Source organism: Pinus tabuliformis, chromosome 1_1, assembly GCF_031772625.1.
Source record: "Pinus tabuliformis cultivar Carrire ecotype Pingquan chromosome 1_1, CPIR1, whole genome shotgun sequence".
NCBI lineage: Eukaryota > Viridiplantae > Streptophyta > Pinopsida > Pinales > Pinaceae > Pinus > Pinus tabuliformis.
This window is the reverse complement of record NC_142297.1, coordinates 792148685-792220773: the sequence shown is the minus strand read 5'-3', so window position 1 is coordinate 792220773 and position 72089 is coordinate 792148685.

Below are 72089 nucleotides of genomic sequence, written 5' to 3'. Positions count from 1 at the left end.
GTGGATGGTTTGGCGAGGACCATGGTGATGAGACCGGTGAATGAAACAACCCAACCCGATGTGGTACGGAGGAAAAGTGTCATGTTCAAGAGTGACTTGCTACCATTAAACTTTGATGTTCTCCCAATTTTTCCCCAGTCATTTCTGACCAGTACCTCTTTATTTTTGTCAAGCTTGAGGAGGATAACATATGCTTGTTCTATAACCTGCCCTTCGGGCAAGCCCATCGCTATGATTTAACGAGCCTAGCGATAGGGAAACTCGTTCTCGTCTAAAGACAAGTTTGTCGCTATTTAATCATTTTAACGAGTCTAACGACAAGGATAACTCAGTCCTTTTCATTTTTAGAGAGTCTAAAAAGGTACATAAAGTCAACTCCAGAATTCCTTTTTCGTCATCTAATCCCTTAAGCCCGAAAAAGTATAAAACAATACAGAAGGGATGAATTTTCGATTGCTTTAACGAGCCGAACAAAAAAAGCGCTCGATCTTTTTGTGCAATAATCCCTCAGGTCCAAAAAAGATTAAAATCTAGAGGAGGGATAGCTCTTCCGGTCGTCTAACGAGCTGGAAGGCCAAAACTCGGCAAACTTTTCATATTTTACGAGTCAGTGAAAAGAGCTCAAAGAAGACTCGTCTTTTGAGGAACGAGTGATAAACAGGGATAGCAGCAGATTCCAGGTACAGGTTGGAATTTTCCAATCACGGCAGTGTCACAAGGATGGCTAGGTGAAATCACTCTTCACAGCTGTTTCTCAAAAGAGGTAAACACACAAATGGAGGTGAATGATCGGCCAAATGAAAAGTGGAGGTGACGGTGCACAAACACGACCAAGGCTTTTATGGCTGATGAATTTACGATCTCAAAAGGTTATTTACCGGTTCATTTTTCTGGGTGAGCTTGAACTCTAGGGGAAGATTGCTCACAACTTATGTTTAATTTTTAACGAGCATGAACTATGTGCTAAAACTGCTCGGTGAAAAGTTTGCATGCCCCCAGCATAATAATGCAAATCGACCCAGCATAATAATGCAAATCGAGGTGCATGCCCCCCAAGCTTCATTGTATCCAACTTTGTTGGTTGGAATGAAGGTTTACCTCGGGGATTTGTTTCATTTTTTAATGAGGTTGACACAAGATAGGAACTATCCTCGGAGCCGACAAAATATCTAGGAATCTTCCGAATCCAACCAGAAGATTGGATTAGATTTCATTTTGTAGGTTTCCACCGTGGCCACTCCCGCCAGATTACTTGGAGGCGGTAGGGCGAAAGTACCCATTAAGGCAGGGTCTTTTAGGAGACCTACTCCGATATTTTGAAGCAAATGATTCCTTCCATGGATCATTGGAATGCTTCCTGTAACTTGTGAACGGTTGGGGAGAAAAGTTTGTTGGTCGAAGATTGTAATTCCTTCTTGGAAGGGAAATGCAATCTTCCTGAAGTAGGTCGACACAACCGCGGCCATGGCATAGATCCAGGGCCTTCCTAGTAGGATGTTGTAATCGAGGTTTCCATCAATTACTTCAACATCAATTCCTACTGTTTTGCCCCCCAGTTCAACTTGCAAGTTACTTAAAATCCCGTATGGAGTGTATGATCGTCCATCAAATGCTTTTAACGTCGTTGACGATTTCGACAAGGGTGGTGAGCCAAAATCTTTCCAGCAACTCATCGACATAAGACATGTAGATGCCCCCTCATCAATAATTGTTCGATGAACAGTTTTGTTGAGGGCTTTCACTTGAATAAGGAAAGCTAGTTGAGCTGGTAATTGCGGGTCATATCCTTTATGATCAAAGGCCACAAGATTGGAATCCATTGGGCCAATCCCACCTTTTGCTGATAATAAAGCTTGCTCTTGGGAGGGGTAATTTTGTGGTACCTCAAGTATCGACATAGTGGACGGCGATTGGGCCAGGTCCTTTACTGTATTATAATTCTGTGCTTCTTTGGCACGAGGATTAAATGCCGATTTGTGTACTACTCCCTTTGGCGACTTTATCATTGGCTCAGGAACGATGGGTGGCACAACTTCAGTCAAAGTTGTTGTTGAACTACTAGGTCGTTCGTTAACCTTGCTGTTCGACAGCTTTGGATTCTCGTAATCTTTATTCCTTGTCAAAGCATTATTCTGTTGCTTTGAGGTAGACAACATAAGCACTTGGGATCCGGAAGCATTTTGATTAGCAACCAGATTTTGACCAGGATTAGGAAACGGATCAGTCAACACAGCTGAGGTTTTCGGACTCTTAAAGAATCTTTTAAGCTCAGCTTTGTATGGACAATCTGCTGTCCAATGATCCTCATCGCATATATGACACCCCGAAGGGGGTTTCCCTTTTCTCCCTTTCTTTTTCTTCTTGCCCCCTGGTTGCTTCAGTTGTTTGCCCTTGTCGTCCGACACGGCACTTACTTCCGAGGCAAGAAGTTCTTCATTTGCATTTTGATTCGAAGTCTTACGGGCTTTCTTAGACGAATCCCGTGTTGACTTTGCATTTGCAGTGCCAATCACACCATCGCCGGCATGAGAGTCACTATTTGATCCAGGAGGGGGAGGAATTGAAAATTCCGGTCTAGGGGCGTCATGTATCTTGTCATAGAGCGTGCCAGACTGAGTATATACTAAGTCTAAATACTGGGCACGAGCAATAACTTGCTCCTCTGTTACGACGCCTCCCTTGGCCACATCTTCTGTTATAGCAGGAAGAAGCGACTTTATAAACCACTCAGCTAAAAGCTGATCTGGAACATAAGTCTTTACCATTCTGCGACGACGACGCCACTCATGTATATGATCTGATATATGTGTGGCCGTTGTCTGCTTGAAATTGGTTAAGATCTCGGTTCCAGTTTCGTACCTTATAGGTAACTGAAAGTGTGTTAAGAAAGTCGTGGCTAGGGAACTAAAATTGTCGAAAGAGGCTCTAGGTAATTCAATATACCATTCAGCCGCCGGACCAGTCAATGTCCTCTGGAAAAGGCGAAGCCTTATCGAATCATCATTCAAGGTATTCGACGAACACCACAGATGGAATGTCATCACATGATTCGACGGATCTTCGCCAGGATTTCCATTGAATTTAGGAATGTCTGAAGGAAGTTTGTGAGGAATCGCTGGCCACCAATGGGCATAGGCGATTGGATCGTTCGTCAATCGATGTAAATCTGGTAATTCTAGAGTTGCCACGAATGGCAGCTGCTGATTCAGGTTTGGCGAGGCGTACCCAGGATACGATGGAATCGCCTGAGCAGTAGGCCTTTGCATACCAGCATAATGCAACTAATGTTGATATGACTGATATGGCTGGTGGGCTTGGCCACTGTAAAGTGGTTGATTTAACCCGTTCTGAATATAGGGTTGCCCACTATTCGCAAAGATCTGTTGCTCAGATCCCTGGTACACCTGTTGAAACTGAGGTTGTTGGTATTGCACCATCCATGGTTGTGAAGCCATGTTTTGCTGTGCGACACTAACCGACGAACCAAGATGCGGGGTTATGGTTCCCGTTTGTATCTGTGTCGTCCCGGCAGTTGGCGATTGTGGTTGTGTTGCAGAGTCAATGGGTTGTTGCATTACAACTTGGGGTTGACATACAACAGGCATCGATTGAACTTGCGACACGGTTACAATTGCTGGCGTCGTCGGGATACTAGACATAGGTACACACTGTTGCATGGAATATACAACTCTCGGTTGTTGGGGTAACATAGGTACCCAACCACTCGTCGTTACTTCAGTCAAACCTGAATGTTGTTGAAAACTGCCGTATGGGTATCCCCCCGGAAGGGGAATTGAAAGGGCATATTGCCCCCCATACGGTAACAATCCGGAGCTCAAGGGTATAGATTGCCTTTGAGGACTGGATGGCCCAAACTGATTTCCAAAGGGATCAGTTTGTCTAGTTTCAACATAAGAATTACCGGGTATTATACCGGAAGAACAAACTGGAACAGACCAAGTTGTCGTAATAGTCCCTGGGTGGACTCCTTCTAGCTGATGAGGGCTAGTCGGGACAGCTGGTATGCCGACAAACATCGTTGGATTGACAGCAGGAGCTTCTGCTGTCGCTGTGTCATTTGGCACAGTCCTAGATGTCGATGGTTGCTCAGACATTTTAAGTCTATCCAATAAACTGCCTAACGATTCTACAGGAACTTCCTGTGGCGATGGACAAACTTCTGATGCAGAAGGAAAAAGAGTGGCACCTACTCCAAAATGAGTTGGAGTATTTGCTTGCTGGTCCTCTACGATTTCCTCTATTGCGATCAGACCAGGAGGAAGAGGAAGACCGTCAGGTCCGTAAAAGATTTCTGGTGCCGAAGAAGGGGTTGCTTCGACAGCGACAGTTGTTTGAACAACAAGACTCTGTGGACCGGTTTCAGATGGAACTGGTTCAGTTATGCAAGTACTTGTCTTCAGACTAGGATCAGTACAACTGTCCTTCTGTTGCTGTTGAACTTCTTCAATAGAGGCAGGGGTTCCAGAAATATTAGGAGTGACCAGAATCTCAGATGTTGTCAGAACTGTTGTTCTAACTTTAATGGGAGATTTTGACCCGGTCAAGCGAGTTTGCTTTGTCCGTACTACTCTCGATTCCGGAGACAAAGACGGTTGACTCGCGAGTCTCCTCGAACGACGGAGTTTTAATTGACTTTCCTCCACGGTTGCGGATTACTTGATCAACTAAAATACAAAAAGGGGAATTATGTTTCCGTATTGAATGAATTTTATTAGACGCTTTTAGACACAACTTTGCTTTTTCATGTTTTAAGAGTCGAGAAAAAGCTAAAGATGACTCTAGTCGCCTTCGATGTATTAACGAGCCCGAAGTGACAAATGCTCGGTTGGACCTTTTCAGTTATAGAGTTTGAAAAGGGCCAAAAGAAACTGCTATGGAGATCTAGGCAGAGGGTGTGCCAAACCTTTCGCGAAACCACAGAATACGTTTTACGGTACGGGTGGTCGATCTTCGTGAATGCTGTGTTCACTGCATCGCGATCAGTAAGGCGGCCGACACGGATTCCTAAGGATAAAGGATAAATGCCTATAGGGGTCTCCCAATATACGCGACGGTACGCGGGAGCACAAGTCCGTATTAGTGCTATCGTCCCTCAGGATGAATCACCCACCTTCGTAGAGATCGACAGTCACTACGTTTAACGACGCCGGAACACGTCTCTACCTAGACCTCTATTGTGAGCGTTATGTTACAATGCGTTTTTAGATTCATTCAATATATTTTAAGTTGATCTTGTTTAGCAGTTTGTCTTTCAGGATCACCACGAGATGTATTGGTACAAATTCCTAAATGCAGCTAAAATGATAAGCAAGCTTTACAATCTTTTTAGCTTTGAAAATCCTAACTACTGAGGGGAGAGAAAAACACTATCTTTCCACACAGAGCACAAAGCACAAACTAATGCACTTTCTCCTAGATCAGTCACGCAAACTTATCAAAATGCAAATGCAAGATGCATGTATTTCTTTTCGTTATCCTTAATGTTGATGTAAGACAGAAAGGAAAACTGTTGTATGACTTTCAAATTCAATTTGAAGCGTAAACAAACAAGTTTTGTCTAAAATGAAAAGACGCCTTACAGGTACTTGTTTCAACACTAAAAATGTATGAATTCAAACCATAAAATAAAAAACAAACAAACTCAAACAACCATGAACAGTAATAAAACTAGCTCTTAAGATGACAAAGACACTTTTACAGTTCAGGATCTAAGAGGCCACAGCTATACTGGTTCGTTTTTCACAATGGGAAACCGTAACTGAAGCAAGAAATACTGAAAGAACACTCACAGTTTCATCACACAACTGAGGCGGAATAAAGTCAAGGAAAATTGGTTTACAGCAAGTACAATGACCAGCAATCAGCAGCAAAAAACCAGTGAAAACAGGGCTAAGACACAGTGGAAAACCTCTGGAAGACACTGGCCAACAGGTCCAGCGCAGGCTCTGGTCTGTCAAATTGACTTCCAGCGCAGTTCCCGAAGGGAGTACCTGCGCTGTAATGCAGACTGCCTGTGGACAGCCTGCTCTGGGACACGAGAGTTGCGTTTACAAGGATTTCCGGGTCATAAAAAGCTCAAAAATGCACTGTTTTTGCTGAAATAAAAAGCTATAGGTCAAGTACAGGCTAAGGGATGATCAAGAGGATGAAAAGCTATCACAAAGAGTACAAGAGTCTTTTGTAGATTAGCTCTTCAAATCATGAATCTGCTCAGCAAATGAGCAAGAGTAGCAGGCCCTCTACTTCGCTTTTGATATAGTCAAAAGCTTTTCGATTTGGTACTCTTTGGTTCAAGAAATGAATAGCAAAGATACTACAAACACCAACAAGATACTAGGCTCCCCAGCGGAGTCGCGAGTTTGTTGTGGGGAAAAGTATCCGACTCGGATGACCCTATCCCTACTCTAAAGGTGACAGTCTTTAGCAACAACTGAAAGTAAAGCTTTGATATTTTCCTTTATGAAAGTACAGAGAGAAGGAAGAAAAGATTAACCAACCTGGTGACTTTTGCTTAGTCGATCCTTATCCTCTCTCTTTGTCTCTTGTTCCCAGCTCCTTGCTCTCTTGGCCAGTCCAGCTACACACAGATCCTGCACAAAACAAGAGAGGAAACTACAAGATACATGTACTCATAACTGATGCATGGATTAGAGTGAATCAAATATACAAGTAAATACAATACATCAATGCAATACAAGTATATAGGAGAACATGCAAAACTTTATTGATAGAAGTAACAGGGTTCTGAGAAGGTTACAACCATTGATGGCTCCAATCCAGCAGCACCTCCCCAGCAGCAAGAAATCTCCTCTTCACCTCTAGTAAAACAATCACCCAATAGCTCTAACTGTAAACCAACAGCACCTCCTTGCTTTACACAAAATTCCAGCCTCCCTAGACCTCATAGAAGAGCTCTATATATAGGAGAGAAGAAGAGAGGATGAGTCAGCTTGAGGCTGGCCTAGAGCTGACTAGTGTCCTCTCCCTCTTCAGTTAATCTTCAGTTCTTGAGTCCACTTGGAGATCCTTGCTTACACATGGTGATCAAGTACCTCTTACTCATCACAGGGCGAATCTCATGAACCAAGTGTCAGTTTGGAAGCTTCCTGGGCAGTTGACACCTTGCAGAATGACTGTGCCACTTGGCCAATCTCGCCCAGCGCAGGTAGCCTTCATTAGATTTGACTTCCAGCGCAGGTACAAGGAGGAGCAGTTGCATTCCAGCGCAGATGCTCAGTGGAGCAGCTGACATGATCCAAAATTAGCCTGTTTTGAAGTGTTTTCAGGTGGAGAACTGATTGGAAGTGATGTGGTTTGATGACCTTGCTCTTTTAGGGGTAAGAACAACATGTTTAGGGACTGAGGATCCCTGTAATTATTGACATTTTATGCTCCATGTCGCGAGGCACAAAAATGTCTATAACAGTCGGCCACCGATCATGGCGCTAACCACCGTGCTCAACTCTTGTGGGCACGAGACTGCTGATTGGCCACTTCTCTACAAAAGTGACCCAGAATTCGGCCACACATACCAGACACTCTTGGAGGGTCGGCATGTTGCAGATTTTCACCTCCAGGACGCCCTATTATGCCACCTCGGTCACCTCTGTGTTCCTTCAAGCGAGCGTGCCAAGATGATTTGGGAAGCACACTACAGTCGGACTGTTGGGCATTTCGGGGTCGAGAAAACAGTGGCAGTACTGCAAAATTATTTCTATTGGCCGAATCTTCGACAGGATGTTGGGAAGTACATCCGATCATGTACTGCCTGTGTCATTGCCAAACCGACCATTAAGAAGCACGGCCTCTATACCCCGTTGCCTAACCCTAGTCGACCTTGGGAATCCATTTCCATGGATTACATGTCAGGCCTTCCTTCCACTAAGCATGGAAATGACTGTGTTTTTGTGGTCGTCGACAGGTTCTCGAAGATGGCCATTATGATGGCCTGCAAGAAGAATATCACAGCAGAAGCCACTGCTAAACTCTTCTTTGAACGAGTGTGGGTGCACTTTGGGATCCCACAGTCTATCATCTCAGATCGGGACAGTCGGTTTCTCAGCACATTTTGGTCCAGTCTCTGGTCAATGCTGGACACCAAACTCACGAAGTCCACAGCCTTCCATCCTCAAACTGATGGCCAGACAGAGGTTGTCAACAGGATGATTGTGCACATTCTGCGCATGTATAACTCAAAGCATTTGCGCACATGGGACGAGAGCCTCCCCTATGTTCAGCACAGCTACAACCGAGCTCTTCACAGCTCCACTGGCCATAGCCCTTTTCAGGTGGGTTTGGGATTCCAGCCACTATGCCCCATTGATGTGGCCATGCCCCTTGTAGCTACTCACATGAATTCAGCTCATGTCCAGTCCGAAACAGATAAGGCCACCAGCTTCATTAAGCGCATCCAACATATTCGCTAGCAGGTCCATGACATCCTTGAGAAATCAAATGCCAAGTACAAGCAGCGACATGATCAACACCGGGTGCCACACAAGTTTCAGGTGGGCGACAAAGTCTGGTTGCATTTGCAAAAGGAACGCCTTACTGGAGCCTATCGGAAATTGAGACCACTCCGATATGGCCCTTACACCATTACTAAGGCTATGGGAGACAATGCATTTGAGCTCAGCATTCCCCCATTCCTTGGCCCGCACCCAGTGTTCAATGTGGACCGCCTTCGGCCATACTTTCCACCATTGCTAGACACATCCGACATTGCAGAACAGCTCAAACCCACAGAATTAAATCCAGATTGCATGGAACAAGCTGCAACTGATCGGATCATGGACACACAGATCAAGAACACTTGCCAACAGAATGTCCAACTGTATTGAATTGTCAAAGCAGGCCAACTCCTTCAGCAGGGCAAGTGGCTCACCAGGGAACAAGTTCAGCAGAAGTTTCCTCATCTCATGGAGGAGCTCAACGCAATGGGGACCATTGCTTCCTAAGGGGGGAGGAATGATCCAGGTGGATATTGGTGGCCACCTGCCAAGTCCACCTGGACCCCCACCATTGTCTTTCTCAGCATTTTCAGTTTCCTTAATTGTAGCACAACTTACTATTTTTAGCAGTTTTTTGGGTCATGAACTTCCGGAGCCGTTTTGAGGCCCTAAACGACGTTTTTTGGGAAATCCACCGCTAGCGATTTTTCTGATAAAAATTGTCTTTTCCGTCGTAGTCCTCGGAGAGATCTTTCCAACGGGATATCATGCGCGTCAAACGGAGATAATACGACCAATTCACGACCCCGGGAAGTTGGCTGTCCAACTCACCCCAAAACGGGGCCCACAATTTGGCGTTTCATCTTCTAGGGTTAGGTTTTGGAATGTTAAGGGTTTTTCATTGTTTCTCAACAATAAATAGGCCTTCGAGCCTCATTGTAACACAGTTCAGAGGCATGTAGCCACCACATCTCTTCTCAGAGATAAGCTACCATCGCCCTAGCTGGTTTATTTCCATTTCTGGTTGTAAGCATATTTCAGTGTTTTTCCATTAATGAAAGGAAGTATTATTTCCGCTGCATCTTTGTGTATATGGTTATCTCTGTAATTTGTTGCGTCCTGTTTAAATCCGGATCACTCCCACTTCAGTTATTCTTCATTTCTTGAGTCCACTTGGAGGTTCTTGCTTCCACTTGGAGATCAAGACCCTCTTACTCATCAATAGGCGAATTCCTTGATCCAAGTGTCATTCTGGAAGCTTCCTGGGCATTTGACACATTGAGGAATGACTGTGCCACTTGGCCAATCTCGCCCAGCACAGGTAGCCTTCATTGCTTTTGACATTCAGCGCAGGTACAGAGTGGAGCAGTTGACATTCAGCGCAGATGCTCAGTGGAGCAGTTGACATGATCCAGAAATAGCTTTTTTTGAGTGTTTTCAGGTGGAGAACTGATTTTTAGTGCTGTGGTTTGCTGACCTTGTTCCTCTAGGGGTAGGAACAACATGTTTAGGGACTTTGGATCCCTCAGATTATTGACATTTCATGCTTCATGCTGTAAGGCACAAAAATGTCTATAACACACATCCGCCGGACTAGGCTCGCAGGCCGATTTATTTTCATCAAATTTTACATCTCTTCTAATGATAACATTTTTGGACTTAAATGGAATAAGTCTATAACCTTTTACATCTTCAGAATATCCAACAAAAGTACATTTCTCACTCTTAGGTTCTAAAGCTTTATGCTTTTCATCTGGAATATGAGCCCATGCTTCACTTCCAAAAACACGAAAGTGACTTACATCTGGTTTAATGGAACTCCAAGCTTCTTCTGGAGTGATATTCTTTAGAACCTTAGTAGGAGTGCGATTGATTATATAACTTGCACAATTAATTGCTTCGGCCCAAAAACTAAGACTGAGTCCTTTAGATTGCAGCATACAATTAGCCATTTCCTTTAAGGTGCGATTTTTCCTTTCAGCTACACCATTTTGTTGTGGAGTGTATGGAACAATATGTTGCATTTGAATTCCATTTTCGGTGCAAAAGTTGATGAATGTGTTTTCAACATATTCTCCACCATTATCAGTTCTTAGCTTAAGAATTTGATGTCCAGATTGTTTTTCAAAAAAGTCTTTGAAGGCCAAAAATGTGTTAAATACTTCGCTCTTGAGTTTTAAGAAGTATACCCAAGTGCGTCTGGAGAAATCATCAATGAAAGTTAAGAAATACTTGCAGCCAGAGAATGAAGCAACAAGAAGTGGACCACATAAATCACTGTGCACAAGCTGTAAAGGGGCTGAGGAGTGCCAAGAGGCACGTTTTTCAAAACTGTCCCGATGATGTTTTCCGAGTACACATCTGGAACAAACACCATCTCTGCAAGATACCATAGGAAGACCTGTCACCATATTTTCTTTACATAGATGCTGAAGGGAGCGATAGTTTAAGTGACAAAATCGCTCATGCTAAAGTTTGCTCACTTCATCATTATGAGCAACAAATACTGAGGGAAGATTTGATGACCCAAAGTTGTGAAACTTATACAACCTTGTGGAATCATCAGCAATACCAGTAGCTAGAATCTGTTTAGGATCTCTCAGATCCTTGATTACAACATCATGAGGTGAAAATTCAACAATTTTACCTTCACCTGAATGAGTTATCTGATATACAGATAGAAGGTTGCAGGATAAGGTTGGAACACATAATACATCATTAAACTGACCATTGTCTAAATGAACAGTTCCAGTCCCTCCAGATCTTAAAAATGACGCAGCTAGGGCTACCGGAAACCTTTTCGCGTGAAACGAAAGGGGTTCCTCACTAGAACAGATGCTCCGAACACAACAGAGCAGTCCTCTCGGCCCGAAAGTAGTCAGAAACAACAGATCTAGGAAACGGCAGTCGGATGCAGTTCTACCAGCTTCAGATTTGGATCACCAACGGACGCGGCCCTCAAATAGCTCTGATACCATGTAGGAATTTACAGGGTAAGTTCCTCAGAAAGAACACCAAAAGGACACCGCTCACAACCAGATCACAGATCAATACACCAGTATTTTTGACGTGGTTAAAACCCTCAAAGAGGGAAACAGTCCACGGCCTGCGCCAATGTGGCTACTACAGGCAATTTATTAATCAAAGAATGAAAATTTACATAAGCTTCTCTCATGCACGGATTACCCGAACAATGACCCTCCATGCGCTTTAAATAGAACTCATGGGCCAATCAGGTGTTAAGCCATGGATCAAGTGTCGGTAATACCGAGGAGAGAGTGAACCGTCGGATCACTACATATCGTGACCGTCGGATTGTAAGTTACAAAATGTACAATGGTAAAGAAACACACTTTACCTAACTCTATACCTAACTCTATACTAGACGAAGTTGAACTTAACTATTTCCTATGTGTCGGAATATCCTAACAAACCGGCCGTCTAGCTCGCTCAACCATCTGTTCCGCAAGGACAACCCTCGGTTGCGCAAGGACAACCTAATACCCAGCAAGCTCATCCTTCTGGGCAAACGGGTCTGTCCCAAACCCAACCAGGACAACCTTCCGGCCAGATGGTCTAAGCTCAACCTGTTCAAGGACATCCTTCTGGGCCCCAGACTCAAACTGGTCTTCAAATGCAAGGTGGGTTGCAATCCCAACCTTCTTACCAAGCGCAGCCTGGTCACCAGGCTCAGTATGGAGCTCAGCAACCGTATGGTTACCAGCAACCCCAGGGGAAAACTTAGTTAGCCCCATATCAAAATTATCAACAAATGCAGGTCACCCCTTATCAGAATTATCAGCAACAGTATGTTGCACCTACAAGTCAAGTTACTAATCCATGGGGTGTTGGGGGGAAAATCCAGAGTCAACTGTTTGCTTATGGATAGAACCCCTATGGATAGAATCCCTATGGGCAGAACCCTTATGGGCCAAGCCCGTCGGGACAAAGTCCATGGGGGCAACCGCCACCTGGTTGGAACTTTGGTACTACCTCTTTTCCACGACCACAGATGTCCTTCAATCCTCAGTTACCTTTCTTACCAACATTGGAACTGCCAGATGTGTCCAAATTGACTAATGATCCCATTCTTCATAATCCATATTGGCCACCAGTTCCAACCAAGATACCCGGTGATTCCCGAAATTCGATGGCAAAGCTAGAGAGGACCCTCAAGCCCATGTCATGACCTATCACCTTTGGTGTTCATCAAACTCATGGCTTGATGATTCCATCCGGCTCCGCCTCTTCCAAAGGACTCTCACCGGCTCAGCCACTAAGTGGTACATTGAGTTGAATCGTGGATCCTTTCAAGATTTCAACTCGTTGGCAATGGCATTCCTGACTCACTTTCAGTTTCCCATTCAGTATGAGACAGGGACGCATCTCCTTACATCTCTCAAACAGGACACGGCCACGCATATATCCGATCATATACATGAATGGAGACGATGTCGTCGTTTAATCAAGTTCTGGATTCCTGATCATCTCCTAACCTATTGGTTTACAACCTCCTTTGTCCTTGCAATCGTGCGAGACATTGCTATGGGAGCTCGTGTAACTGAAGAGCAAGCCATCGCACGTGCTCAGTACCTCGACTTAGTTTATTCTCAGTCAGGTACCTTATATGATTATTTTCCTGATGCCCTGAGACCCGGAACATCCAAAGCTCTGCCAAAGCCATCTATTGACGGTGTTATTGGCTCTGTAAACGCATCTTCAAAGAAATAATCAGCGAACCCTGGGAAGAAAAAATCGAATGCTCCTAACGAAAACACTTCTCAAGGTCAATCTAATTCTGGAAACACTTATGAGGTTAACACCATCCAGTCCACCATGGCGGATAAATCCTCGAAAGGAAAGAAGAAGGGGAAAGCCAATAATAAATCTGAGCAGCCCAGACAGGACTCCCCTAAACCTCCACCCAAGGAAGGATCCAAACGTAAACCTAAGTATCCTTGTCTTATCTGTGATGAGGATCACTATACTAAAGACTGCCCCAGGCGGTCCGAAGTTAGTCGATTGTTGAAAGGTGCTCCCGAGACTCCTGTTGTGCTTAAAGAACCTTTCCCCTCACAACAAACTCAAATGGTGGCAGATCCATCACAATCCTCTTCTTCATTTAGCTCTCAAGTATTTATGGCTGGGACGATTCCCATCCACATCACCACTCGGGCAAAAGAGTATCTGTCACATGCTGGGAAAGATCCTGAGGTCCCCTCCAGCGCTCCTCCGTCTAGTTCTGGTCCACTCCACATCGAGAGACCTAGCACTGAGACGCCCATCTGACCCCCTCCAAAAGGTGTACTCTGGAAGTCTTCTTACAACCCTAATGCTCGTGCTTCCCAGCACTACAGCATCGTTGAGGACTTATCTCAGGCTCCGTCTGCTATGTCTGCCATAGAAGTACTCCAGAGCTGCCCCTCCCAGAGGAAGTCCTTGCTATCGGCCATCGGTGGCATAGACCCGGATGACTCGGATCTGATTTCTTTTGACCTCGAAGGCCATATGCCAAGACTGCCTCACCAAATCGCTTTCCTCATACAGGTCATCATCAACACTAAAATGATTCATCGTACAGTCATTGATGAAGGTGCTTCGACTTGCATCATGTATGTTGCTTGTTGGAAAGCTATTGCATCCTTCTTTTTCCCAAAGTGTATTGGTGCTCCTCAAGGCGATATACTTGGGCATTTGTACCTTTTGTTCAACAATTCATATAGTTGCATTTGTAATTCCGTTAACTATAGTTCATTTTGTAAATAATCTTTGAACTTTGACATTGGGGTAGTTCTGGGGATTATGTCTATAGAGTCAATTCCTAAAGTGTGAAGATTCTTGTTGTTGATGTGAGACGAGATTGACAAGGCTATTGGAAAGTGGAGATTTGCGTGCCATAATAGATTCAACATAGTAAAATGGTGATTTACATGTCGATAAAGCAAGTAGAGCCATGATCACATCGTTTTCTCATAACCCACTAGAATGGATGATATGTTGATTGATTTTTGTATCTTGGCATGACCATAGTTTCTTTAATGTAATCCCAAGTCCAAATAAGAAAAATCGAGATCATTTTTTCTTCTACTTAATTATTAATGGAATGATGATATTATTGTGGTGAAATCCATGCAGAGTGGTAATGAGATGCTCATTCTCTCACTGATGGCCCTCAATGAAACTCAAATTTAATATTTATTTCTTTTGAAACCCTAAAAACCCTTAATGCCAAAGAATCCCTATAAGGAAATGATATTGTTGTAGCTAAAAAAGGCCTCAATTTCTTTTTTCTTGGATTATCATGGAGTGGAATCATATTTCTTAGAACATTTTTCTATTGAAGGACATGATTGTATGAATTGCTAGGAGAGTTCCAAAGGCCTTATTCAAATAATCTTCCAAAATGTCACATCTACCCCCCTACTCTATTAATCAAGCTCCAAGAATATGCTCATTCAACAAAGACAAGAAACCCATCATTAAAAAAATCTTTACCATGATCTAAGCTAAATAATTGCTCAATTTGTTTGGTTAAAATTCATGAGTATTGGTTCTCCAATGAAAGCAATAATTGATATTTTTGGTATAAAGGTGTGTATGCTCTTCCAACAAGTGATCTATAACTTTTTTGAGGGTTTAATTGGGCTCCTAGTATCAAATTTCTTACACACAGTAGGGTCTTTGAGAATTGTGGTGAATGTGGTCATCAATGTAATTTTATAGAAAAGAGAAGAAAAAGAGATATGTTCTACTTTTGTTGCTTGTACAAAATAATATCATATAGAGGTCACTAATACTATATGGGAATTTGAAGTACCTAGAATCAAGTATAAAGAAATTTTATTATTATGACATGTAGAGATTGTTAAATCTCATTGAAAATTTAAAGTACCTACAATCAATATAAAACAATTTTCATATTTAATTCTTCAAAAAGTTCAAATGGGTTTGCAATAATTGTGATGATATGAAAGATATTTATGGATAAATAATGACCCATGGTAATCCACCAAAACCTTAAGCTTATGCGAACAATATTTAATCTATCACCAAGTTGTTGAACACACTTAGTTACTTACCCGCATGAGAAATATCTTCGTATATCATAAGTAAATGTATGTTTTCACATGGCACATTTTGTTTCACTCAAATGTCTTTCCAAATCACATAAGTGATTTTTCCATTTGAAGATATCTAAGAGGAAGGGCTAAATACAAGTTTGTATCCCTTTGGAATCAAAATGATGCACACATCATAGACTTTACCGTAGTGATTTTTTTAACTAAAGGAGGAAGGCATCCAAAAGTTAATTTGACCAAGCTCTCTGTGTACCTTCATGATGGATGGCCAATACAGTATTAGAATGGCAACTTGTTCATGGTTTAACAACATTTTTTCTTGACTTTATTTTCCCTTTGACCCATGGTGGTTTCTAATGTATTTCAGAATCTGATCTAAGTTAAAATTTGGGAATTTTTATATCCCAATGTTGTAATGACTTGTTAAAGGCTGTGGGAATTTTTAAATTTTATTTTTAGGTTTAAATGGTTTAAAATTGTATAATTTTTTTAAAATTACATATTTGAGTTGTGAATTTTAAAAATGCAACCTAGAGGAAATGGCTGAAGTGGTGGTATCGAAAATCACCACTTTGGGTATCCCATGTAAACGAAAAATATCCTTCATAAATATTTTGCGATTTCCATGGTTTTGTACGTGCATTTCACAGGTATGAAGTGAGCTGTTTTACTCAATTTTTCTACTACCACCATAATTGAGTCATTTTTCTTCCTTGTATGGGTGTTACACAGTAATTTGTCACTGTCTTCCTGTCAGTCTTCCTACTGTGTCATGAGACCAAATTAATCATGCTCATGCTCTCTAATGTTGCCAAATGACCCATTTTGCCAAAGTTTTTCCATCATCGTGACTGTTGTAAAAATAAACGTGTTGATGAGCGCTCCAAAACAGACCGAATGCACTCCCAGCGTGGAAGTACACGTGATTCCCGCGCTGGTCGAATTTCATGAGACAGCGCATCTGTTACTTATATCTAATTGCACTGATATGACTTTCTTCGTTATTCAACAGCGATGTCAATGCTCCAGTGTAGTTATTCACCCGCGATGATCGATTCTGGGCGAGTTTGTTCTAACAGTCGGCCTTCCAGATGACTCCAGACCTAGTTGTTGGCCTTGTAAATCTCGCCCTCCCTTCTCTGGCATGTCTGTTTCATCATTTGAGCCACCTTCCTTGGAGATAAGCTCATCCTCCCACCATTCATGGAGACTCCTTCTCCTATTTAAGCCTCCACCATTGCCATGAGCTGCTAGTTTGGAATTCATAGTGTTTGGAGTGTTACTGATAGTGTGTGAGCTTGATAGGTAGCTGGTGTGACAAGTGTGGGATTGCTAGAGAGCTTAAGGAAGGTTGTGAAGTGTTTGTTTCTTGTGTAAACTTGTGTGAGAGAGAGTTTTGTCTTGGGAGATCTACCTCCAAGGGTGAATGCTTGAGGGACTTGCTGGTTGGACCCTCTTGAGAAGGATTTGACATCAGAACTATGGTTGTATTCTTCTTTGTTTATCAATAATAGACGACTATCATTATGGTTCCACTCTTATTGTCTTTATGATGGTGTTTGAGTTATATCCTTTCTGACTGATATATAGTTGCATCTATTGGATTTTATGCTTGTGTTTGTATCATTCTTTGCATGTGCAGGTGTCTGTGCACGAGGATCATGAGGATTGTGACCAGCCGGGGCAAAGAAACGAGAGCATCAACTCTTCTACAAGTACTACCGTTGGAATCCAGGTAGGCCTTCATCATTGGTCTTTCATTTGCAATTAGGAACCTGCGTGTTAGCATTGTTTGATTGTTGCTAGACCCTATTGGACTAGTAGGGATCGCCTCTGTCCGCAGAGGGGATTTACCTCCACAACAATTTGGCGACTACGCTGGGGAGTTTACCTTGTTGTTTGATTTGTAAACTTTAGACGGAGCCTGAAGCACAGCCAGATAGACTTCGAAATGCTATTGCTTTGCATTAGCGAAGTAGATCAACGCCACTTCAGTCAATCTCCGGTTTGGTTTACGAACTGAACGGCGTGGAGCTGGCTTTTGTCCTTTTTTGTTCATTTTTCCCTTGAGTTTGATTTTTTCTCTCTTTTCAAAGTTTGGGGATTAGTTCTCTATTTTTTGGGTTTCCTGGTTCAGTCTGGGAGGTGCCTTGTTTGTTTAAAGACTGATTGCCTTGGTTTGGGAGTTGTTGGGTTGATTGTGGCCATTTTTTAGCATCATCGCGGTTTATAATACAATAGTTGCGCTACCTTCACATAGCCCTTTTTGTGACTTCCTGATCATCGCGTTAATACACCAAACAGTCACGACGGTTCTGATAATCCGACCATCGCGGGTAAGGCGTGTACTTCCACGCTGACATCTCATTGTTGCTACGCGGAGTTTCTTATCAGTGCATTGTTGCTGTGTATCACTTGCACCGATTCCTGTAGAATTGAATTTCTTCAAGTCTACCTCTTGAGCCTATTGGTCTTGCTATCCCCTGTTGTTTTCACTTGGTTTATGAATTGATTTTCATTGTCTGAAGATTGAAGCACTTTCTTGTGAGCCTTGTTGAGCGAATCTTGCTTCTTGTCTTGTGACCTAGTTTTATCATTCCAATTTTGTTGGATCAACTTTGCTTGGTTACTTGCTTGCAATGGTTCGTTTGCTGCTTACTTGTGGTTTGGTGAAACCTTCCTCTTTGCTTGCTTTTACTTGGTTGTTTAAGTGATTGTTGTTGAACCAGTCTTCACATTGTTTCGATTACTTCTCACTACCCAGACATGGATCACAGTTGTTTGGGGTCAACCGGTTCTTTTCACATTTGTTTGTTACTATTTCTCAAAAGTTTGTTTAATGCACTTTGCCATCAACAAAAAGAAAAATCCCTTTTGCTTTGTATTAGTTAATGAGAACTAGAAGCTTTTCGTTTTGATTAATGATTAGTGATCTCAAAGAAAAGTTTGTGAATTTCCATTAGCTGCATTAGGGAAGGTATTTGTTGTTTTGTGATCATTTCGTTTGTGTGAAAGCCCTCTAACTCTCTTGTAATTAGCATTCATCGAATGGAATGACATATTTTGGCATATAGTTTTCATTTAGGCAATTTTGAGAGATTTCATACGGCAAGGCCTGAAAACCAAAACCTAATACAAGATCAACCTTAAAATGAACTGAATGAACTTAAAAAATGCATTGGAACATAACGCTCACTGTTTAGAGGTCTAGGCTAGAGACGTGCTCCGGCGTCGTTAAACCTAGTCACTTTTGTTTCACTTAAGGTTGGGTGATTCCTCCTTCCGTGACGCAACAAGTGGTCTAGCACGGATTTGAGCTCCCACATGCCGTCGAGTATATGGGGAGACCCCACTAGGTTATCATCCTTTATGCATAGGAAGCCGTGTCTGCTGCCTTACAAACCGTAACGCACCAAACACAACATTCAGGAAGATTGACTGCCGTACAGGAAGTCCTTGGTTTTCATATGACTGCCAAGGTGTATATGCAGTTTTACGGATTTGTTTGGTAAACATTTTTGCCTAGCTCTCCAGAGTAGTCACTTTTGATCCTTTTCAGACTCCTTAAACGAAAAGGCTCATCTGAGCATTTGTCACTTCGGGCTCATTAAACATTCGAAGGAGACTAGAGTCATCTTTTTGTCCTTTTCTCGACTCTTAAAAAATGAAAAGGTCAAGTTGTGTCCTTGCGTCTTAAAATTTATTCAGCCACAATTAACATTACCCGGTTAGATCTTGTGTGCGTTAGTTTGAGTAGGGTCCTTTCTCGTTAGTTTCCCTAGGTTTTGTTTTGAAGTTTGTCATCCTAGCTGAATCATCGATCCCGTCTCCCATTCCAAGTGATCAAGGGTCTCCGTCTTCTGTTGCTCCTGAGGTACTGGTTATGAGTGATACTCTTCTTGTTATCTCGAGTATCCAACCGATTAACTCTCGTGCTCCAGATGACAAGGATTACGAAATTCATTGGAACCCCATTTGGGAGCCTGACGAAGACAATATTCCTTTTACCCCTCCTGGTGTTTCGACCCTAATGTCTACCTCTCACATGGATGAGACATCTCCTAGAGTGAGTGAGACACTTGTTTTGTCGAGTATCGAAACTCCTATCCCGGCCACATCTCCGGTACCCTCACGCTATAAGTCGTTGAGGGATAATGTGGGTACTAGGATCCCTGCTTCCAGTACCATGTGGGACCTCCGTATCACTCCCACTACGGGATCTTTTGTTTCACAAGTTCACAGTACACCCGTCACTTCAGTTCCAACTAATTTGACTGTTTGTGTAGCACATTCAACACCGGTTGTTAGTGTCGTTACGACATCTTCAGCTGTGACTATTGGTGCTGGTCCGCCTCACGGCCAAGTGAGTAGTGGCCAGCCGGAACAAACACCCAAATTTGTTCATCCTGCGCAAAGCGCACCACCCTCTTCTGGTCTCGTTCCAGGAGGGGGGCCATATGATCAATATATGCAAGATATCTAGGATCTGAACGCGCAAGGTCCATTTTATTACTACGATTCTACTGGTCAGTTCCTTTATCTTTCCAGACCCTTGCTTGCTCAAACTGTTGTTGAGGTTTCGGTACCATTATCCGTTGCTTGGGGTGCCACCACTTACCACGGTGGCCAAGCAATGCCTGCACAGCTTCAGGGACCACCTAACCAAGGCCAACCGTCTTACGCGCAAACCCCCCAAGGGCAGCAATATTACGGCCAGTCTTACCCAGGGCAACCTGGGGGCCCACAAGGACAACCCTATCAGGGACAACCTTCGGCCGCTGGTGGTCCATATTTCACTTATCTTACCCAACCTTCTGGTAATCCGGGGCAACCTGGTATCCAGCAAGGTTACCCGTCTGGGCAACCAGGACAACCTTACATCCAACAAGGTCAACCTGGTGTCCAGCAAGGTTATCCATCTGGACCTGCTGGACAACCTTATATGCAACAAGGACAACCTGCAGTCCAGCAGGGGTACCCTTCTGGGCAGGGCGGTCAGCCTTACGTATAGCAGGGCCAACCCACTGCCCAGCCTAGTCATCCATTTGGACAAGTTGGTCAACCTCAGGGTCAACCGTGTAGGAATTTACAGGGTAAGTTCCTCAGAAAGAACACCAAAAGGACACCGCTCACAACCAGATCACAGATCAATACACCAGTATTTTGACGTGGTTAAAACCCTCAAAGAGGGAAACATTCCACGGCCTGCGCCAATGTGGCTACTACAGGAAATTTATTAATCAAAGAATGAAAATTTACATAAGCTTCTCTCATGCACAGATTACCCAAACAATGACCCTCCATGCGCTTTAAATAGAACTCATGGACCAATCGGGTGTCAAGCCACGGATCAAGTGTCGGTAATACCGAGGAGAGAGTGAACCGTCGGATCACTACATATCGTGACCGTTGGATTGTAAGTTACAAAATGTACAACGATAAAGAAACACACTTTACCTAACTCTATACCTAACTCTATACTAGACCAAGTTGAACTTAACTATTTCCTATGTGTCGGAATATCCTAACATCCCCCCTTAAGAACAACTTGGGATAGGATTGAAGGATTTACAAATATGACACAATAGGAGAAGGAAGGAGGCACTAGAGCCTATCCCCCCTTAGTGACAACTTCCTGAACTCCAAGCATATATCGAAGTTTAGTGAACTTCGCCTCTGTGAGAGCCTTTGTGAATATCTTTGCAACCTGATCATCTGTTGAACAATATTGCACTTCAAGAACATGGTCATGAATGAGCTTTCTGATGAAGTGCATGTGTAGTTCAATGTGTTTGCTACGCTGATGCTGGACTGGATCTTTGCATAGCTGAATGGAACTTTGATTATCACACCAAAGTGTGGTTGGATGCTGCTGCTCAAAGCCAAACTCTGATAGGATCTGACGAAGCCACAAGGCTTCCTTACTAGCTTCCATGGCACCACGATACTCTGCTTCTGCTGACGAAAGAGAAATGACAGCCTGTTTCTTACAAGCCCATGTAATAGGTCCTGAACCAAGACTGACGACATAACCGGCAGTTGACTTCCGATCATCAGGGTCACCAGCCCAATCAGAATCAGTGAAACCAACTAATAGAGGAGCTGCTTTGGCACTGTAATGAATCCCAAACAGTACTGTACCTCGAACATAACGAAGTATTCTTTTAGCTGCTTTCCAATGACTTTCACGGGGGTTTTGCATAAAATGATCAACAAGGCCAACAACAAAGGAAAGGTTAGGACGAGTATGGGTTAAATACAAGAGTTTTCTTACAAGTTGACGGTATAAGGTAGCATCAACTTCAGGAGAAGTACAAGAGACTGAAAGTTTGACTTCAGACTGAAAGGGAGAAGGGGCTGGATTACAGTCTTCCATGTGAAAATGACAAAGAATATCACAAGCATACTTGGACTGGGAAAGGGAAATACCCTCCCTAGATTGCAAGACTTGAAGACCGAGAAAATAGTGTAAGTGTCCTAAGTCTGTCATTTCAAATTTCTTTTTAAGGCTGGAATTCACATGGTTTATAAGGTTGGGATCACCACCAGTAAGAATAAGATCATCAACATAAAGAACAAGGATGATAAGGGAGTTGCCCACTTTCTTGGTGTAGATAGTATTGTTAGAATAACACCTAGAAAAGCCAGATTCTAAAAGAAAGCTATCCATTTTGGCATACCAAGCCCGAGGAGCTTGCTTGAGACCATAAAGAGATTTCTTAAGTCGACATACAAGGCGAGAGTCTGTTTGGATGAAGCCAATGGGTTGTTCCATATAGATTTCTTCATGCAAGTCCCCATGCAAGAAGGCAGGTTTAACATCCATCTGATGGACTTCCCATTTTAAAGAGGCAGCAAGGGAAAGAACAAGGCAGATAGAGTTCATTTTGGCAACAGGGGAGAAGGTTTCAGTGTAGTCAATGCCTTCAACCTGTGAAAATCCCTTAGCAACAAGACGAGCTTTATGTTTATCAACTTTCCCATCTGGTCCATACTTGGTTCTGTAAACCCATTTACATCTAACAAGTTTGCGTCCCTTTGGTAGAGGAACAAGATCCCATGTATCATTTGCCAACAATGAATGATATTCTTCATTCATAGCTGCTTCCCAATGTGGATGGCCTGAAGCTTCTGCAAAAGTGTCAGGATCACGATTTACTGGAGCTTGAGCCAGTAAAGAAGAGGCTCTTTCAAACTGAGAACGTGTACGTCGCTGATCTGTAGGATCACCGGCAAGATCACCTGCTGCATCCCGAGTAGCACGAACCCATCTTGGAAGTTGAGGATCCTGAGAAGGTGGGGGAGGATTATCATCCTCACTTTCATCATCTGAAGAAGAAATGTTTTCAAAAGTAGAAGAGATAGGAAGAGGTGGCGTTGTTGGGAAAAGTATCCAATACGGAATGACCCTATCTCAATCTAAGAGTGATAGTACCTCGGCAACAGCTGAATGCAAAGCTATTCAAGATTACTTCTTTATGAGATGTAAGAGAGAGGAGGAAGATATCCACTAACCGTTATCTTCCGCTAATGATTGGTCCAATCTTCCCTCTTTGCTGCTTGTTCCCTGCTCCTTGCTCTTTCACTGGCCCAGCTACACAAAGATCCTGTAAAAGCACAAGAAAAGGAAACTACAAGAAGCATACATCCATAATTGATTCAAGGATTAGCATAAATCAAATATACAAGCATCAATACACCATTGAGACACATGCATATAGAAGAACCTCAAATGCTTTATTAATGGAAGAAGTAAAGTTCTGAGAGTGTTACAACCATAAGAGGCCCAATCCAGCAACACCTCCCAGCAGAAAGAAATCTCCTCTTCACCTCCTTCAAGCAAATCACCCAATAGTTCTATACTCAAACCAACAACACTTCCTTACAGTCACAAGATTCCAGCCTCCCTAGACCTCATGAGAGAGCTCTATATATAGGAGTTTTGGAGAAAGGATGAGTCAGCTTGAGGTTGGCATGAAGCTGACTAGTGTCCTCTCCCACTTCAGTTATTCTTCAGTTCTTGAGTCCACTTGGAGGTTCTTTCTTCCACTTGGAGATCAAGACCCTCTTACTCATCAATAGGCGAATTCCTTGATCCAAGTGTCATTCTGGAAGCTTCCTGGGCATTTGGCACATTGAGGAATGACTGTGCCACTTGGCCAATCTTGCCCAGCGCAGGTAGCCTTCATTGCTTTTGACATTCAGCGCAGGTACAGAGTGGAGTAGTTGACATTCAGCGCAGATGCTCAGTGGAGCAGTTGACATGATCCAGAAATAGCTTGTTTTTTAGTGTTTTCAGGTGGAGAACTGATTTTTAGTGCTGTGGTTTGCTGACCTTGTTCCTCTAGGGGTAGGAACAACATGTTTAGGGACTTTGGATCCCTCAGATTATTGACATTTCATGCTTCATGCTGTAAGGCACAAAGATGTCTATAATAGTTGCCCCCTAAAGTATGAGGTCGTTTATCGGGTGAAATGCTTTATCAGGAGGATCCGAAGTTCATTCAATCGATGAGAGGTGCCCTGTAATAAATACAATACAATACATTATTTTTCATTCTGCTTTCATGATCTAGCTGAGGCGGGCATTCCCATGGTCAGCTTTATAAATTCATTTTTGTACATATAACAGACGACCGTCTGATGGCAGACTGATAATTCTCTGCTGAAATTATCATCCTTTGAGTAGGATGATCATCTGCTGCAATAATGTACATATCAAATGTTTTTATATTTCCTGAATATATATCGCAGCCCGGATGGATGAAACTAGATCCGGGGTCTTCAAACTCGTTCGATCTTCACTCTAAGTACAAGTCGATCCATGTGAGAATTGCGCTGAAGTCGAACATGGAAAGACATCGCTTGATTACTGGTCAATAATGTAAACCGTTAACAAGCGCGAGAGGAATCACCGATAATGATAATGACCCTCAAGGTACTGCAGTACAATTCACGTGGTGTGAATAAAGGACTTGGCGTCGAACACCACGCAAAATCTTCTGGTCGTAGGTCATTGATGTATACCTGTCGCCGGAAGTGAGAAACTTGCCATTGAGGCATGCAAGCTTCAAAGTACTGGGGGGGTGTTCCTAGATCAACTTCTTGGATAATGAGCTGAAGTCGACAAGAAGCGATCTGTCAAAGGAGGGCCCTAATGAATCCCACATCAGTGACACAGAACGGAGCTAATGATTTTAGTGGAGGTGAAAACAATCTGTGAGATATGATTCAGGGTGGCGATCATGGGTGGATGAAGGATAATGTATGGCAGTGGATGGGACACGGTTGACTCTTTCTGAACAACATCTCTTGAACATATAACGACACTGATGTGATGGATCGGTAGCATTACCCCAAATGTGGATGGTTTGGCGAAGACCATGGTGATGAGACCGGTGAATGAAACAACCCAACCCGATGTGATACGGAGGACAAAGTGTCATGTTCAAGAGCGACTTGCTACCATTAAAGCTTTGAGGTTCTCCCAATTTTTCCCCAGTCATTTCTGACCAGTACCTCTTTATTTTTGTCAAGCTTGAGGAGGATAACATATGCTTGTTCTATAACCTGCCCTTCGGGCAAGCCCATCGCTATGTTTTAACGAGCCTAGCGATAGGGAAACTCGTTCTCGTCTAAAGACAAGTTTGTCGCTATTTAATCATTTTAACGAGTCTAACGACAAGGAAAACTCGGTCCTTTTCATTTTTAAAGAGTCTGAAAAGGTACAGAAAATTAACTCCAAAATTCCTTTTTCGTCATCTAATCCCTTAAGTCCGAAAAAGTATAAAACAATATAGAAGGGATGAGTTTTCGATAACTTTAACGAGCCGAATAAAACAAGCACTCGACCTTTTTGTGTAATAATCCCTCAGGTCCAAAAAGATTAAAATCTAGAGGAGGGATAGCTCTTCTGGTCCTTTTAACGAGCTGGAAGGCCAAAACTCGGCAAACTTTTCATATTTTACGAGTCAATTGAAAAGAGCTCAAAGAAGACTCGTCTTTTGAGGAACGAGCGATAAACAGGGATAGCAGCAGATTCCAGGTACAGGTTGGAATTTTCCAATCATGGCAGTGTCACAAGGATGGCTAAGTGAAATCACTCTTTGCAGCTGTTCCTCAAAATGGATAAACAATCATATGGGGGTGAAAGATCGGCCAAATGGAATGGAGGTGGCAGGTGCAAACACGACCAAGGCTTTTTATGGCTAATAATTTTACGATCACAATGGTTATTTACCGGGATAGGTTCATTTTTTAATGAGCTTAAACTCTGGAGGAAACTCTTGCTCACGCTTTTCTATTTTTTAACGAGCATAAATTCCACGGTAAAACTGCTCGATCTTATGTTTATTTTTTAACGAGCATGAACTATGTATAAAACTGCTTGGATCTCGCTTTTCTGTTTTTTAACGAGCATAAATTCCGCGGTAAAACTGCTCGAAATACCAGTCATAAGATAAGAAATGTCTCCTGTGAGACTCCAATTTTTATAGAGCTTGCGCCTCACATAAGCTATGCTCCCTCTCTTCCTTTCTTTATGCAAGTTCGGAAACGGCTAATCCCAAAAACAGATAAATAACCGCTCCTAGCTTGCACTCCAAAAGTTTTGCATGCCCCCAGGTATAAAGTACAATTTCAAGGCTGCCCCTACTTATCCGATAAAACATTTGATTTAAAGGGTGAGGCTTGCCTCTTCCTGGTTACCCAAAGATTGTTTTGTTAACACCATCAAACGAAAACATTTCCTCGGCACTATCTACCGAAGTAGACAATGGTGAATGACCTTTGTCAAACAAGTAACCTTATCAAAAGAATCATGTTCTAGAACAACCCCTCTTCCATCCACGGACGGGGTATGGACTAGTCATATTCTTTCGCTGAAATTCTACCTTATACCCAAGGTTTCCTCTGCCCGAAGCAGACCAGGATGCATGCCCCCTGGGTTCCAGTCCCATCTTTCTGAATCACTCGCACTCATTGGGAAGGAGGACTAGGGGTGGAGGCATTTCTTGGGTGAATAGACCATTCAGGGTTGGTATCTGACTATTTGCGATGCGTGATCCCGGAAATGAAAGTTGGTCTACGAGCTTGACCATTCTTCCTTCGTGTGGAAAACACATTACTCTAAAGAGTGAGGAGACTATAGCTCCCATGCAATATATATAGTCTCGTCCAAGGAGTAGGTTATAATCCAAGGGTCCTTGAACGACCATCGCGTTCATTTGAACGGTCTTCCCTTTCAATGTAACAGGTACATTGGGGAGGATCCCTAATGGTCGACTGGTTCCTTTATCAAAGCCCGAGAGATTTCTTATCTCAGGCAAAAGCGTCGGGGAACCCAGTGCTTTCCAAGCAATAGAGGAAAGGATACTCACAGATGCCCCTTCATCAATGATAGTTCCAGCCATCACCATTCTATAAATTTGGACTATGATTCTAAATGGTATACTGGCTGGCAACCGGGGTCTGCCTAGTTGGTTCCAATCAAAGGATACAACCAGGTTGCTTGGTGGTGGGACCGAATACACGGCCGGATACGACCCTGACGATGTTCCTTCCTACGATAAAGGAATGGGCGCATTGCCTTGATGCTCATCAGAATATGTGTTGATGAAAAGAATCTGGATGGTGTCATCCTTATTCTCTTCAGTGAGGGTGTCATTTGAAGATGAATCTTCAGTGACGGTGTCATTTGAGGATGAAACCTCTGAAGGAAGAACCGGGTCAATTGCCGTATCGACCTTTAGACTTTCGTCTGGTCTGGATTCAGTAGGTTCATTTTCAATGACTGACGCTTCAGCTGACCATTTGAGCGGACCAACTGTATTTTCAACCAACGAAGGACTTGGCACGAGTTTTTTGTATCCAGGAGGAAGTCTCATCGGTGAAACCGGGCTATCTTCCAAAACTCTCTTCGCTTCGTCTAAGAAGGGACAATGGTGGATGGCGTGATCGCCTTCACATAGTCTACAGGGGAATCTTGCTCCCCCTCTTTGTCTTGAACCTTCACTTTCGCTGGTTGACGGTAAGCAATCAACATGGCTATCAGAAGTTGATGCTCCCGAATTGTGCAACCGAGGGGACCAGTCCCTTAGTATCCGGGGAATACAGGGACAATCTCTATGGAAGTGATCTCCTCTACATATGACGCATGGCGATTTAGGCCCGGTCTGTGCTGTGTGTGGATTTTTGTTAGATGCCTTTTGCTTGCCCCCAGTCGCCTTATGCTCCTTCTTCTTCTTTTCTTTCTTCTTCTTATCCTTCTTCTCCACGGGAGCTTGGCTTTTGCCAGCTCCACCTTTTGAAGACGAAGGATTGGAGGAAGAGTTATAGGAAGTAGAAGGCTGGTGGGCAGCTCTAGACTCATCTAACTATTGACTCGACTGTTCAGGAACCATGGTGTTCTGAACTACATTGGTTGAGAAAAGCCAAATAGGCAGGCCAATTGTCAATCCTGGAAGCGACAATGTGGCCATGTGGGGCGCACCAACTTCTCCCCAAGAGGAGAAAGGACTAGGATTTCCATCATGTGGAATTCCTTGGTTGGGGCATTCCATGTTCTCAACCTACAGATCAACGCAGGAATAGGAGGTGATTATGTTCCGTTTAAAACAAATTTTATAACGACGCTTAGACACAACTTGCTTTTTCACTTTTTAAGAGTCGAGAAAAAGCTAAAGATGACTCTAGTCTCCTTCGATGTTTTAATGAGCCCGAAGTGACAAATGCTCGGATGGACTTTTTCAGTTATAGAGTTTGAAAAAGGCCAAAAGAAACTGCTTTGGAGATCTAGGCAGAGGGTGTGCCAAACCTTTCGCAAAACCACATAATACGTTTTACGGTACGAGTGGTCGATCTTCGTGAATGTTATGTTCACTGCATTGCGATCAGTAGGGCGGCCGACACGGTTTCCTATGGATAAAGGCTTTGATTCTATAGGGGTCTCCCAATATATACGCGACGGTACGTGGGAGCACAAGTCCGTATTGATACTTATCGCTTCACCGTGGAGGAATCACCCAACCACTCAACGCTAAGATATCACGTTTAACGACGCCGGAACACGTCTCTAGCTTATACCTCTATGTGTTTGCGTTATGTTTCAATGCGTTGTTATTTAAATTCAATTTATTTTAAGGTTGATCTTGTTTAGCAGTTTGCCTTTATGGATCACCACGAGATGTATAGTAACACTCCTGAATGCAGTCTAAGATGATAAGCAAGCTTTTCAATCTTTCAACTTTGAAAATATTAACTACTGAGGGAAAAGAAAGATAACATCTTTTCACATAGATCATAGAGCACACACTAATGCATTTTTTTTTTTTAAATCAACATGCAAACTGTCATAATGCACATGCACAATGCAAGTATTTATTTTCTCTTTCTTAATGTTTGTGTGACACAAAAAGAAAGCTGTTGTATAATTTTAAATTCAATTTCAAGTGAAAGCAAACAAGCTTGTCCAAAATCAAAAGACACCTTAAGATTTACTTGTTTCGACACTAGAAATATATGAACTCAAACCATATGACGCAAGCAAAAGCTCAATCAGCTATGAACAACAAATAAACTAACTCTTACGATCAAAACGACACTTAATCACAGGTCTAGATCTAAGAGGCCACAGCAAGACTAGTTCACTTTCATTATGGGAAACTGTAAATGATACAAGAAATACACAAAGAACAAACACAGTTTCTTTATACAACTGAGGTGGAATAGTGGCAAGGAAAGTTGGTTTCATATAGGCACATTGACTGGTAACAGGCAACAAAAACAAGAGTGAAAACAGGGCAAGAAACAGCAGGAAACCCCAGTAGCACAAGGCAAGACTGGTCCAGCGCAGGTGGTACACAGGCAGTTTGACCTTCAGCGCAGGTAGCCCCTTCGGGAATTGTGCTGAAATGCAGACAGCCTTCACACAACCTGCACTGAAGAACGAAACTTTCGTTTCTCTTGGTTTTCGGGTCACAGATTGTTCAAAAATTCACAGTTTTTGGCCAAATCAGAAGCTATCAGTCAAGTACACACTAAGGGATGAAAAGGAGGATGAAAAGCTATCAATAAGAGCTTATTAGAGTCCTTGTGGATCAGCTCTTCAAATCATAAACTTGCCCAGAAACTGAGCCAGAGTAGCTGTCCTCTACTTTGCATTTGAAAGATCCAAATGCAGTTCGATTCGGTACTCCCTTTGTTTATGAAATGAATAGCAAAAAACACAAACAACCAACAAGATACGATCCCCAGCGGAGTCGCCAATTTGTTGGTGGGAAAAGTATCCAATACGGAATGACCCTATCCCACTCTAAGGGTGATAGTACCTCGGCAACAACTGAATGCAAAGCTATTCAAGATTACTTCTTTATGAGATGTAAGAGAGAGGAGGAAGAGATCCACTACCCATTATCTTCCGCTAATGATTGATCCAATCTTCCCTCTTTGCTGCTTGTTCCCAGCTCCTTGCTCTTTCACTGGGCCAGCTACACAAAGATCCTATAAAATCACAAGAAAAGGAAACTACAAGAAGCATACATCCATAATTGATTCAAGGATTAGCATAAATCAAATATACAAGCATCAATACACCATTGAGACACATGCATATAGAAGAACCTCAAATGCTTTATTAATGGAAGAAGTAAATTTCTGAGAGTGTTACAACCATAAGAGGCCCAATCCAGCAACACCTCCCAGCAGAAAGAAATCTCCTCTTCCCCTCCTTCAAGCAAATCACCCAATAGTTCTATACTCAAACCAACAGCACTTCCTTACAGTCACAAGATTCCAGCCTCCCTAGACCTCATGAGAGAGCTCTATATATAGGAGTTTTGGAGAAAGGATGAGTCAGCTTGAGGTTGGCATGAAGCTCACTAGTGTCCTCTCCCTAATCCAGGTGGATATTGGTGGCCACCTGCCAAGTCCACCTGGACTCCCACCATTGTCTTTCTCAGCATTTTCAGTTTCCTTAATTGTAGCACAACTTACTATTTTTAGCAGTTTTTTGGGTCATGAACTTCCGGAGACGTTTTGAGGCCAGCGATTTTTCTGATAAAAATCGTCTTTTCCGTCGTATTCCTCGGAGAGATCTTTCCAACGGGCTATCATGCGCGTCAAACGGAGATAATACGACCAATTCACGACCCCGAGAAGTTGGCTGTCCAACTCACCCCAAAACGGGGCCCACAATTTGGCGTTTCATCTTCTAGGGTTAGGTTTTGGAATGTTAAGGGTTTTTCATTGTTTCTCAACAATAAATAGGCCTTCGAGCCTCATTGTAACACAGTTCAGAGGCATGTATCCACCACATCTCTTCTCAGAGATAAGCTACCATCGCCCTAGCTAGTTTATTTCCATTTCTGGTTGTAAGCATATTTCAGTGTTTTTCCATTAATGAAAGGAAGTATTATTTCCGCTGCATCTTTGTGTATATGGTTATCTCTGTAATTTGTTGCGTCCTGTTTAAATCCAGATCAGTGGTATCAGAGCGGTCTGCCTTTTCTCTGTTTTTCTTTGCATGTCCCCAACAAGGTCGGGATATAAGGAGTTAGGGCTTGAACTGGTTGAACCTTTGCAAGACCAACCTCGCAAATCCCGACGGCCTCCCATGGCGGACGAGAAGAAAGATGAGGGGGCAGGAGATCCCATCAAAATCTTGCTCAAAGAAGCCCTCGAGTGACAACGGAACGCGATGATGGACAACTTTGCCCAGATCCTTCAGCGGCTACCCAGAAGCAACGCATCGGCTTCCAGCAGCTACTCTGGAAACGCCACACCCTTTAAGGTACAAGTTAATCTTGAAATACCCATATTCGAGGGTCAGATAGACGCAGATGCTGTAGATAAATGGTTAAGTCTGCTAGAGGGTTATTTTTCTGTTCATGAATTTTCGAGTCGGGAAAAGATTGTTTTTGCTCTTCTCAAAGCAGCCCCCCACGTCAAGGACTGGTGGGAAACCTACTGCGAGCAGAAGGATGAAAGCACTGGCTCACTATTTTCAGCCGCACCCACCTAGGATTCGTTCCGGGATGTCATCAAGGAGCAGTACTACCCTGTCGAAAGCTATGAGGATGAATACATAAAGTGGACCACGCTGCGGCAGGGAAGGGACCAAGACGTGCCGGAGTTCACCAATATTTTCCATACCCTTCGCACAAAGTTGGGTATCAAGGATTCAGAGCAACATTTGATACTCAAATACCGTGGCTGCCTGCACAAATACATCCAGGAAGAAATACAATTCCTAAACATCCCCTCGCTCGGCGCAGCATACCGATATGCCGTCAAGGTCGAGCAGAAGTTTAAACAAAAGAAGCGAGACTTTGGATCTGCGAATCTAAAGCAGGGGAAAGGTGCCCCCAAACCACAGAACAAAGGAAAAAGCCAAGGCGAGACAACCCAAGACAACCAGCCGAAGACGCAAGCAAAGAACAGCGCCGCGAAGCCGAGAAAGGACACTGGAAAATGGTGTGAGTTCCATAAGAGCTCCACTCACAACACAAGTGAGTGTCGGGCCAAGCAGTCACTGGTGGCTGAGCTAAAGGTTTCAGAATCAGATGCATGTTCCGACTCTGAGTCAGAACTCGATAAGGGGTATGACAAAGGGAAGCAGATCATTGATGCGGATCCCAGCGCCACGGTTGCTACCGCAAAGATCCAGAAAAATGAACCCGAAGATCTAGAGGAGGAGGAGCGTCTCTTCCACTCCCAGTTGTGGGTAAAGGGCTCCCCGATACAGTTCATTATTGATAGCGGGAGTCAAAAGAACCTCATTTCGGCAGAGGTCGTGAAGCGGTTGGGCTTACCGACCACAACACATCCACAACCATACACCATTGGGTGGCTTCACCAAGGACGAGATCTTCGCGTGAGCCAGCAGTGTCGCCTTCCATACAACATCAAGCCCTTCACGAATGAGGTATTGTGTGACATTGCTCCCCTTGAAGTTTGTGATGTATTACTAGGACAACCATACTTGTGGAAGCGACATGTTGTGTATGAATCAAGGCCCCGTGCTGTTATTATTACATTGGGAAATAAGTTGTTCAGGATACCAGAGGTAGCACCACCTGCCGCCATCTCTTTGATTACTGCAAAACAATGCAGTAAGATCATTTCCAAAACCAGGAAATTTGTTTTCCTGATGATACGCCCTCAAGGAAAGAAGAAGACAGTGGCCGCGGCCTCCAAACGGGGTCCCTCTGCACGACAACTACAGATGGACAAGGTTGTGGAGGAGTACGAGGACATCTTCACCTCCCTGGCAGGGGTTCCTCTGCACTGTCAAGTCAAGCACTCCATCGATCTGACCCCAGGTGCGCCGCTACCCAATGGACCAATTTATCGGCACTCCGTTCTGGAGAACGATGAAATCAAGAGGCAGATCCAGGAGCTCCTGCAGAAAGGTCACATCCGTCCGAGTTCATCGCCCTGTGGGAGCCCGATCGTGTTGGTACAGAAGAAGGATGGGACGTGGAGACTCTGTATTGACTATCGGGCGTTGAACAAGATCATTGTCCGTAATAGGTACCCGATCCCGTGGATTGATGACCTCCTAGACCAACTAAAGGGGGCGAAATATTTCAGCAAGATCGATCTGAAGTCAGGATATCACCAAGTACCAATCGAACCCTCCGATGTGTGGAAGACTGCCTTCAAATCCAAGGAGGGCCTCTTCGAATGGTTGGTCATGCCTTTCGGATTGAAGAATTCTCCTGCAACCTTTATGAGGCTAATGGATGACATCTTGCGGCCATTCACCAACTCCTCTGTAGTAGTATACCTGGATGACATTCTGATCTTCAGCCAGAGTTGGGAAGAGCACCTCCACCACATCCGACAGGTTCTCCAAACACTGCGGCAACACAAGCTATGTGCCAATTTGGAGAAATGCACTTTTGGCATGACCCAGGTTCAGTATCTGGGATACATCATTGATGAACAGGGGGTGCATGTCGATCCGGCCAAGATCCAAGTCATTCAGGATTGGCCCTCTCCAACCACTCTAACAGAGCTCCGCAGCTTTCTGGGTCTTGCCAATTTCTACCGCAGGTTTGTGTTGGGGTTTTCTCATATTTCTTGGCCCTTGAGTCAAGTCACCAAGGGCGGGGCGAAAGAAAAATTCTTTTGGTCTGAATCTCAACAGAAGGCATTCAGGGAATTGAAGGATCGCCTCTGCACGGCACCAGTGCTCGCGTTACCAGATTTACAACAACCATTTGAGGTCGAGACAGATGCCTCTGACTATGCTATTGGGGCAGTCCTTACTCAACATGGACATCCAGTGGCATATCACAGTGAAACACTTTCAGACACAGTCCGAAAGTACCCCACTTATGATAAAGAGATGTATTCCATTGTACAGGCCTGCCGACAATGGAAGCATTACATTTTGGGGAAGGAAACGGTCATCCACACAGACCACCGACCTCTGCAGTTCATACAGACCCAAGGGAAATTGCAGAATGATCGTCATCAGAAGTGGTCTACATACCTGCAACAGTTTCACTTGAATATCAAGTATAAAAAGGGTAGCACCAATAATGTTGCAGATTGCCTCAGTCGGTGTTGTGGGGAAAAGTATCCGACTCGGATGACCCTATCCCTACTCTAAAGGTGACAGTCTTTAGCAACAACTGAAAGTAAAGCTTTGATATTTTCCTTTATGAAAGTACAGAGAGAAGGAAGAAAAGATTAACCAACCTGGTGTCTTTCGCTTAGTCGATCCTTATCCTCTCTCTTTGTCTCTTGTTCCCAGCTCCTTGCTCTCTTGGCCGGTCCAGCTACACACAGATCCTGCACAAAACAAGAGAGGAAACTACAAGATACATGTACTCATAACTGATGCATGGATTAGAGTGAATCAAATATACAAGTAAATTCAATACATCAATGCAATACAAGTATATAGGAGAACATGCAAAACTTTATTGATAGAAGTAACAGGGTTCTGAGAAGGTTACAACCATTGATGGCTCCAATCCAGCAGCACCTCCCCAGCAGCAAGAACTCTCCTCTTCACCTCTAGTAAAACAATCACCCAATAGCTCTAACTGTAAACCAACAGCACCTCCTTGCTTTACACAAAATTCCAGCCTCCCTAGACCTCATAGAAGAGCTCTATATATAGGAGAGAAGAAGAGAGGATGAGTCAGCTTGAGGCTGGCCTAGAGCTGACTAGTGTCCTCTCCCTCTTCAGTTAATCTTCAGTTCTTGAGTCCACTTGGAGATCCTTGCTTACACATGGTGATCAAGTACCTCTTACTCATCACAGGGCGAATCTCATGAACCAAGTGTCAGTTTGGAAGCTTCCTGGGCAGTTGACACCTTGCAGAATGACTGTGCCACTTGGCCAATCTCGCCCAGCGCAGGTAGCCTTCATTAGATTTGACTTCCAGCGCAGGTACAAGGAGGAGCAGTTGCATTCCAGCGCAGATGCTCAGTGGAGTAGCTGACATGATCCAAAATTAGCCTGTTTTGAAGTGTTTTCAGGTGGAGAACTGATTGGAAGTGATGTGGTTTGATGACCTTGCTCTTTTAGGGGTAAGAACAACATGTTTAGGGACTGAGGATCCCTGTAATTATTGACATTTTATGCTCCATGTCGCGAGGCACAAAAATGTCTTTAACAGTTGCCCCCTAAAGTATGAGGCCGTTTATCGGATGAAATGCTTTATCTAGAGGGTCCAAAGTTCATTCCAGTGCTGAGGAGGCGCCCTGTAATACAATACAATGCAATACATTATTTTTCATTCTATTTTCATGATCTAGCTGAGGCGGGCATTCCCATGCTCAGCTTTTATAAATACATTTTGGTACATATGACAGACGATCGTCTGAAGGTAGACTGACAATTTTCTGCTGAAATTATCATCCTTTGAATAGGATGATCATCTGCTGCAATGATGTACATGGCAAATGCTTTTATATTTCCTGAATATATATCGCAGCTCGGATGGATGAAACTAGATCCGGGGTCTTCAAACTCGTTCGATCTTCACTCTAAGTACAAGTCGATCCATGTGAGAATTTCGCTGAAGTCGAACATGGAAAGACATCGCTTGATTACCGGTCAATAATGAAAATCGTTAACAAGCGCGAGAGGAATCACCAATAATGACGATGACCCTCAAGGTACTGCAGTACAATTCACGTGGCGTGAATAAAGGACTTGGCGTCGAACGCCACGCAAAATCTTCTGGTCGAAGGTCATTGATGTATACCTGTCGCCGGAAGTGAGAAACTTGCCATTGAGGCATGCAAGCTTCAAAGTACTGATGGGGGTGTTCCTAGATCAACTTCTTGGATAATGAGCTGAAGTCGACAAGAAGCGATCCGTCAAAGGAGGGCCTTAATGAATCCCACATCAATGACACGGAACGGAGCTAATGATTTTAGTGGAGGTGAAAACAAACTGTGACATATGATTCAGGGTGGCGATCATGAATGGATGAAGGATAATGTATGGCAGTGGATGGGACACGGTTGACACTTTCAGAATGACCCCTCTTGAACATATAACGACACTGATGCGATGGATCGGTAGCATTACCCCAAATGTGGATGGTTTGGCGAGGACCATGGTGATGAGACCGGTGAATGAAACAACCCAACCCGATGTGGTACGGAGGAAAAGTGTCATGTTCAAGAGTGACTTGCTACCATTAAACTTTGATGTTCTCCCAATTTTTCCCCAGTCATTTCTGACCAGTACCTCTTTATTTTTGTCAAGCTTGAGGAGGATAACATATGCTTGTTCTATAACCTGCCCTTCGGGCAAGCCCATCGCTATGATTTAACGAGCCTAGCGATAGGGAAACTCGTTCTCGTCTAAAGACAAGTTTGTCGCTATTTAATCATTTTAACGAGTCTAACGACAAGGATAACTCAGTCCTTTTCATTTTTAGAGAGTCTAAAAAGGTACATAAAGTCAACTCCAGAATTCCTTTTTCGTCATCTAATCCCTTAAGCCCGAAAAAGTATAAAACAATACAGAAGGGATGAATTTTCGATTGCTTTAACGAGCCGAACAAAACAAGCGCTCGATCGTTTTGTGCAATAATCCCTCAGGTCCAAAAAAGATTAAAATCTAGAGGAGGGATAGCTCTTCCGGTCGTCTAACGAGATGGAAGGCCAAAACTCGGCAAACTTTTCATATTTTACGAGTCAGTGAAAAGAGCTCAAAGAAGACTCGTCTTTTGAGGAACGAGTGATAAACAGGGATAGCAGCAGATTCCAGGTACAGGTTGGAATTTTCCAATCACGGCAGTGTCACAAGGATGGCTAGGTGAAATCACTCTTCACAGCTGTTTCTCAAAAGAGGTAAACACACAAATGGAGGTGAATGATCGGCCAAATGAAAAGTGGAGGTGACGGTGCACAAACACGACCAAGGCTTTTATGGCTGATGAATTTACGATCTCAAAAGGTTATTTACCGGTTCATTTTTCTGGGTGAGCTTGAACTCTAGGGGAAGATTGCTCACAACTTATGTTTAATTTTTAACGAGCATGAACTATGTGCTAAAACTGCTCGGTGAAAAGTTTGCATGCCCCCAGCATAATAATGCAAATCGACCCAGCATAATAATGCAAATCGAGGTGCATGCCCCCCAAGCTTCATTGTATCCAACTTTGTTGGTTGGAATGAAGGTTTACCTCGGGGATTTGTTTCATTTTTTAATGAGGTTGACACAAGATAGGAACTATCCTCGGAGCCGACAAAATATCTAGGAATCTTCCGAATCCAACCAGAAGATTGGATTAGATTTCATTTTGTAGGTTTCCACCGTGGCCACTCCCGCCAGATTACTTGGAGGCGGTAGGGCGAAAGTACCCATTAAGGCAGGGTCTTTTAGGAGACCTACTCCGATATTTTGAAGCAAATGATTCCTTCCATGGATCATTGGAATGCTTCCTGTAACTTGTGAACGGTTGGGGAGAAAAGTTTGTTGGTCGAAGATTGTAATTCCTTCTTGGAAGGGAAATGCAATCTTCCTGAAGTAGGTCGACACAACCGCGGCCATGGCATAGATCCAGGGCCTTCCTAGTAGGATGTTGTAATCGAGGTTTCCATCAATTACTTCAACATCAATTCCTACTGTTTTGCCCCCCAGTTCAACTTGCAAGTTACTTAAAATCCCGTATGGAGTGTATGATCGTCCATCAAATGCTTTTAACGTCGTTGACGATTTCGACAAGGGTGGTGAGCCAAAATCTTTCCAGCAACTCATCGACATAAGACATGTAGATGCCCCCTCATCAATAATTGTTCGATGAACAGTTTTGTTGAGGGCTTTCACTTGAATAAGGAAAGCTAGTTGAGCTGGTAATTGCGGGTCATATCCTTTATGATCAAAGGCCACAAGATTGGAATCCATTGGGCCAATCCCACCTTTTGCTGATAATAAAGCTTGCTCTTGGGAGGGGTAATTTTGTGGTACCTCAAGTATCGACATAGTGGACGGCGATTGGGCCAGGTCCTTTACTGTATTATAATTCTGTGCTTCTTTGGCACGAGGATTAAATGCCGATTTGTGTACTACTCCCTTTGGCGACTTTATCATTGGCTCAGGAACGATGGGTGGCACAACTTCAGTCAAAGTTGTTGTTGAACTACTAGGTCGTTCGTTAACCTTGCTGTTCGACAGCTTTGGATTCTCGTAATCTTTATTCCTTGTCAAAGCATTATTCTGTTGCTTTGAGGTAGACAACATAAGCACTTGGGATCCGGAAGCATTTTGATTAGCAACCAGATTTTGACCAGGATTAGGAAACGGATCAGTCAACACAGCTGAGGTTTTCGGACTCTTAAAGAATCTTTTAAGCTCAGCTTTGTATGGACAATCTGCTGTCCAATGATCCTCATCGCATATATGACACCCCGAAGGGGGTTTCCCTTTTCTCCCTTTCTTTTTCTTCTTGCCCCCTGGTTGCTTCAGTTGTTTGCCCTTGTCGTCCGACACGGCACTTACTTCCGAGGCAAGAAGTTCTTCATTTGCATTTTGATTCGAAGTCTTACGGGCTTTCTTAGACGAATCCCGTGTTGACTTTGCATTTGCAGTGCCAATCACACCATCGCCGGCATGAGAGTCACTATTTGATCCAAGAGGGGGAGGAATTGAAAATTCCGGTCTAGGGGCGTCATGTATCTTGTCATAGAGCGTGCCAGACTGAGTATATACTAAGTCTAAATACTGGGCACGAGCAATAACTTGCTCCTCTGTTACGACGCCTCCCTTGGCCACATCTTCTGTTATAGCAGGAAGAAGCGACTTTATAAACCACTCAGCTAAAAGCTGATCTGGAACATAAGTCTTTACCATTCTGCGACGACGACGCCACTCATGTATATGATCTGATATATGTGTGGCCGTTGTCTGCTTGAAATTGGTTAAGATCTCGGTTCCAGTTTCGTACCTTATAGGTAACTGAAAGTGTGTTAAGAAAGTCGTGGCTAGGGAACTAAAATTGTCGAAAGAGGCTCTAGGTAATTCAATATACCATTCAGCCGCCGGACCAGTCAATGTCCTCTGGAAAAGGCGAAGCCTTATCGAATCATCATTCAAGGTATTCGACGAACACCACAGATGGAATGTCATCACATGATTCGACGGATCTTCGCCAGGATTTCCATTGAATTTAGGAATGTCTGAAGGAAGTTTGTGAGGAATCGCTGGCCACCAATGGGCATAGGCGATTGGATCGTTCGTCAATCGATGTAAATCTGGTAATTCTAGAGTTGCCACGAATGGCAGCTGCTGATTCAGGTTTGGCAAGGCGTACCCAGGATACGATGGAATCGCCTGAGCAGTAGGCCTTTGCATACCAGCATAATGCAACTAATGTTGATATGACTGATATGGCTGGTGGGCTTGGCCACTGTAAAGTGGTTGATTTAACCCGTTCTGAATATAGGGTTGCCCACTATTCGCAAAGATCTGTTGCTCAGATCCCTGGTACACCTGTTGAAACTGAGGTTGTTGGTATTGCACCATCCATGGTTGTGAAGCCATGTTTTGCTGTGCGACACTAACCGACGAACCAAGATGCGGGGTTATGGTTCCCGTTTGTATCTGTGTCGTACCGGCAGTTGGCGATTGTGGTTGTGTTGCAGAGTCAATGGGTTGTTGCATTACAACTTGGGGTTGACATACAACAGGCATCGATTGAACTTGCGACACGGTTACAATTGCTGGCGTCGTCGGGATACTAGACATAGGTACACACTGTTGCATGGAATATACAACTCTCGGTTGTTGGGGTAACATAGGTACCCAACCACTCGTCGTTACTTCAGTCAAACCTGAATGTTGTTGAAAACTGCCGTATGGTTATCCCCCCGGAAGGGGAATTGAAAGGGCATATTGCCCCCCATACGGTAACAATCCGGAGCTCAAGGGTATAGATTGCCTTTGAGGACTGGATGGCCCAAACTGATTTCCAAAGGGATCAGTTTGTCTAGTTTCAACATAAGAATTACCGGGTATTATACCGGAAGAACAAACTGGAACAGACCAAGTTGTCGTAATAGTCCCTGGGTGGACTCCTTCTAGCTGATGAGGGCTAGTCGGGACAGCTGGTATGCCGACAAACATCGTTGGATTGACAGCAGGAGCTTCTGCTGTCGCTGTGTCATTTGGCACAGTCCTAGATGTCGATGGTTGCTCAGACATTTTAAGTCTATCCAATAAACTGCCTAACGATTCTACAGGAACTTCCTATGGCGATGGACAAACTTCTGATGCAGAAGGAAAAAGAGTGGCACCTACTCCAAAATGAGTTGGAGTATTTGCTTGCTGGTCCTCTACGATTTCCTCTATTGCGATCAGACCAGGAGGAAGAGGAAGACCGTCAGGTCCGTAAAAGATTTCTGGTGCCGAAGAAGGGGTTGCTTCGACAGCGACAGTTGTTTGAACAACAAGACTCTGTGGACCGGTTTCAGATGGAACTGGTTCAGTTATGCAAGTACTTGTCTTCAGACTAGGATCAGTACAACTGTCCTTCTGTTGCTGTTGAACTTCTTCAATAGAGGCAGGGGTTCCAGAAATATTAGGAGTGACCAGAATCTCAGATGTTGTCAGAACTGTTGTTCTAACTTTAATGGGAGATTTTGACCCGGTCAAGCGAGTTTGCTTTGTCCGTACTACTCTCGATTCCGGAGACAAAGACGGTTGACTCGCGAGTCTCCTCGAACGACGGAGTTTTAATTGACTTTCCTCCACGGTTGCGGATTACTTGATCAACTAAAATACAAAAAGGGGAATTATGTTTCCGTATTGAATGAATTTTATTAGACGCTTTTAGACACAACTTTGCTTTTTCATGTTTTAAGAGTCGAGAAAAAGCTAAAGATGACTCTAGTCGCCTTCGATGTATTAACGAGCCCGAAGTGACAAATGCTCGGTTGGACCTTTTCAGTTATAGAGTTTGAAAAGGGCCAAAAGAAACTGCTATGGAGATCTAGGCAGAGGGTGTGCCAAACCTTTCGCGAAACCACAGAATACGTTTTACGGTACGGGTGGTCGATCTTCGTGAATGCTGTGTTCACTGCATCGCGATCAGTAAGGCGGCCGACACGGATTCCTAAGGATAAAGGATAAATGCCTATAGGGGTCTCCCAATATACGCGACGGTACGCGGGAGCACAAGTCCGTATTAGTGCTATCATCCCTCAGGATGAATCACCCACCTTCGTAGAGATCGACAGTCACTACGTTTAACGACGCCGGAACACGTCTCTGCCTAGACCTCTATTGTGAGCGTTATGTTACAATGCGTTTTTAGATTCATTCAATATATTTTAAGTTGATCTTGTTTAGCAGTTTGTCTTTCAGGATCACCACGAGATGTATTGGTACAAATTCCTAAATGCAGCTAAAATGATAAGCAAGCTTTACAATCTTTTTAGCTTTGAAAATCCTAACTACTGAGGGGAGAGAAAAACACTATCTTTCCACACAGAGCACAAAGCACAAACTAATGCACTTTCTCCTGGATCAGTCACGCAAACTTATCAAAATGCAAATGCAAGATGCATGTATTTCTTTTCGTTATCCTTAATGTTGATGTAAGACAGAAAGGAAAACTGTTGTATGACTTTCAAATTCAATTTGAAGCGTAAACAAACAAGTTCCCAGCTCCTTGCTCTCTTGGCCAGTCCAGCTACACACAGATCCTGCAAAAAACAAGAGAGGAAACTACAAGATACATGTACTCATAACTGATGCATGGATTAGAGTGAATCAAATATACAAGTAAATACAACACATCAATGCAATACAAGTATATAGGAGAACATGCAAAACTTTATTGATAGAAGTAACAGGGTTCTGAGAAGGTTACAACCATTGATGGCTCCAATCCAGCAGCACCTCCCCAGCAGCAAGAAATCTCCTCTTCACCTCTAGTAAAACAATCACCCAATAGCTCTAACTGTAAACCAACAGCACCTCCTTGCTTTACACAAAATTCCAGCCTCCCTAGACCTCATAGAAGAGCTCTATATATAGGAGAGAAGAAGAGAGGATGAGTCAGCTTGAGGCTGGCCTAGAGCTGACTAGTGTCCTCTCCCTCTTCAGTTAATCTTCAGTTCTTGAGTCCACTTGGAGATCCTTGCTTACACATGGTGACCAAGTACCTCTTACTCATCACAGGGCGAATCTCATGAACCAAGTGTCAGTTTGGAAGCTTCCTGGGCAGTTGACACCTTGCAGAATGACTGTGCCACTTGGCCAATCTCGCCCAGCGCAGGTACAAGGAGGAGTAGTTGCATTCCAGCGCAGATGCTCAGTGGAGCAGCTGACATGATCCAAAATTAGCCTGTTTTGAAGTGTTTTCAGGTGGAGAACTGATTGGAAGTTGTTAACACCCAGGTTGTTCCCTATGACTCCCAAGGGAATACGGCCGGGGTAACCACTAACCAATCTTTGGATCACCGCTTCTAGCCTAACAGTGATCAGAGAGGGCTCTCTCTTTATGACTTGTAACTGTTTGTTGTAGAGTTTTAGGCTAGCTATTATGCACTGTGTTTTGTTTATGTTTGGTTGGTGAAATTCCCTTTAGGTTCTAGTGAAATAGTTTTCTGAGAAGTTGAGTACCATTGGGCAATGGAGTCTGTAGCTGTATGTGTTTGAAGTTTTGAGATGAAAGATGGGACTTACAGGGCCATTTGGGAGTTTAATAGAACAGATTTTTGATTAAAAGACTGGAAACAGGTAGCACGAATAGTGAAAGCATTCAAGAATTTCCACTATTTATCTATGTGTTCCCAACAGATAGCTTTAAGAAGAGAAAACAGAGGTCTTAGGGGCAAAGTTGAATCCCTGAGAATGACTGTTATAATAAAACACAGTTTTGAATTGCAGCATTTAAGAATTACAATTCTGTTACTGTATAAGAGGAAAACATTTATAATAGCTCAGTTTGAGTCCAGGGTAAACATAGTTAAATCCTGGTACTATCCTTTCACCTTGCTATCAAGTGTAAACATAAGAACAGTAAAGAGAACAAAAGACTCAAAACAGACACGACAAAGAGATTTGAGAATACTTATAGTTTTATGCAACACCCATGGAATCCTGTAACATGCATCCTTCACCACAAGATATCAAACACACCAAACTCCTGGAAGTTCCATTCCTCCTTTGTATTAATTCCCTCAAAATATTACAGCAGATGGAAGTTATCCCAGAGAAAATTCCAGCAACCATTTCAGCATCTGTGAAGGGTCTATATATACTAGCGGTGGTCTACAGAAATATCTGAGTTCTGCGTTATCTCAGTCTTTACATTCTCACCAACTATCTAAGATATTATGTCGAAAATTTATTACACATTTAATACATAGTACAGGCATTTTAATGCTCTGTCAGAAGATATTTTAGATTACTAGGAATAGCTAAGTCGGTCTGAATATTTGGAGTTAATGCATGGAGAACCCGACTGTAGGTTGGTACACTGTATCTCGGACCTGTCCACTGTGACTTTGACTGCTGCCGGTGATGAGTCATTGGCCTGGCTGAGTTGGCTCAGCCTCTGTCTTTTCTTGTGGGTATTAGTTCCCAAAATTGTCACTGTATGTACCTGTTTCTTTCCTTCTGCGCTATTGGTTCTGTCCCGCCAAAATTGTCTGAGTCAAATGCCTCCAGACATCCTGTGTGGGCAGTTGATGTGCCAAAATTGCCCCTAGAGTCTCATCTGCCTCTGTGAACTTGAAGAAATTGGGTGGTGTATCAAACAGATGATCTATCTCGTTCATGAGAAGAAACAAGTTCTCCACTCTGTCATACATCATTTGCCCTATGGCTGGCCCCGTGTCCTTTGAAGTGCTGGGAGGTTTTGCAATCTCTGCTACTGCATGGGCATCGATTCTCTTGTTATAGTTGTCCAAGGTGAGCAGTCTTCCCACGCTGCTCAAAATGTTGGGGAGGCCTCTGTTCTGCAGTGTTACAAACTTCTCCAGGAACCTATTGATTTCTGTCTGCATGTCCTGTGTCCTTCTTTCCAAGGTTCCAATCAAGTTTCTCAATGTAACAACTCTCTTGGCTATGGCAATTGTTTCTGTCCTGTTGTTGATTCCCATGGTAGCCAATTGAGTGCTGGTCTTGTAATTCAGGATATTGATCATCCTGGTAGCTGCTTCTGGCATGTGCCCAAGGCTTGCCCTTGCTCTTTGTATCTCCTTGTTAGCCTTGGTGATGAGCACCATTTGTTCATCCATGGTTTCAATGTATTGCCACTGTTTGGCAATGGATCTCCCAATGTTGCTCCACAACACTGCTTTCATATCAGCTGTCACTCTTTCCAGTGCAAGCTCTTTTTCCAGCTCAGCAATCCTTCTCTTAAGAGTTTTCACCTCTCTTTCCTTGGCTGCCTCATTTTGTTTGCTTTTATCAAATCTCTCATGAACATTAGCCAAGTTCTGTTTGAGCCCATCCAGCTCTTTCATTTGAGCTTCCATAGCTCGGATCTCTGCTTGTAGCTTCTGCATATCTAGGCTAGCAGCTTGCTCTGATGTTGTTGTGGGGGCTGTGGATGATGCTGTAGCTCCTGTTTGCTGAGGAGGAGGAGTGATGATCGGAGGTGCTTCCTCAAGATTTATTATTACTGGAGGAGGCTGGGAGGATTGACCTTCCCCTTTCTGTTTCATGGCTTCTTGCAGTGCTGCCTTTGCAGCTTCAGTTTGTCCTAGCTGGTCTTGAGTCCTAACCAGCTCTTTGTATAAGGATACTAGCAGGTCCGTGGTATCTTTTTCTTGCCTTTGCTGGGCAACTTCATCTGTTTGTGGATGGATGGTGGCCGGGAGCTTGATTTTCTTTCTTAGGGCTGCCATGTCTGCATCCCTTATTTTCAACAGTTCTTGGATGCCTTTGACATCCTTGGGATCATGTCCAATCTCTATGATTACCTCCTCCAAGGATTTGATCCTGTTGTCCTTGGCCTGTGAGGATGCTCGTTCCAATTCTAGCTGGGATGATGTATTGTCTAGGCTGCTCTTTAACTTGTAATTCTCCAGTGTCTCATCTGCCAGGGAGGCATACACCATTTCACCCGTTTGCTTGTGTAACTCTATCTTATCCATGGGGTGAATATCTTTAGCCAGAACCTCCATATTTGTTCTCAAATAGTCTGAGGTGGACTGAGGATGTAGAGTTGTGGGCACAAAATGGCTCATTATCATTTTGCCCTCACTCACATCAAAAGCAGACATTAGTCTCTGCTGGTTGCTGGGAGCTAGTTTTAACAAGTGATCATAGAGTTGCACTTTTATGGGATCACTCCTTCTCTTGATTTCTATGAACTGCTGCTTTATACTTGAGTGCCCCTCTCTATGCTGACCAGAAGAGCTGACCTCTCCTCCCATTGTCATATCTGGTCCTCTTTGAGATGAGCTGGCCGAGAGTTCTCCACTGGGTGGGCCCATGCCCATGGCCTGCCTTACTGCTATGTCCTCCTCTTGGGAGTCATTCAATCTTTGTCTCTTCTCTCCTCTGATAAAGGGTGAAGTCTGGGGAGTCTCTCTTTCTCTCTTTCTGGTTAAGTCCTCCTTCTGAGGTGTTTGGAGGACTGAGCTGTCCACATTGATGTCTGTTCTTGGAGGTAACTCTGTTTGGGGCTGCTGTTCTGTAGAACCGGGCAAATCTGTCTCTTTATTTTGCTGTAATGGCTGCTGCCCACTAGTTTGTGGTTTATCTTGTTGCTGCCCCAACTCCCGTTCTTCCATTTCTTCTTGCTGTTGTAGCAAGGTGTCAACCTGTTCTTCTGTTAATATAGGTGGTTGTTCCACCTGTTTGCCTTTGTCCTTGCTTGCTGCTTGGGTTGTCTGCTCGGCAGCTCGCTGTTGTGTTGCTGGTGTTGTGGTGGCTGCCCCAATTTGCCTCCTGTAGGAAATAGGCACCTGTCCACAAGTTTCCAAGTCAGCTTGTTTTTGGACATTTCTAGCCTCTTGCTCAAGTATTTCTTCATTAGTCATTTGCTCTACTAATGTGCCCTCTTCCCAATCTGGTGCATTTGCATATTTTTCAATTTCAGGTAATCTGGCATGAGCATAGTTGCCTAACTTATACCTGATCCTCCTGAGGGAAATAGAGTGGTTAGGGTCATATGGAATCCACTCAAAACTAGTCTGCAATCTGAGGCCTTCTAGCATGCTGTGTGCCTCCTTCCATCCTTCCTCTTTCTTGTTATACAAGAAGGAACCTAGCTGGTTTCTCACCTTCAGCTGTGATTTCTTGTTTTTACTCTGAAAGTGTAGGTAATCTGAGTTCCCAAATTGCCTGAAATATTCTAAGGCAAACAGTCTCATGGGAACGTACCTTGGCAGCCTAAATGGATTTAATTCACATCCATACACCCTAATAACTGTGTGATTCTGCTAGAAGTACCAGTTGCCGATGTTGTAAAGCTTGTTCAAATGAAGAATTCTTTTCATGTCATCGGTCAGTCTAGGAGGAGGGGCACCTTGCAGCACTGTTAGGGCTGGATGAACAAATAAATCAATAAACTCACAGTATGTATAAGGTGATACTGAGGTAAAATGAAACACAGAAGTCCAGAAAATCACTGATCTTGGGCTTCCTTGGGCATTGAGTGGCCTCAAAGGAACTGAAAAGGTGGCCGGCTGATTGAAGAGGAACAAATGGTAGATATACGAGGAGTATCTGAACAGTCTCTCTCTCTTCAGGTTCATGAACTGGTCATGAATCTTCTCAGCTATATAAGTTGCATAATCATAGTGGATAGCTGGAGGCTTACCCGGGGCAAATATGGACAGCATTGCCAATATGCAGTCATCTACATCTTCCAGTCCTCTGAATCCCAGGACATATCCAATCAAGTCCACCATCATCCTGCCCAGTTCATTCAGGTATTGGTAACCAATGGGAGGGGTTCTGACTGCTTCTGAGCTAGGTGTGACAAATAGCTGGTTAATCTTCACAATCTGGTCATTAGACAGGTTGCTTCCTCTTCTTATCAAATCTTGCATGGAAAGAGGGGTCAATTTCTTGGCTGTATGGAAATGCAGCATCTGATTTATACTCTCTGGAGTGATCTGAAACAGGACTAGGCCTGTGGGGCTAATGACTGCCCTTTGGCTGGGGTCATAGCACTCTTGGCAACTGTATATGAGTTCTGGCATTGGATTGACTTGGGGAAGGTTGTATATGGGCAAGTTTGATTCCCAAATCCCCAGGATATCTGCTCCACTCATGTGCTGGGCTTTCAGTTCATTAAACATTAGGACATTATACTTAGTTCCCATAGGGAACCAGTCCAACATCTGGTAATCCATGTCTCCCAGGGCTTGCCATGCTAGTTCTCGGTGAGGAGCATTGATAGGCTTGATATTTAATGCAATAGGGGTCTCCATAGCTTCTGAATGGGCAAATATTGCGATTTGACAAGTGACTGGCAAAAACAGACTGCAGACTGCCCTCAGTGGGAAAATAACTTGATTTTTTGAATTGTCAGAGGGGAATTTACCAGCTAGAAATTGAAATACTGCTGGTAATTGGTAACAGAGCCTCTTTGGGGCCTAAGTGAGCTTCTGGTAGTAGTTCGGAGGTATTTAGCAGTGAATTTGCTGGGGAAACGCAGAGCTGAGGGGTTTTTAGATGAATTGCAGTTTGTTACAACTCTGCAGGGAATTTTGGGACTTCACAGAGACAATGGTGGAGGTATAACCTGGTTCCAGCGGTGAAAAAGTTTGTTTTAAGGTCCTATTGTGCCTGTGAGTAGTTTAGAGAAGAATGCAGGTCGTATGGAGGGCAGGGCAGAGTAAATACCTGTAATTCGATGTGCAGAAGTCGTGGTAAGGTGTGGCGCAGGTGCTGGAGCGGTCGCCTTGGTCGAATTCACAGGTTGGCGAAAATCCGGGCAGAGACGGTTAAACAGAGAATTCAGCAGACACAACAGTAAAATGGTAAAAAACACGCGGAATTTGGTTAATATGCGATTTTTTACCCATTTGGCGCTTTTATAGGATGACGTCAGCATGACGTCATTGGTGGGTCACGGTGATGTGACGTCAGCTGACGTCATCGGGGAGGATGTGGCAGCAGACGACTGGTCAACGGGGGTGAGGTGGCGGTCCAATCAGCAGTGAGCTGGACGCGGCGGGACGGTCAAGTAGCGGTCAGGCAGAGGTTAGGCCGTGAAGGTTACGGTTAAGGCTCTAACCGTCACGGTCTCTCGGGGCGGTTAGAGTACGGTGCCCAGGGTGTCAGAGGGAGCTCCGAGACGGTCTAACGGGCGACGCGTGGCGGAGGCATGACGAGGCGCAACGTCATGTTCTCGGGAGGTAACGGGCGGACGTGGACGGCGCTCCGATATTGTGGTGGGCCGTCGGATCTGGAAGGCTTGATCCGACGGCTGGCGGAGGCGTAAGGTGCATGGCGGATAGGGCGGCGGAAAAATTAACATTTTATGGGTTTTTGACATAGTTTCCAATGTTTTAACCTCCGACCACCCGCGCTTGCATTTGGGGGCATGCTAAAGGCGGGATTTTGCCTTTTATAAGGTTTGGGGAGGGTTTGCGAGCTAGAGGGGTTTAGTGAGGGGTTTATACCCATGCAAAGGTATTTTTGAGGGGAAATGAGCTGCAGCAAAGGGATAGTATCAGAGATAGGTTCACCATGGTGGCCAGATGCCACTATGATCCCTATTTGCAGATTTCTCGGCTATTATGCCTAGGGGAGGGAATATATAACATTTAGGGCTTTATACACCTTAGTGTTATTACTATTAGGGCAAGGGGTAGAATAAGGGATTTAAATAGTAGAGTTAGGAGTTAGTAAAGTGAAGGAGGGGAATCTTTGAGAAAGGGGATGTTAATGATGGAGTAAGGGGGAATAAGTGAAGTTAGTGATGCCTTCTGCTGTGAATCCATGAAATTCACCACCTTTTTGCTGATATGTCCATTGCCTTGGCAAAATATCTTTGACAACTATGTAATGGTGAACCTGTCCTTTCTGCAACCACAACTGCCTACCCAACTATTTCACCTAACATTTTTTGTTTCTTCATGGAGGGGCACTTAGACTTGCAACCCTCAATTGCCTTTTCTTTTCTTTGGCTTTTTCCTTTTTTACTCTATCTGCTTCTACCCTTATCTCTTCCAAGGTCCCAGATTAGACTTTTGGGAACCTTTGTTTCTCTACCTGAACTACTTGTCTGCCAAGATTAAGCTGTTTGGACAGACTTCTTCATCTATTCTACAACTCAAAATTGAAACATGGCATGATCCAGATTAGACTGTTGAATCATCCACAAAATGTAATAAGGTCCTCAATATCTGAAGTAATTTCACACACCTCTGATTACCTGGAAATATGGGATCTTTGGGCTAACAAAGCAGAGCATATTTGGATTTTTGATAATCAATCATGAAATATGAAACCTATTACTATAGGTATCCAACAGTGGCTCCACATGGGGATGGTTTTTCTTTTGAAAGACCAAGAACAGCAGGTCAGATTGCCTTGTTCCTTGGATGTCCATCTTGAGCTTTGAGATCCGATGCATGTAACCTGTCAAAATGGTGTGCTTCTTTCTTGGAGAACCTCTGATATTATCTGCCTGTTGCTGCTAGTTGCAGCACTTGGGAAAACCTCTTTATACAATATAAATCAAAAGAGAATATGTACAATTGCATATATACAATGAACCTTTGGATCCTTATCGTATTGAACCATCATAATAGTGCTTCAGCATCCTGCCATTGACAGGACCTTCATCTTGTTCAGTCATAGTCAAGCTTTTAAGGAAATAAGTGTTATTACCTTGTACTGCTTGGACGGCAAATGGTCCTTTCCATAAAGAATCAAACTTCCCATGTTTCCCTTTGTCTTCTCTTCTTGCATCCCACTTTAGAACTTTGTCTCCTAGATTGAAATCTTCTGCTTTGGTTCTTCTGTCAAAGGCCTTTTTCAGTTTCTCTTGTAGTATCTGCACTCTGCTGAAAACTTGTTCTCTGGTCTGCTGTAAACAGATTATCTGGTTGATCCTTCTTTGCATGTCATTTGGCTCTGCTTGACTTTCTTGTAGAAGTTTCATAACTGGCACCCCTAGTGATGAGGGAAATCTGGCCTCTAATCCGTAGACTAACTCGTATGGGCTGGTCCCAATTGATCTTTTGGTGGTTAATCTGTCTGCCCATAAAGCATTTACTAGTTTCTTGTGCCAGTTCTTTTTGTTCTCTTCCAGCACTTTTTTAATGATGTTTATCAAACTTTTGTTTGATGATTCAGCAAGACCATTTCCCTGAGGATAGTAAGCTGTAGAATGGCCCAAAGTAATGTGAAATTTATGACAGAAATTTATCATTTTCTTGGATTTGAAGGCAGCAGCATTGTCTGTTATTATCTTTTCTGGGCAGCCAAATCTGGCCAGTATATTGTTCTCTAAGAATTGAATGATCACTGAGTCATTTGCTTGTCTGCATGGGGCAGCTTCAATCCACTTGGTAAAGTAGTCTGTTGCTGTTAGAATCCATCTGTGTTGTCCTGAAGATGAGGGGTGAATTTCTCCAATGAAATCCAAGCCCCATTGTTGAAAAGGTCTCTCTGTTGCAATGGGTCTCAAAGGAAGTGGCAGCAGCTGTCTTTTGCCTTCAAACAGTTGGCATTTGTGGCATGATGTTGTGAATTTCTTCATATCTGAGAACATAGTGGGCCAGTAATAACCGGCCCTTAATATTTTGTCCACAGTGGACTTCCAGTACAAATGTCCACCACAGTCTCCAGCATGGAATTCTTGCATAATTATATCAGTTTCATTCTCAAGAAGACAGTGCAGCAAAATACCTTCATGGTTTTTCCAGAGTAGATTCTCATCTAACACACAAAATTTGGATGTTTTCATTTTTAGGAACCTAGACTTAGTTCTGGACAGTCCTGGGGGAGCACACAGGTTTTGTAACACATAACAGATATCAGAGTACCATGGAGATTGTTCAAAGGCTACGTTGATCTTTGGAGTCGCCAGCTCTGTTTCACTGTCCAGTTGGTTGATATCTAAGGCTTGGAAATTTGATTCTGTCATTAACTTAGCCAAACCTTGCCCTTTTATTAACTTTGTAGGCTTTATTTCAATGTCAAATTCAAGTATGTTTGCAATCCATTTTCCTCTTCTACCCTCTAAATTTTCTTGGGTGAGAATGTCTTTGACAATAGGACTCGGTACATAAGCCACAACATGAGAGTAAAGGATATAGATCCTAAAATCTTTGATAGCTTTGATTAATGCATAGGCTTGTTTTTCCATTATTTGGTATTTCAAAGGAGCATCTCTAAGGGCTCTACTGAAGAAAGCGATGGGCTTTTCATTCCCTTGATCATTTTTCTGCAATAAAACAGCAGCAATAGTATGCTGGGAAGCAAAAGAAAAAATAATGAAGTCTTTGTCAAACTGAGGATTAGTTAATACCGGGGTTTGGGTTAAAGCCAGTTTTATGCTTTCAAAGGCTTGCTTTGCTTCCACAGTCCACTTGACCTTTGAGTCTTTCTTTAGCATATTGTTTAGTAGTCTGATCAATTCTGCTAAATTTGGGATAAATCTTCTCAAAAAGTTGATTTTTCCCAAGAATCCTTGAAGCTCTTTGACATTCCTTGGGTGAGGCATTTGTAGGATAGCTTGTATCCTATCTGGATCAATTCTTATGCCATCTTTTGAAATGATGTGTCCTAAAAGTTTCCCTTCTTCTAAACCAAATAAAGACTTCTTGGGGTTTAAGGAAATACCATATTTCCTGCATGTTATGAAAATCTGTCTTAAATGTTTCAAATGTTCTTGGTCAGATTTTGAGAAGGGTGTAAGATCATCTAAGTAAATGACCAAGAAATCATGAATTTCTTTTGCAAAAGCAATGTCCATTGCTCTTTGAAATGTTGCCCCTGCATTTTTCAATCCAAAGGGCATTTTCACATACTTGAAAGTACCCCATGGGGTAGTAAATGCAGTCTTGTCTTGATCATCAGGGTGTACCAGGATTTGATTGAAACCTGAGAAGCCATCCAACAATGATATTCTTGAGGCTCCCACTACTCTTTGAAGGATGTGGTCCATTTTGGGTAAGGGATAGTTGTCTTTGAGTGACACTAGGTTCAAATTCCTTAAGTCTACGCAGAGTCTTATCTCACCAGTTTTCTTTCTTGTAGGGACCAAATTTGAAATCCACTCAGAAAACCTGATTGGTGCTATGATCCCAGCTTTGAACATTTTTTGTAATTCCTTTTCAATGGAAGGAAGAAGCATAGGATTGATTCTTCTCAATTTCTGTTTGAATGGTTTTTGATTAGGCTTGAGGGGAATGGTGTGCTGTATAACGGAGGTATCATAAGACTTCAAGTCTTCATAACCCCAGGCAAAGACATCTTGGAATTCTTTAAAGAGATCAACATATTTGGGCTTTTGATCGGGGGGCAAAGAGGCGGACAGCTTGACTATCTTAGGCTTTTCCATAGTGCCAATATTACATTCTTCAATTGTTGCATCTAATGGCTGCATCTTTGGTTTCCTGGGGACATCATTTGAGTCAAAAATGTCCTCTAGTGGGGTAAGGCCTGCTGGAAGAAGATTGTCTTTGAGTTGTATGATTTCATCTTCAGCACTGCCCAGCTCTTCACAATCAATTTGGTGAATTTGCTGAATGTTTTCTTTGTTGAAAATGGTTGGACTGAGTAGTTGTTTTGCTGTCCTAGGTGACATTGGGTGAGCAGATTGCTGAAACTGTAATTGTGATTGACTTGCTCCATCAACAATTTGAGATTGACTTGCTGTCTCAAGGTCAATATTTAATCCTGTAAACTCTTGTTGCAAAGTTAAAAAGTTGTTTATTTGCCTATCATTCTCAAATACTTGCCATTCTTTGACATTGTTTGGAATAGAAGGCCTATATTTGACTTCTGCTGTGAAACAATTGTTGGGTTGTAGTGGGAATTTGAAGGTACTGGCAAATGTTGCCAAGCTGTGAGCATGGAGATTGTGGCCCCTTGGAATCTTTGTGAGAACAAACTCGGAGAAAGTTCCTAGTATTTCAATTACAGCAGACCTGTAGGACCTTAATCTTTTGTCATTGGTGACAAAATCCCCTTTTACTTGTTGAATTACTAGATCAGAGTCCCCCATGATTGAGAGGCTATGTGCTTGTAATGATTTTGCAATTTTGAGGCCTAGTAGCAGAGCTTCATACTCTGCCATGTTGTTAGTGCATCTAAAGTTCAATCTATAAGCCCTGCCTTGTGCACAGGCTTTCTCTTTGTTATGTATCCATACTCCAGCTCCTGCCCCTAACTTGTTAACTGAGCCATCAAACTCTAGGATCCACAGACTATCTTGCTGTTCAGGAGATTTGAGGTTCTGTTCATGGGATGGCAGTATGAGCATGAGTTGGGGTTTCTTCTCCCATTTGTCTCCTAGGATAATTTCATCAGTTGTTTGACAATTTTTGACAACCAAAGGAGGGTGAATGGGTATTGTTGGGCTGATTAAATTTTTGCAGGTGCCACTTGTTTGATGGATGTTTTGCTCTGGTTTAAATGTCTCCGTGCTATTGTGACTGCCCGAGAGGCCTATGCTGTCATTAAAGAGGATGTAAGAGTCTACGTCTGAATGGACAGCATATATTGGAAAATTTTGAGGCTTTTCTTCACTGCTGACCATGTATTTCATGAGTGTTTCCCTATAAAGTCTCTTGGGTTGCCCAAAGACAGAGATGGTTGCATATGACATGTCTAATTGCAGGGAGCCTTGGAGCTTGGCTCCCCATGATCTTGATAAGAGCATTCCATATTTGGGTGGAATATCGGCAACAACAACATCCATTAAAATGGTTTTGTTGGGAAATTGAACCAAGGACACACACAAATCCTTAATCAGGCCCAAGCATTTGACTTGACTAGAATCAAAAGAAAACAGGTCTTTGTATGGTCTTGTTATATCCAAATTTAATCTTTCCATGACTGCTTTAGGCATGAGGTTATGAGATGCACCTGAGTCAAACATTGCATTGTGCAGTATTTTATCATGAACGTGCAAACTGACATAAAAAGGTAAGACCCCTGTGACTACTGTTTTTCCATCTACCTCTGGACCAAACAGTAATTCTGGAGTGTCATCTAGCACATTTACATCATCTCTGTTGTTGGTGAGCTGAAGGGATTTCTTGATCTGTTGCTTATATATGTCATGCTTGGCTAGCTCTAAAAGGGGAATTGCTATCTTTAACTTGCCAATCTCTGTTCCTAGGTCAAAGGGTTTATCCACCTGAATTTTAGGGTCACGGACAGCAGTCCTTTCCTTGTTCAATGAATCTTCTGGTTGGATTTCATCTTGATTTTGGAACCTGCCCCCCATGTCCATGTCTTGAGGGGTGATGTTCGGATTTGGGTGAGAGGATGAGGTTGCTGTGGGCTCTTGTGGTGTGGACAGAAATTCAGTGACCTCCTCAACCACTACTTCCTTTGCAGGCAAGTTTGTTTTGTCATTAGGTTCAGTGACTGAGGCTTCTTTAGATTGCTGTTTCTCCTTTACCTTTTCTGGCTGATTTGCATTCACAGTCCGACTTCTTAGTTTGTACTGCTTATGGACTTCGTAGACAGCAGTATCATATCCTTGCTTAAAGTCAAAGGATTCTCCTGATTGTGTTTGGAATGTTTTGTCTTCATCCTCATCATGGTCTTCTTGTGTTAGGAAAACATGGCTTTTACCATCCAGCCCTATTAAATTGATCTCAGGATCTTCATTGAGCTGATTAGCCGAGGAAGTTTCTGCATAATTTTCTTGAAAAGGTGGTCTGATATCTTGGTCAGCACCTGTTTTTCCTGTATTGGGGTTTTGTGTTCTCCTAAAATTTGGGTTTCTAGGAGTATTGTTTTGTGGTGCTTCCCATGATGACTTTCTTTCTACTGATTCCACTCTCTCACCTAGTCTTTTCATACTGTTTAATATTGCATCCAACTTCTGATCAAAGCCCGAGGGCTCTTCTTTGAAACCAACCTTCTTTTCCAGCTTTGCCCTGTTTCTTTTGGCAATTAGGTTGGCCTCTACAGTGACTGCAAGTCTTTGGGCTTCTGCAAGGGTTGGAGGGTCTCTTTCTCTCAACTGATAGGCCATATCAGAGTCAAAACCATCAGGGAAGTTATAAAGGGCCAAATCAGGAGGGGGCCTTAAGTTCTGGGGAATAGCATTGTATATGTTGTTAAACCTAGCACAATACTCCAACACCGTTTCTTGGGGACCTCTTTTAATAGTGTTATATTCACCAAGTATATGGTGTGGATCTCTCTTTTTCTCCCATCTGTTGGTAAATTCCTGGTATAGAACTTCAGAGGTTGCAATGGAATTTGCATTCAAGGATCTAAACCAAGTTCTGACATCCCCAGTTAGGCTTTGGACAAAAATTCTCATTCTAACACTGTCATCATCTATTTCATAGGTCTCAAAGTGGTCTTGCATCTTTTTAGCATGCTGGATGGCCGTCAGAGGGCCATGGGAATCAAAAAATGAGAGTCTGGTTTGATAATCTTGGGGTAGGGCTGGAGCATTGGCTGGAATCTGCAATGGTGCATATCTGTTAGCCATGTTTATAGGGTTAATAGGGTTGATAGGAACAAATGGGACAACTGGGATTACAGGTGTACTGGGGTTAATAAGATGGGTAAGAAGTGGAGAACTGGTTGAGTGAGTATGTGCAGATGGTGAAGATGGAAAGGTAGGACTTTGAGGGGTTGAAGATGAACTAGGGGAATTGGGTGTGGAACGAAAAAGGACTTTGCAAGGAGTGGGAATGAGGATGGGTTGGTCTGACCTTATATCTGAATCAGCAGGTTTATCCTGCTTGTGCTGTTTCCTAATGTTCTTTGGGATGATATTTGGGTTATCAACAATGATGGGTTGATCAGGGTCAGGGTGTGCCCTAGTATGCCTTGGGTTTCTTTTAGGAGCCAGCTTCTAAGTGTTCTTTCAGAACTTTATACAGAAGTTTTATATTTACAAGGGCAAAATAAGAACTCTGGAATGACTATATATGTTTCAAGGCTAGGATAAGTTTCCCTAGTTAGCTCTTCCTTGAGACTGAGAAACAGTCCTAAGATGTCTCGGCTAGTTTCAGGCTTGATGAAAGCTTTGGAAAATAGATAGTGATTGAATAGTCTGTCCCCAGCGGAGTCGCCAATTATGTTAACACCCAGGTTGTTCCCTATGACTCCCAAGGGAATACGGCCGGGGTAACCACTAACCAATCTTTGGATCACCGCTTCTAGCCTAACAGTGATCAGAGAGGGCTCTCTCTTTATGACTTGTAACTGTTTGTTGTAGAGTTTTAGGCTAGCTATTATGCACTGTGTTTTGTTTATGTTTGGTTGGTGAAATTCCCTTTAGGTTCTAGTGAAATAGTTTTCTGAGAAGTTGAGTACCATTGGGCAATGGAGTCTGTAGCTGTATGTGTTTGAAGTTTTGAGATGAAAGATGGGACTTACAGGGCCATTTGGGAGTTTAATAGAACAGATTTTTGATTAAAAGACTGGAAACAGGTAGCACGAATAGTGAAAGCATTCAAGAATTTCCACTATTTATCTATGTGTTCCCAACAGATAGCTTTAAGAAGAGAAAACAGAGGTCTTAGGGGCAAAGTTGAATCCCTGAGAATGACTGTTATAATAAAACACAGTTTTGAATTGCAGCATTTAAGAATTACAATTCTGTTACTGTATAAGAGGAAAACATTTATAATAGCTCAGTTTGAGTCCAGGGTAAACATAGTTAAATCCTGGTACTATCCTTTCACCTTGCTATCAAGTGTAAACATAAGAACAGTAAAGAGAACAAAAGACTCAAAACAGACACGACAAAGAGATTTGAGAATACTTATAGTTTTATGCAACACCCATGGAATCCTGTAACATGCATCCTTCACCACAAGATATCAAACACACCAAACTCCTGGAAGTTCCATTCCTCCTTTGTATTAATTCCCTCAAAATATTACAGCAGATGGAAGTTATCCCAGAGAAAATTCCAGCAACCATTTCAGCATCTGTGAAGGGTCTATATATACTAGCGGTGGTCTACAGAAATATCTGAGTTCTGCGTTATCTCAGTCTTTACATTCTCACCAACTATCTAAGATATTATGTCGAAAATTTATTACACATTTAATACATAGTACAGGCATTTTAATGCTCTGTCAGAAGATATTTTAGATTACTAGGAATAGCTAAGTCGGTCTGAATATTTGGAGTTAATGCATGGAGAACCCGACTGTAGGCTGGTACACTGTATCTCGGACCTGTCCACTGTGACTTTGACTGCTGCCGGTGGTGAGTCATTGGCCTGGCTGAGTTGGCTCAGCCTCTGTCTTTTCTTGTGGGTATTAGTTCCCAAAATTGTCACTGTATGTACCTGTTTCTTTCCTTCTGCGCTATTGGTTCTGTCCCGTCAAAATTGTCTGGGTCAAATGCCTCCAGACATCCTGTGTGGGCAGTTGATGTGCCAAAATTGCCCCTAGAGTCTCATCTGCCTCTGTGAACTTGAAGAAATTGGGTGGTGTATCAAACAGATGATCTATCTCGTTCATGAGAAGAAACAAGTTCTCCACTCTGTCATACATCATTTGCCCTGTGGCTGGCCCCGTGTCCTTTGAAGTGCTGGGAGGTTTTGCAATCTCTGCTACTGCATGGGCATCGATTCTCTTGTTATAGTTGTCCAAGGTGAGCAGTCTTCCCACGCTGCTCAAAATGTTGGGGAGGCCTCTGTTCTGCAGTGTTACAAACTTCTCCAGGAACCTATTGATTTCTGTCTGCATGTCCTGTGTCCTTCTTTCCAAGGTTCCAATCAAGTTTCTCAATGTAACAACTCTCTTGGCTATGGCAATTGTTTCTGTCCTGTTGTTGATTCCCATGGTAGCCAATTGAGTGCTGGTCTTGTAATTCAGGATATTGATCATCCTGGTAGCTGCTTCTGGCATGTGCCCAAGGCTTGCCCTTGCTCTTTGTATCTCCTTGTTAGCCTTGGTGATGAGCACCATTTGTTCATCCATGGTTTCAATGTATTGCCACTGTTTGGCAATGGATCTCCCAATGTTGCTCCACAACACTGCTTTCATATCAGCTGTCACTCTTTCCAGTGCAAGCTCTTTTTCCAGCTCAGCAATCCTTCTCTTAAGAGTTTTCACCTCTCTTTCCTTGGCTGCCTCATTTTGTTTGCTTTTATCAAATCTCTCATGAACATTAGCCAAGTTCTGTTTAAGCCCATCCAGCTCTTTCATTTGAGCTTCCATAGCTCGGATCTCTGCTTGTAGCTTCTGCATATCTAGGCTAGCAGCTTGCTCTGATGTTGTTGTGGGGGCTGTGGATGATGCCGTAGCTCCTGTTTGCTGAGGAGGAGGAGTGATGATCGGAGGTGCTTCCTCAAGATTTATTATTACTGGAGGAGGCTGGGAGGATTGACCTTCCCCTTTCTGTTTCATGGCTTCTTGCAGTGCTGCCTTTGCAGCTTCAATTTGTCCTAGCTGGTCTTGAGTCCTAACCAGCTCTTTGTATAAGGATACTAGCAGGTCCGTGGTATCTTTTTCTTGCCTTTGCTGGGCAACTTCATCTGTTTGTGGATGGATGGTGGCCGGGAGCTTGATTTTCTTTCTTAGGGCTGCCATGTCTGCATCCCTTATTTTCAACAGTTCTTGGATGCCTTTGACATCCTTGGGATCATGTCCAATCTCTATGATTACCTCCTCCAAGGATTTGATCCTGTTGTCCTTGGCCTGTGAGGATGCTCGTTCCAATTCTAGCTGGGATGATGTATTGTCTAGGCTGCTCTTCAACTTGTAATTCTCCAGTGTCTCATCTGCCAGGGAGGCATACACCATTTCACCCGTTTGCTTGTGTAACTCTATCTTATCCATGGGGTGAATATCTTTAGCCAGAACCTCCATATTTGTTCTCAAATAGTCTGAGGTGGACTGAGGATGTAGAGTTGTGGGCACAAAATGGCTCATTATCATTTTGCCCTCACTCACATCAAAAGCAGACATTAGTCTCTGCTGGTTGCTGGGAGCTAGTTTTAACAAGTGATCATAGAGTTGCACTTTTATGGGATCACTCCTTCTCTTGATTTCTATGAACTGCTGCTTTATACTTGAGTGCCCCTCTCTATGCTGACCAGAAGAGCTGACCTCTCCTCCCATTGTCATATCTGGTCCTCTTTGAGATGAGCTGGCCGAGAGTTCTCCACTGGGTGGGCCCATGCCCATGGCCTGCCTTACTGCTATGTCCTCCTCTTGGGAGTCATTCAATCTTTGTCTCTTCTCTCCTCTGATAAAGGGTGAAGTCTGGGGAGTCTCTCTTTCTCTCTTTCTGGTTAAGTCCTCCTTCTGAGGTGTTTGGAGGACTGAGCTGTCCACATTGATGTCTGTTCTTGGAGGTAACTCTGTTTGGGGCTGCTGTTCTGTAGAACCGGGCAAATCTGTCTCTTTATTTTGCTGTAATGGCTGCTGCCCACTAGTTTGTGGTTTATCTTGTTGCTGCCCCAACTCCCGTTCTTCCATTTCTTCTTGCTGTTGTAGCAAGGTGTCAACCTGTTCTTCTGTTAATATAGGTGGTTGTTCCACCTGTTTGCCTTTGTCCTTGCTTGCTGCTTGGGTTGTCTGCTCGGCAGCTCGCTGTTGTGTTGCTGGTGTTGTGGTGGCTGCCCCAATTTGCCTCCTGTAGGAAATAGGCACCTGTCCACAAGTTTCCAAGTCAGCTTGTTTTTGGACATTTCTAGCCTCTTGCTCAAGTATTTCTTCATTAGTCATTTGCTCTACTAATGTGCCCTCTTCCCAATCTGGTGCATTTGCATATTTTTCAATTTCAGGTAATCTGGCATGAGCATAGTTGCCTAACTTATACCTGATCCTCCTGAGGGAAATAGAGTGGTTAGGGTCATATGGAATCCACTCAAAACTAGTCTGCAATCTGAGGCCTTCTAGCATGCTGTGTGCCTCCTTCCATCCTTCCTCTTTCTTGTTATACAAGAAGGAACCTAGCTGGTTTCTCACCTTCAGCTGTGATTTCTTGTTTTTACTCTGAAAGTGTAGGTAATCTGAGTTCCCAAATTGCCTGAAATATTCTAAGGCAAACAGTCTCATGGGAACGTACCTTGGCAGCCTAAATGGATTTAATTCACATCCATACACCCTAATAACTGTGTGATTCTGGTAGAAGTACCAGTTGCCGATGTTGTAAAGCTTGTTCAAATGAAGAATTCTTTTCATGTCATCGGTCAGTCTAGGAGGAGGGGCACCTTGCAGCACTGTTAGGGCTGGATGAACAAATAAATCAATAAACTCACAGTATGTATAAGGTGATACTGAGGTAAAATGAAACACAGAAGTCCAGAAAATCACTGATCTTGGGCTTCCTTGGGCATTGAGTGGCCTCAAAGGAACTGAAAAGGTGGCCGGCTGATTGAAGAGGAACAAATGGTAGATATACGAGGAGTATCTGAACAGTCTCTCTCTCTTCAGGTTCATGAACTGGTCATGAATCTTCTCAGCTATATAAGTTGCATAATCATAGTGGATAGCTGGAGGCTTACCCGGGGCAAATATGGACAGCATTGCCAATATGCAGTCATCTACATCTTCCAGTCCTCTGAATCCCAGGACATATCCAATCAAGTCCACCATCATCCTGCCCAGTTCATTCAGGTATTGGTAACCAATGGGAGGGGTTCTGACTGCTTCTGAGCTAGGTGTGACAAATAGCTGGTTAATCTTCACAATCTGGTCATTAGACAGGTTGCTTCCTCTTCTTATCAAATCTTGCATGGAAAGAGGGGTCAATTTCTTGGCTGTATGGAAATGCAGCATCTGATTTATACTCTCTGGAGTGATCTGAAACAGGACTAGGCCTGTGGGGCTAATGACTGCCCTTTGGCTGGGGTCATAGCACTCTTGGCAACTGTATATGAGTTCTGGCATTGGATTGACTTGGGGAAGGTTGTATATGGGCAAGTTTGATTCCCAAATCCCCAGGATATCTGCTCCACTCATGTGCTGGGCTTTCAGTTCATTAAACATTAGGACATTATACTTAGTTCCCATAGGGAACCAGTCCAACATCTGGTAATCCATGTCTCCCAGGGCTTGCCATGCTAGTTCTCGGTGAGGAGCATTGATAGGCTTGATATTTAATGCAATAGGGGTCTCCATAGCTTCTGAATGGGCAAATATTGCGATTTGACAAGTGACTGGCAAAAACAGACTGCAGACTGCTCTCAGTGGGAAAATAACTTGATTTTTTGAATTGTCAGAGGGGAATTTACCAGCTAGAAATTGAAATACTGCTGGTAATTGGTAACAGAGCCTCTTTGGGGCCTAAGTGAGCTTCTGGTAGTAGTTCGGAGGTATTTAGCAGTGAATTTGCTGGGGAAACGCAGAGCTGAGGGGTTTTTAGATGAATTGCAGTTTGTTACAACTCTGCAGGGAATTTTGGGACTTCACAGGGACAATGGTGGAGGTATAACCTGGTTCCAGCGGTGAAAAAGTTTGTTTTACGGTCCTATTGTGCCTGTGAGTAGTTTAGAGAAGAATGCAGGTCGTATGGAGGGCAGGGCAGGGTAAATACCTGTAATTCGACGTGCAGAAGTCGTGGTAAGGTGTGGCGCAGGTGCTGGAGCGGTCGCCTTGGTCGAATTCACAGGTTGGCGAAAATCCGGGCAGAGACGGTTAAACAGAGAATTCAGCAGACACAACAGTAAAATGGTAAAAAACACGCGGAATTTGGTTAATATGCGATTTTTTACCCATTTGGCGCTTTTATAGGATGACGTCAGCATGACGTCATTGGTGGGTCACGGTGATGTGACGTCAGCTGACGTCATCGGGGAGGACGTGGCAGCAGACGACTGGTCAACGGGGGTGAGGTGGCGGTCCAATCAGCAGTGAGCTGGACGCGGCGGGACGGTCAAGTAGCGGACAGGCGGAGGTTAGGCCGTGAAGGTTACGGTTAAGGCTCTAACCGTCACGGTCTCTCGGGGCGGTTAGAGTACGGTGCCCAGGGTGTCAGAGGGAGCTCCGAGACGGTCTAACGGGCGACGCGTGGCGGAGGCATGACGAGGCGCAACGTCATGTTCTCGGGAGGTAACGGGCGGACGTGGACGGCGCTCCGATATTGTGGTGGGCCGTCGGATCTGGAAGGCTTGATCCGACGGCTGGCGGAGGTGTAAGGTGCACGGCGGATAGGGCGGCGGAAAAATTAACATTTTATGGGTTTTTGACATAGTTTCCAATGTTTTAACCTCCGACCACCCGCGCTTGCATTTGGGGGCATGCTAAAGGCGGGATTTTGCCTTTTATAAGGTTTGGGGAGGGTTTGTGGGCTAGAGGGGTTTAGTGAGGGGTTTATACCCATGCAAAGGTATTTTTTGAGGGGAAATGAGCTGCAGCAAAGGGATAGTATCAGAGATAGGTTCACCATGGTGGCCAGATGCCACTATGATCCCTATTTGCAGATTTCTCGGCTATTATGCCTAGGGGAGGGAATATATAACATTTAGGGCTTTATACACCTTAGTGTTATTACTATTAGGGCAAGGGGTAGAATAAGGGATTTAAATAGTAGAGTTAGGAGTTAGTAAAGTGAAGGAGGGGAATCTTTGAGAAAGGGGATGTTAATGATGGAGTAAGGGGGAATAAGTGAAGTTAGTGATGCCTTCTGCTGTGAATCCATGAAATTCACCACCTTTTTGCTGATATGTCCATTGCCTTGGCAAAATATCTTTGATAACTATGTAATGGTGAACCTGTCCTTTCTGCAACCACAACTGCCTACCCAACTATTTCACCTAGCATTTTTTGTTTCTTCCTGGAGGGGCACTTAGACTTGCAACCCTCAATTGCCTTTTCTTTTCTTTGGCTTTTTCCTTTTTTACTCTATCTGCTTCTACCCTTATCTCTTCCAAGGTCCCAGATTAGACTTTTGGGAACCTTTGTTTCTCTACCTGAACTACTTGTCTGCCAAGATTAAGCTGTTTGGACAGGCTTCTTCATCTATTCTACAACTCAAAATTGAAACATGGCATGATCCAGATTAGACTGTTGAATCATCCACAAAATGTAATAAGGTCCTCAATATCTGAAGTAATTTCACACACCTCTGATTACCTGGAAATATGGGATCTTTGGGCTAACAAAGCAGAGCATATTTGGATTTTTGATAATCAATCATGAAATATGAAACCTATTACTATAGGTATCCAACAGAAGTGATGTGGTTTGATGACCTTGCTCTTTTAGGGGTAAGAACAACATGTTTAGGGACTGAGGATCCCTGTAATTATTGACATTTTATGCTCCATGTCGCGAGGCACAAAAATGTCTATAACAGTCGGCCACCGATCATGGCGCTAACCACCGTGCTCAACTCTTGTGGGCACGAGACTGCTGATTGGCCACTTCTCTACAAAAGTGACCCAGAATTCAGCCACACATACCAGACACTCTTGGAGGGTCGGCATGTTGCAGATTTTCACCTCCAGGACGCCCTATTATGCCACCTCGGTCACCTCTGTGTTCCTTCAAGCGAGCGTGCCAAGATGATTTGGGAAGCACACTACAGTCGGACTGTTGGGCATTTCGGGGTCGAGAAAACAGTGGCAGTACTGCAAAATTATTTCTATTGGCCGAATCTTCGACAGGATGTTGGGAAGTACATCCGATCATGTACTGCCTGTGTCATTGCCAAACCGACCATTAAGAAGCACGGCCTCTATACCCCGTTGCCTAACCCTAGTCGACCTTGGGAATCCATTTCCATGGATTACATGTCAGGCCTTCCTTCCACTAAGCATGGAAATGACTGTGTTTTTGTGGTCGTCGACAGGTTCTCGAAGATGGCCATTATGATGGCCTGCAAGAAGAATATCACAGCAGAAGCCACTGCTAAACTCTTCTTTGAACGAGTGTGGGTGCACTTTGGGATCCCACAGTCTATCATCTCAGATCGGGACAGTCGGTTTCTCAGCACATTTTGGTCCAGTCTCTGGTCAATGCTGGACACCAAACTCACGAAGTCCACAGCCTTCCATCCTCAAACTGATGGCCAGACAGAGGTTGTCAATAGGATGATTGTGCACATTCTGCGCATGTATAACTCAAAGCATTTGCGCACATGGGACGAGAGCCTCCCCTATGTTCAGCACAGCTACAACCGAGCTCTTCACAGCTCCACTGGCCATAGCCCTTTTCAGGTGGGTTTGGGATTCCAGCCACTATGCCCCATTGATGTGGCCATGCCCCTTGCAGCTACTCACATGAATTCAGCTCATGTCCAGTCCGAAACAGATAAGGCCACCAGCTTCATTAAGCGCATCCAACATATTCGCCAGCAGGTCCATGACATCCTTGAGAAATCAAATGCCAAGTACAAGCAGCGACATGATCAACACCGGGTGCCACACAAGTTTCAGGTGGGCGACAAAGTCTGGTTGCATTTGCAAAAGGAACGCCTTACTGGAGCCTATCGGAAATTGAGACCACTCCGATATGGCCCTTACACCATTACTAAGGCTATGGGAGACAATGCATTTGAGCTCAGCATTCCCCCATTCCTTGGCCCACACCCAGTGTTCAATGTGGACCGCCTTCGGCCATACTTTCCACCATTGCTAGACACATCCGACATTGCAGAACAGCTCAAACCCACAGAATTAAATCCAGATTGCATGGAACAAGCTGCAACTGATCGGATCATGGACACACAGATCAAGAACACTTGCCAACAGAATGTCCAACTGTATTGAATTGTCAAAGCAGGCCAACTCCTTCAGCAGGGCAAGTGGCTCACCAGGGAACAAGTTCAGCAGAAGTTTCCTCATCTCATGGAGGAGCTCAACGCAATGGGGACCATTGCTTCCTAAGGGGGGAGGAATGATCCAGGTGGATATTGGTGGCCACCTGCCAAGTCCACCTGGACCCCCACCATTGTCTTTCTCAGCATTTTCAGTTTCCTTAATTGTAGCACAACTTACTATTTTTAGCAGTTTTTTGGGTCATGAACTTCCGGAGCCGTTTTGAGGCCCTAAACGACGTTTTTTGGGAAATCCACCGCTAGCGATTTTTCTGATAAAAATTGTCTTTTCCGTCGTAGTCCTCGGAGAGATCTTTCCAACGGGCTATCATGCGCATCAAACGGAGATAATACGACCAATTCACGACCCCGGGAAGTTGGCTGTCCAACTCACCCCAAAACGGGGCCCACAATTTGGCGTTTCATCTTCTAGGGTTAGGTTTTGGAATGTTAAGGGTTTTTCATTGTTTCTCAACAATAAATAGGCCTTCGAGCCTCATTGTAACACAGTTCAGAGGCATGTAGCCACCACATCTCTTCTCAGAGATAAGCTACCATCGCCCTAGCTGGTTTATTTCCATTTCTGGTTGTAAGCATATTTCAGTGTTTTTCCATTAATGAAAGGAAGTATTATTTCCGCTGCATCTTTGTGTATATGGTTATCTCTGTAATTTGTTGCGTCCTGTTTAAATCCGGATCACTCCCACTTCAGTTATTCTTCATTTCTTGAGTCCACTTGGAGGTTCTTGCTTCCACTTGGAGATCAAGACCCTCTTACTCATCAATAGGCGAATTCCTTGATCCAAGTGTCATTCTGGAAGCTTCCTGGGCATTTGACACATTGAGGAATGACTGTGCCACTTGGCCAATCTCGCCCAGCACAGGTAGCCTTCATTGCTTTTGACATTCAGCGCAGGTACAGAGTGGAGCAGTTGACATTCAGCGCAGATGCTCAGTGGAGCAGTTGACATGATCCAGAAATAGCTTTTTTTGAGTGTTTTCAGGTGGAGAACTGATTTTTAGTGCTGTGGTTTGCTGACCTTGTTCCTCTAGGGGTAGGAACAACATGTTTAGGGACTTTGGATCCCTCAGATTATTGACATTTCATGCTTCATGCTGTAAGGCACAAAAATGTCTATAATAGGTGGCACATCCGCCGGACTAGTCTCGCAGGCCGATTTATTTTCATCAAATTTTACATCTCTTCTAATGATAACATTTTTGGACTTAAATGGAATAAGTCTATAACCTTTTACATCTTCAGAATATCCAACAAAAGTACATTTCTCACTCTTAGGTTCTAAAGCTTTATGCTTTTCATCTGGAATATGAGCCCATGCTTCACTTCCAAAAACACGAAAGTGACTTACATCTGGTTTAATGGAACTCCAAGCTTCTTCTGGAGTGATATTCTTTAGAACCTTAGTAGGAGTGCGATTGATTATATAACTTGCACAATTAATTGCTTCGGCCCAAAAACTAAGACTGAGTCCTTTAGATTGCAGCATACAATTAGCCATTTCCTTTAAGGTGCGATTTTTCCTTTCAGCTACACCATTTTGTTGTGGAGTGTATGGAACAATATGTTGCATTTGAATTCCATTTTCGGTGCAAAAGTTGATGAATGTGTTTTCAACATATTCTCCACCATTATCAGTTCTTAGCTTAAGAATTTGATGTCCAGATTGTTTTTCAAAAAAGTCTTTGAAGGCCAAAAATGTGTTAAATACTTCGCTCTTGAGTTTTAAGAAGTATACCCAAGTGCGTCTGGAGAAATCATCAATGAAAGTTAAGAAATACTTGCAGCCAGAGAATGAAGCAACAAGAAGTGGACCACATAAATCACTGTGCACAAGCTGTAAAGGGGCTGAGGAGTGCCAAGAGGCACGTTTTTCAAAACTGTCCCGATGATTTTTTCCGAGTACACATCTGGAACAAACACCATCTCTGCAAGATACCATAGGAAGACCTGTCACCATATTTTCTTTACATAGATGCTGAAGGGAGCGATAGTTTAAGTGACAAAATCGCTCATGCTAAAGTTTGCTCACTTCATCATTATGAGCAACAAATACTGAGGGAAGATTTGATGACCCAAAGTTGTGAAACTTATACAACCTTGTGGAATCATCAGCAATACCAGTAGCTAGAATCTGTTTAGGATCTCTCAGATCCTTGATTACAACATCATGAGGTGAAAATTCAACAATTTTACCTTCACCTGAATGAGTTATCTGATATACAGATAGAAGGTTGCAGGATAAGGTTGGAACACATAATACATCATTAAACTGACCATTGTCTAAATGAACAGTTCCAGTCCCTCCAGATCTTAAAAATGACGCAGCTAGGGCTACCGGAAACCTTTTCGCGTGAAACGAAAGGGGTTCCTCACTAGAACAGATGCTCCGAACACAACAGAGCAGTCCTCTCGGCCCGAAAGTAGTCAGAAACAACAGATCTAGGAAACGGCAGTCGGATGCAGTTCTACCAGCTTCAGATTTGGATCACCAACGGACGCGGCCCTCAAATAGCTCTGATACCATGTAGGAATTTACAGGGTAAGTTCCTCAGAAAGAACACCAAAAGGACACCGCTCACAACCAGATCACAGATCAATACACCAGTATTTTTGACGTGGTTAAAACCCTCAAAGAGGGAAACAGTCCACGGCCTGCGCCAATGTGGCTACTACAGGCAATTTATTAATCAAAGAATGAAAATTTACATAAGCTTCTCTCATGCACGGATTACCCGAACAATGACCCTCCATGCGCTTTAAATAGAACTCATGGGCCAATCAGGTGTTAAGCCATGGATCAAGTGTCGGTAATACCGAGGAGAGAGTGAACCGTCGGATCACTACATATCGTGACCGTCGGATTGTAAGTTACAAAATGTACAACGGTAAAGAAACACACTTTACCTAACTCTATACCTAACTCTATACTAGACGAAGTTGAACTTAACTATTTCCTATGTGTCGGAATATCCTAACAAACCGGCCGTCTAGCTCGCTCAACCATCTGTTCCGCAAGGACAACCCTCGGTTGCGCAAGGACAACCTAATACCCAGCAAGCTCATCCTTCTGGGCAAACGGGTCTGTCCCAAACCCAACCAGGACAACCTTCCGGCCAGATGGTCTAAGCTCAACCTGTTCAAGGACATCCTTCTGGGCCCCAGACTCAAACTGGTCTTCAAATGCAAGGTGGGTTGCAATCCCAACCTTCTTACCAAGCGCAGCCTGGTCACCAGGCTCAGTATGGAGCTCAGCAACCGTATGGTTACCAGCAACCCCAGGGGAAAACTTAGTTAGCCCCATATCAAAATTATCAACAAATGCAGGTCACCCCTTATCAGAATTATCAGCAACAGTATGTTGCACCTACAAGTCAAGTTACTAATCCATGGGGTGTTGGGGGGAAAATCCAGAGTCAACTGTTTGCTTATGGATAGAACCCCTATGGATAGAATCCCTATGGGCAGAACCCTTATGGGCCAAGCCCGTCGGGACAAAGTCCATGGGGGCAACCGCCACCTGGTTGGAACTTTGGTACTACCTCTTTTCCACGACCACAGATGTCCTTCAATCCTCAGTTACCTTTCTTACCAACATTGGAACTGCCAGATGTGTCCAAATTGACTAATGATCCCATTCTTCATAATCCATATTGGCCACCAGTTCCAACCAAGATACCCGGTGATTCCCGAAATTCGATGGCAAAGCTAGAGAGGACCCTCAAGCCCATGTCATGACCTATCACCTTTGGTGTTCATCAAACTCATGGCTTGATGATTCCATCCGGCTCCGCCTCTTCCAAAGGACTCTCACCGGCTCAGCCACTAAGTGGTACATTGAGTTGAATCGTGGATCCTTTCAAGATTTCAACTCGTTGGCAATGGCATTCCTGACTCACTTTCAGTTTCCCATTCAGTATGAGACAGGGACGCATCTCCTTACATCTCTCAAACAGGACACGGCCACGCATATATCCGATCATATACATGAATGGAGACGATGTCGTCGTTTAATCAAGTTCTGGATTCCTGATCATCTCCTAACCTATTGGTTTACAACCTCCTTTGTCCTTGCAATCGTGCGAGACATTGCTATGGGAGCTCGTGTAACTGAAGAGCAAGCCATCGCACGTGCTCAGTACCTCGACTTAGTTTATTCTCAGTCAGGTACCTTATATGATTATTTTCCTGATGCCCCGAGACCCGGAACATCCAAAGCTCTGCCAAAGCCATCTATTGACGGTGTTATTGGCTCTGTAAACGCATCTTCAAAGAAATCATCAGCGAACCCTGGGAAGAAAAAATCGAATGCTCCTAACGAAAACACTTCTCAAGGTCAATCTAATTCTGGAAACACTTATGAGGTTAACACCATCCAGTCCACCATGGCGGATAAATCCTCGAAAGGAAAGAAGAAGGGGAAAGCCAATAATAAATCTGAGCAGCCCAGACAGGACTCCCCTAAACCTCCACCCAAGGAAGGATCCAAACGTAAACCTAAGTATCCTTGTCTTATCTGTGATGAGGATCACTATACTAAAGACTGCCCCAGGCGGTCCGAAGTTAGTCGATTGTTGAAAGGTGCTCCCGAGACTCCTGTTGTGCTTAAAGAACCTTTCCCCTCACAACAAACTCAAATGGTGGCAGATCCATCACAATCCTCTTCTTCATTTAGCTCTCAAGTATTTATGGCTGGGACGATTCCCATCCACATCACCACTCGGGCAAAAGAGTATCTGTCACATGCTGGGAAAGATCCTGAGGTCCCCTCCAGTGCTCCTCCGTCTAGTTCTGGTCCACTCCACATCGAGAGACCTAGCACTGAGACGCCCATCTGACCCCCTCCAAAAGGTGTACTCTGGAAGTCTTCTTACAACCCTAATGCTCGTGCTTCCCAGCACTACAGCATCGTTGAGGACTTATCTCAGGCTCCGTCTGCTATGTCTGCCATAGAAGTACTCCAGAGCTGCCCCTCCCAAAGGAAGTCCTTGCTATCGGCCATCGGTGGCATAGACCCGGATGACTCGGATCTGATTTCTTTTGACCTCGAAGGCCATATGCCAAGACTGCCTCACCAAATCGCTTTCCTCATACAGGTCATCATCAACACTAAAATGATTCATCGTACAGTCATTGATGAAGGTGCTTCGACTTGCATCATGTATGTTGCTTGTTGGAAAGCTATTGCATCCTTCTTTTTCCCAAAGTGTATTGGTGCTCCTCAAGGCGATATACTTGGGCATTTGTACCTTTTGTTCAACAATTCATATAGTTGCATTTGTAATTCCGTTAACTATAGTTCATTTTGTAAATAATCTTTGAACTTTGACATTGGGGTAGTTCTGGGGATTATGTCTATAGAGTCAATTCCTAAAGTGTGAAGATTCTTGTTGTTGATGTGAGACGAGATTGACAAGGCTATTGGAAAGTGGAGATTTGCGTGCCATAATAGATTCAACATAGTAAAATGGTGATTTACATGTCGATAAAGCAAGTAGAGCCATGATCACATCGTTTTCTCATAACCCACTAGAATGGATGATATGTTGATTGATTTTTGTATCTTGGCATGACCATAGTTTCTTTAATGTAATCCCAAGTCCAAATAAGAAAAATCGAGATCATTTTTTCTTCTACTTAATTATTAATGGAATGATGATATTATTGTGGTGAAATCCATGCAGAGTGGTAATGAGATGCTCATTCTCTCACTGATGGCCCTCAATGAAACTCAAATTTAATATTTATTTCTTTTGAAACCCTAAAAACCCTTAATGCCAAAGAATCCCTATAAGGAAATGATATTGTTGTAGCTAAAAAAGGCCTCAATTTCTTTTTTCTTGGATTATCATGGAGTGGAATCATATTTCTTAGAACATTTTTCTATTGAAGGACATGATTGTATGAATTGCTAGGAGAGTTCCAAAGGCCTTATTCAAATAATCTTCCAAAATGTCACATCTACCCCCCTACTCTATTAATCAAGCTCCAAGAATATGCTCATTCAACAAAGACAAGAAACCCATCATTAAAAAAATCTTTACCATGATCTAAGCTAAATAATTGCTCAATTTGTTTGGTTAAAATTCATGAGTATTGGTTCTCCAATGAAAGCAATAATTGATATTTTTGGTATAAAGGTGTGTATGCTCTTCCAACAAGTGATCTATAACTTTTTTGAGGGTTTAATTGGGCTCCTAGTATCAAATTTCTTACACACAGTAGGGTCTTTGAGAATTGTGGTGAATGTGGTCATCAATGTAATTTTATAGAAAAGAGAAGAAAAAGAGATATGTTCTACTTTTGTTGCTTGTACAAAATAATATCATATAGAGGTCACTAATACTATATGGGAATTTGAAGTACCTAGAATCAAGTATAAAGAAATTTTATTATTATGACATGTAGAGATTGTTAAATCTCATTGAAAATTTAAAGTACCTACAATCAATATAAAACAATTTTCATATTTAATTCTTCAAAAAGTTCAAATGGGTTTGCAATAATTGTGATGATATGAAAGATATTTATGGATAAATAATGACCCATGGTAATCCACCAAAACCTTAAGCTTATGCGAACAATATTTTATCTATCACCAAGTTGTTGAACACACTTAGTTACTTACCCGCATGAGAAATATCTTCGTATATCATAAGTAAATGTATGTTTTCACATGGCACATTTTGTTTCACTCAAATGTCTTTCCAAATCACATAAGTGATTTTTCCATTTGAAGATATCTAAGAGGAAGGGCTAAATACAAGTTTGTATCCCTTTGGAATCAAAATGATGCACACATCATAGACTTTACCGTAGTGATTTTTTTAACTAAAGGAGGAAGGCATCCAAAAGTTAATTTGACCAAGCTCTCTGTGTACCTTCATGATGGATGGCCAATACAGTTTTAGAATGGCAACTTGTTCATGGTTTAACAACATTTTTTCTTGACTTTATTTTCCCTTTGACCCATGGTGGTTTCTAATGTATTTCAGAATCTGATCTAAGTTAAAATTTGGGAATTTTTATATCCCAATGTTGTAATGACTTGTTAAAGGCTATGGGAATTTTTAAATTTTATTTTTAGGTTTAAATGGTTTAAAATTGTATAATTTTTTTAAAATTACATATTTGAGTTGTGAATTTTAAAAATGCAACCTAGAGGAAATGGCTGAAGTGGTGGTATCGAAAATCAC